Genomic DNA, 69708 nt, shown 5'->3' on the forward strand with positions numbered 1-69708 from the left:
TCCTACCCTCCCATGGCATCATTGGCAAGTGTGACCTCCCCGAGGCCCTGGCAGCCCCAGCCCAGAGACCCTACACTGGGGCAGCCGGACCCCGACCCTCCACAGGCACCCCTCCTTCTCCCCCAAGCCTTATGTGTCTGTGCTCAACTTGGTACTTGGGATCTTGGAGCCAGGTCGGCCTTGGGGAATTGGTGTGGACTTCAGAGTCCCCTTCCAGGGGGCCAGCAGGTGGTAGGGAGGAGCCCCCTCTTTCCACCCTCCTCCATCAGCAGATGCCTTCCCCCGTTCTGGTCCCTGCCTGGGAGGTGGCAGGGCAGCCTGCAGCTTATTTTTTTAACCATGAATACTAAGATGCCTTTTAAAATTTGCTGTTTTGCAAAAAAGATAGAAAAGCGTAATAAACTTCTTCCTCCGTAATCAATAACTCAGAGGCATTACTAATCTGTTTTTTCAATCAGAAATGCACGCATCTGGTGGAAAACTCGGTAAGAAGTAAGGCTCTTTCCTCCACTAGGCCTCAGCCCTAGCAGCTGTCACAGCTCAGAGCTCTTCCGTGCAGACATGAGCACGTATACAGGTGTATGTCCTTTCTGTTTTATTAAAATAGGGCATGTTTATTTTATATAACATTTATACAGCTTACTCGCTTTTGTGTCAGATGCCATTCTAAGTATACTGCAAATATTAATTCATTTACTCCTCCAAAGAGCCTTACCAAGTAGGTGCTATTCATATCCCCCAAGCACAGAGAGGCTAAGGAACCCCCCCAACATCACACAGTGTTAAGGGAAGCACTTGGGAGTTGAACCTCGGCAGCCGGGCGCCAGGACCTATGCTGTCAACGACCACTCGTTGCGGCCTCTCTCATTATGCAAACAGGCTTTACCTTGGTTTTGTTTTCACCACCGATTATGTAGTCCATTCAACAAATGTTTATCGTGCGCTCACTTTGCACCAGGCACCGTCCTACTTGCAGGGGATACAGCAATCAACGGAGGATAAACATCTCTGCCTTCCTGGCCTTTACATTCTGGTTGGGGAGACAGGCAGCAAAGACTGCAGATGAGTGCTATGTACATTTGCTGGTGTGAGTCGAGCGCAGGAGAAAACTAAAGCAAGGAAAGCGGGATAGGACTTGTCAGGGGGGGATTGCAGTTCTATCAGGGGGCAGAGGGTGTGACAGGGGGTAAAGGCCTGAAGGGAGTGAGGGAGAGAGCCCTGTGGGTATCTGGGGGAGGAGGCTTCCTGGCAGAGGGAAAAGGCACCAGCCGGGAGCCATGCCCCGCGGTGGGCTGAGCAGGGCAGCCCCTCTGGCCGTGGTGGGAGCAAGGGGCACAGCGGTAGGAACGAGGGCGCTCTGGAGAGCTGTGCTGGGTGCTGGGCACGCGTTGGGGCTCCGAGGAGGGTGTGGAGCAGGGGCCCATTTGATTGGACTCGTTGGTTATTTCCAGTCTTTTGCTATTCTAGACAGTGCTGCAGTGAACACGCTTACACATGATGTGTCTCAGTGAAATTCCTAGAAGTGAAATTGGAGGACAGAAGATTATGTGCATCTTTTAAAAGGTTCCCAGGCTTCTACTGCGCTCCATAAATACACCAGCTTCTGCTCCCACCAGCCGTGCGGTGAGAGAGAGGGGGCGGGGGGAGGGAGGGCTCCGGTTAGAGCTTCAGGTCAGGCCGTGGGCTTAGGGGAGAGCCGTGACTGGGGTGAGATGCCACAGGCCCTCCTGATCTGCCCCTTTGGAGGCCGAGGCAACATGGAGGCCGACTCTTCACAGAGGTGCAGCCAGAGTTCTGGACCCCAGCCAGAGCAGGGCGGTGGGGGCCTGTCCCTGTGGTGCGGACGGTGATGGCTGCGTCGAGTAGAGGCCTGTCCTAGAGGGGCTTGAGTGACACAGGGGCCTAACAGGAAATGCAGAAGTAGGGCAGGTTCCAGAAGCAGTCGATTCCATTGTCAGTCCAAGTCCCGGTCTCTGAGGCGTTGTCCAACACCAACCAATTCTCTGATTCTCTGACACCGACTAGGTGCCCAATGACTCCCTTCGGTTCTAAACCTCACGACCCAGAGTGAGCACCAATCCCCCAGATGGAAGGCTCAGTCCCACAAGATGGTCCCCACTTCAGACACCAGCTGCGAGTCCTGGGACACCCGTGTTTCTGACCAACATAAGTCAGGGGTTTCCACCACCTCCTCCTCAGGTTCTATGATTTGCCAGAATGACTACAGAACAGAGGAAAGTGCTTTATGGACTAATCACTGGCTAATGATAAAGGGTACCCTAACCCTCCCAGCACCACCCCCTGTTCACCACCCAGGAAGCACTCTGAATGTTGCTCAAGAATTTTTGAGGCAGCTTACTGAATGAGAGAAAATATTTGCAAATCATCTATCAGAGAAAGGAATTCATTTCCAAAAGATGTGAAGAACTCCTACGATTCAACGGCAAAAAAAAAAAAACCAAAAACCAAACAATCCGATTAAAAAATGGGCAGAGGATGTGAATAGACCTTTTTCCACAGAAGAGGCACGGGCCAACAGGTACATGAGTCATCATCATTCATCATCGGGGAAATGCAAATCACAACCACAATGAGATATCCCGACACTTGGCAGAATGGCCGTCATCAGGAAGGCGAGAGAGAGCGAGCGTTGGCCAGGAGGTGAAGGAGAGGGACCCCTCATGCACTGCTTTGGGAATTGAAATTGGTGCAGCCACTGTGGAGGATGATATGAAGGTTCGTCAGAAAAATTAAAAATAGAAATACCCTATGATCCAGCAATTCCACTTCTGGGTATTTACCCAAAGAAAATGAAAACACCGATTGGAAAAGATATCTGCACCCCCATGTTCACGGCAGCACAATTTGCAAGAGCCAAGGCTTGGGAACAACCCAAGTGCCCATCGACAGACGAGTGGATAAAGAAGATGTGGTAGAGACATACAATGGAATCTTATTTATCCATCTGAAAGAATGAAATCTTGCCATTGGTGACACCATGGATGGACCCTGAGGGCATTATGCTAAGTCAAGTAAGTCAGACAAAGACAAATACCGAAGGATCTCATTTAGATATGGAATCAGAACGAAACAAAACCAAGCTCATAGATACAGAGAACAGACTGCTGGTTGCCAGACGGGGGTGGGGGGAGTGGTGAGGTGAAATGGGTGGAAGGGAGACAGAAGGTACAAACTTCTAGTTTATTTTATGACTAGCTTATTTATAAAATAAAGAAGTGCTGGGGATGTAATGTGTAATGGTGGCTGTAGTTAAGAACACTGTGTTGCATATTTGAAAGTTGCTAAGAGAGTAGGTCTTAAGTGTTTTCATCACAGGAAAACGAATTCCGTAACCATGATAGATGTTAACTCGACTTCCTGTGATCATCTCGCAATATATACAGATATCAAATCGTTACGCGGGACACCCGAAACGAATATACTGTCTATGTCCATTATACTTCAGTTTATTTTATTTTATTTTTTTTAAGATTTTATTTATTTATTTGACAGAGAGAGACATAGCGAAAGCAGGAACACAAGCAGGAGGAGTGGGAGAGGGAGAAGCAGGCCTCCCGCTGAGCAGGGAGTCTGCTTCTCCCTCTGACCCTCCTCCCTCTCATGCTCTCTGTCTCTCATTCTCTCTCTCTCAAATAAATAAATAAAATCTTTAAAAATAAATAAATAAATAAATAAAAATAAAAAAAATAAAAACCAAAGGATTTTTGTAGACCTCCATCTCCAGGCCCCCTCCCCTCCCAGGAGGTCAGTGGGTGGGGCTGGAGGTTCTAACTTTCTAATCTAGGTTCTGGTTCTCAGGTTGGGGTGACCGTGACCAGCCCCATCTGGAGGCTCTGTAGGGGCCCCACCCTTAGTCACTTATTAGCATAGACTCAGGTGAGCTAGAAAGGGGCTCCTTATGAATAACAAAAGACACTCCTATCACTTGGGAAATTCCAAGGGTTTTAGGTGCTCTCTGCCAGGCACTGGGGACAAAGAACAAATATATTACTTCTTATACATACCACACCTTCCCTCTGCTCTGCTGTACTAGCTTCATCCTGAGGCTGCTTCCCGCCAAAGCCCTTTGCACAACGTGCCTGCTATTTGTAACAGAGGCCACATGCTTTCTTGTTCAAGTCATGAAATAGAAGCCCTTTTCTTCCCTTGGATGGGCCTAAGTAGGTCAGGTGTCCGACCTTGGGGGAATGTCAGGTGCTGATGAATGAAAGGCCAGGTTCATGATCTAATAACTGGGGAGGGGGGTGGTATCACCGTAATTGGCTTAGATTAATCGGAGCCCACACCTGCAGCTGAGGGTAGGCTCAGATTCTCCTGAATCTCAGGAGGTCCTGGGAGGGAGGTGTCGCACCTGAACAATGTCCAGTTCTATTAGTGGGGAGGAATGGGGGCATGGGATCCAGGTAAGCCACCAGCAGTGTCTCCCTGAGAATCAAACACATAAAAAAAAGGTGCCACCCTTGACCACCTTCTGTGTTTGACTCAGGAACCTCTCCCAACCTCTCTTTTTATCAAAATCTTATCAATGATGGAGTCAACCTATTACCTTTAAAAGGTTCTGTAGGAGGGACCACCATGGGAGAATGTGTTCTCCTGCCCCCCCTCCCCCCACCCCCCACCCCCGCCCCCAAGCCAGCTGTGCTGGCTGGAAACTGCTCTGCAGATGAAGGCCTGAAACCCAATCAGGAGCCTCACTGGCTGGACCCCAGTTCTCCAATTGTGAAATCAGGGGCTGCGCTGGGTCAGAGTTTCCCCCATGGGACCTCTTGGCCCTTAGGGCCCCTGCAGATATTTTTCCTTTGTTTCTACTAACGTATAAATACATATAGAAAAATGCACATATTATAAAAGCACGGCTCAATATATTTTCACAAACTTAACACACCCAGTGGACCAGCACCAAGATCAAGAAATAGAGCATGACCAGCATCTGACAAGCCCCTTGCTTATCCCTTTCTAGTTCTTCCCAGTTCTTTCCGCAAACACTTCTAACACCGGGTTTTGCCCATTTTTTTTTTTGAAACTTTATATAAATGGAATTATACTGTATGTACTCTTTGGGGTCTCATTTCTCAGCGTTGCGACTACATACTGTAGCATGTAGTTGTGGTTTGTTTAGTCTCATAGCTGCATAGTAATCGACCCACCGAACTATTTTGTAAACATAAAGAAGCTTAATGAACATTGTACAGTTCCCTGTAATCAGCAGGACAAATGAATGAGCATGCCAGATCTCTTTGCTTTTGCTTAGGATGATAGCAACTAACCAGTGTGTTAACCCTGGTTATCACATACCAGTGTGTATAGGAAAAGCTAGGAAAAGGAATGAATTCTTTTTTTTAGATTTATTTATTTTAGAGACAGAGAGAGAGAGAGAGTATGCAGAGGGAGGGGCAGAAGGAGAGGGAGAGACAGTCTTAAGCAGATTCCCCACTAAGCACAGAGCCCGACGCGGGGCTGGATCTCATGACCCTGAGATCGTGACCCGAGCCGAAACCAAGAGTTGGACGCGTAACTGACTGAGCCACCCAGGCGCCCCGAAAACGAATGAATGATTATACAACGTATACAGTCTTTCCGGTAGACAAAATCTTTCAAAATGGGAATCACAAAGCAAAGTAAAAACAGAAGTCTTTCGTGGTAGAAATATCAGGGCCCTTACAGATCCATCAGTCAGTTTGCATTCATTCATCAAATGGGCTTGGTATTCAGTCTCTAATTTGGAGTCCGTCCTCCCAACCAATTGGTTGGGTCTCAGCGTCCAATCACAAGTGTGTGAGGATGGCAGAACCTTAGGCCTTATCTTCTCCAGCAATTTCTAAATTAAATGATGATAGAGTTCCTTGAAAGAGTTTTTAAGTGACTTTTTTTTCCTCCTAAGCCAAAAGAAGAAAAGAGAAACTCTTCCTAACACACTGTGCCAGCCAACTGCAAGTGATCCCCCAGAATACATCCTCCCAGACCTGCGTGTGCAAATCCATATGTGAATATATTTCTAAAATGGGATGACTTTGTATCTTTCTTTTCACAATTTTCATTTTTAAAAATAGATTTTACTTTCTAGAGAAGTTCTCGATTCACAGTAACGTGAGGGGGAAAGTGTAGTTTTCACATTCCCCCTGTCCCCACACACCCGCTGTTGCCCCCGATGTGGGGGTTACAACTGATGGACTGCACCAACACATCATTATCGCCTGGAGTCCGTGGTTTACATCAAGGCTCCCTGTTGCTGCTGGACATCCTATGGGTTTAGACAAACGTATGATGACATGTGTCCACCATTATGGTTATCACATAGAGTAGTTTCACTGCCCTCCAAATCCTCTGTGCTCCTGCCTATTCATCCCTCCCTCCTGCTAACCCCTGTCAACCACTGAACTTTTTACTGCCTCCATAGTCTTGCCTTTTCCAGAATGTCCTATAGTTGGAATCATACAGCAGGGAGCCTTTCAAATTATCTTCTTTCACTTAGTGACTTTCACTTTTCATTAACAGTGTGTTGAGCATGTGTTTCCATGTCCATAAATATTCTTCTAAAGCATTGCTAATTGCTGTCTAATATTTCACTGTGTGCTCTATATGAACTTCTCTCCTGTTTTCAAGGTGTACATTTTTCCCTGGTGTTTTTGTTGTTGTTGTTGTTGTTGTTGTTGTTTGCTACTAAAAATAGTGTTGCGGAGGATAGCCTTGGGGGTACATCTTTGCACACAACTTAATTATGTCCTTAGGAGAAATTCCTAGATATGGGGTTGCTCCTACGAATGTTTTGCTCATTTCAAGTCTTTTGATATGTGTGGCTAAATCGCCCTCCAAAAAGGTTGTACCAATTAATTTTTCCAACCAGGAGGGTATGTAGAGTAGTTCCTCCACACTTTTGCCAACCTGCAAAATTAGTGAGATTTTTTAATCTTTGCTAACTTAATAAAGGAAAAATGATGTTTATTTTAATCTATATTTATTTGGGTATTAAAGTTTTGTGGTTTTCCATAAGGCATATTGGCCATTTGTCTTCTTCTATAAATTGCTTTTTTAATATTATTTTCCATTTTTTTCTATTGGGATGAGCATCTTTATAGTTCATATTTTTTAAAAGTGTTTCTCTCCTAAAGGTAGTAACTGCTTATAAAGGCCCCCTTTTTAATGTCAAAACTTTTTCATCAATGTGCCCACCTGATGCCTGCTCTACTTTTAAAACAACAAATAAATTGAATGATAATAAGAACTCATACTTATGGAGTGCTTATTATACGCCAGGCGTTATGCTGTGTAAAACAGCCTTATGAGATAGGTTCTGACCTCAGTCCCATTGGACAGATGGGGAAACTGAGGTAGGAGTGGCTCATTTTCTCCAGGTTACATAGCTTGTAAGTTGCTGTGCTGGTATCATTTGATTAACCAAAGGCATGGTGACATTCGGCTTCTATGAATTCAGTAACATTTTAAAATAAATGTATCATTTGTTCATCCTAAAAGTATCCACATACATTTACAAATCTGTCTTACATGTAAATTAAAGGCATATAATTCATTCTGTTTATAGGCAGTGCTTGCTGGGCATTTAATTCAACAACTCCCTGTAATAATTCTATGCTCTTCCTCCATTACCACTGTGGTTTACGTTAAGAACCGTGTTGGACCTTTTATTCTTCAAGAAGGGGAGACTGAGGCTCAGGGCAAGGCAGGAAGGAACTTGGCGCGAGGTCACCTAAAAAACTTACGGCACAGCCAGGACTGACACCCAGAGCTTGGGATACCCAGCCTGGGTCCCTGTGTGACTTGGGCCAGCCCTCTAATCTACTGTCCCTTGGTTATCAGAGGCAACAACACAGGATGCCGTGCTGGTCCCGGAGCGGACCCGTCACATTCTCAGGGTGCCAGCCGCGAGAGAAACCAAGTGGGCACGGATTCCCAGTCCTCAGGCCACATTGGCTGCCGGGCATTCCAGGACCCTGGCACCCCGCCAAGGGTGAAAACAGAGCTGCTGCCTCCTGAGTTGCATTCTGCCCCCTCCTCTTGGGTTTGCATCTCATTGCTGGGTTTGCAACATGCCTAATCTCTGCGTGTGCAGACTCAGAGGAGCCAGCTGAGAGGGAGCATTGCCAGCAGCTTGGAGCTCCATGAGGCCTGCTGACCACCCCTCCCCCAAGCCCCTCAGCGGGTGAACAGGTCCAGAGCAGACTGCAGAAACAGCTGCTGGAGCTTCAGCTGGCTCAGGCTCTACCGTGCCCGCTGAGATGGACCCAATGAAGGACACTAGCCTGGGGTGTTCTCTCTCCCTCTCTTCCCAAATGGAAGTCCTGCCACATCCCACCCTGCCCCCACAGCCTTCAGTACAGACGCAGAAGGGAGTTGTAAAGCCCATCAGTCATGCAAGTGAGGCTGGGTTCTGGTTCACCAGGCAGCTGGACTCTTCCAAGAATGGAGAGAACTTAACTGTGCAGTCAGTAAGTAAGTGTCAAATACTGAGTACTCTGTAACCCATCGTATTTCCCTTTTTGCTCTAGCTGCCAGGAAGCTCAGAACTGAACAGGCGGCTAGATCACTAGCCATCTTACAACAGATTCTTGGTATAATTGGCATCAATCTCTCTCCATGAAATCTCTGTTGAGTATTATGTGTTTGTGTTTCAAGTCATCACGATTCTTTCACGTGATGAAGGTGGAATGTAAATGAAAAATAAGACATGAAAGGAAATGGCCAGTAGACATCTCTACTTTGAGATACAAATGAATGCTTTTCTTAGAGGGGATGGTTTTCCGTTTAAGACTTAGAAAAGTGGCTCCTTGTCTCTTTTCTTCGCTCTCCCTCCCTTCTCTCCCTCTTCTCCTCCATCCTTTATTCTCTAACTACTTCTTTTCCCTCATTCCCTTCCTCTTTTTGTGCCCCCCCCCCCCGCCCCCGCATCTTCTTCCTGCCCACCCCTTGCCTCTGGGCGGCCAGCTTAATACTGATATCCTTTACAGACCCGCAGCACTGGCTCTTGCCAAGACCTCGCCCCAGCCTTTACCTCATTTATTCCTCCTGGGGATTACCTGGCAATTATGACGATTTTCACTTTACCAAGGAAGACACTAAGGCCTGGCGAGTTTAAGTGATGTGCGCATGCTCACAGCATACACTCTATGACTTCCTGTCACGTTCAGGTCCAGGACTCATGAGTCTAACCCATCACACTCTCTGCTGCACCTCACTGCCTCTCAAAGCCAGCCTCACCCACCAGGCCACCCACCGGACAACCCACCGGCCAAGATCACTGAGAGCACCCCGAAGAGAAGAGGATTCAAAACAATAACCCACCCACCCTGTCTTCCCTTCTGAGATTTCTTTAAGAGTTGAGATTCTCAGTGGGGCCAGCAGGACCTATTAAAGGGGGTGGTGAATTGCGACATGGGTCATTTGGTCATTCATTTGGTAAATATTGAGAATGCACTATGTGCTAGGCAAGGCTGAGACTAGGGTGAGGCAAGAAGGCAGCTAAGGTGCCAAATTCAAGGACGCGTTCACTTTCAGGTGCCATTCCTGCAGATGCAGAACCCAAGAGGGGGTGTCTCCTTAAAGTTTATGCCCTGGCGAGTTGCTTGTCTTTCACTACTTCTGCCCTGGTACCAGGCACCTGGCTATTCAGTGGTGAGCAAAAGTGCCTGCCCTCATGGAACTTATCATCTATTATGGGAAACAGGTATTGATCAAATAATCATGCTAACAAAAGACCATTCTAAGGGTGACAAGTGCCATAAGGAAAGGGACACGGGGCTGGAGAGGGTATTATGGTGGGGGTGGAGTGGGGAACAACAGTGAGGGCTGAAGGATCCGTAGGAGTTTTTCAGGTGTGCCCAGAGTAGAGGACACAGCAAGTTCACAGGTGCCATGGTAGGGTGGATGTGGCGGGGGGGGCAGGGGGAGGGCGTGCTGGTGAAGGATGGAGGGGCCAGAGCAGGAGAAATGCAAAATGGTCCAAGCAGTCTGTTTCTAATAAAGTGCCAGAGTCTGCAAATGACTGACTAAAAAAACCCAAATCCAATCCAATGAAGAGAATTCAGAGCCACCCCTTAATGAGGTCACTCATACCCACCTTCCTGATCAGCTTTTTTCATGTGCAGATATGCAAGAGACCGTGCCTAACCCCTCCAAACTCATCTTCGTCCATTTCCATATGGCAATGTCTGTGATAGAATCTAACGTGGGCCACATTTTGCAGATGAACAAATGGGAGCATAGAGAAGCTGGATAACCCGCTGTCTCAGTCGGCTCAGGCTGCCCTAACAAAATGCCATAGATGGGGTGGCCTAAACAAGATTTATTTCTCACAATTTCGGAGGCTGGAAGTCCAAGAACAAGGTGCAAGCCAATTCGGTTCCCGGGGAGGAACCGGATTGCTGGTTCTCTTCCTGGTTTGCACACTGATGCCTGTCTCGTCCTCAGCCTGGTGGAGAGAGAGAGAGAGCACGTGTGCTCTGGTGTCTCTTACTTTTGGATTAGGGCTCCACCCTTATGACCTCATTTAACCTTTATCACCTCCTCACAGGCCCTGTCTCCAAATATAGTCACATTAGGGGTTAGTACATCAACATATGAATTGGGGTGGGAGAGCACACAAACTTTCAGTCCCTAACACCTGCCAGGGGTCACACAGCCAATCACTGGGATTTGAACATAGGCAGTGCCCCTTTGGGGACCTAGGCCTCTAACAACCAGACTTAACTACCTCAGGATGTGTTGTATGTGAATGCTGCCCATCTGAGAGAGAAGTGCTCCTCTGGGAAGAAGTGTTCAATGATCCTTTACAAATCCATAGGACCTTGTCCCCACCTGGCCTGATCCCACCCCAGGGTGATCCTGGTGATCCTTCTGGAAGAAGTTGGGCCGAGAGGGTGGCATGGAGGTGAACCAGACCTGAAACATAATGCTTGAATCTGGGGGTTCTCCTGTTTGCAGTTTACTCAGAGCAGGCCCCAGGCTCCAGTCTGGATTCCATCAGGAATGGACTGCGTGACCTTGGGGGAGTCCCTCCACATCTTCCTGCCCTGTGTTCCTGCCTCGGTGACCTCAACCCCTGTTCCCTGACCGGTGGCCGCTGGGGGCCATTCCGTGGGCCAGGAGGTCGGTGCCCCCTCCCACCCCCCACCGCTGCAGGCGCCCGGTTCCCACCCTGGACCGCGCAGGTGGGAAAGGGGCGGCGTGCGGCGCGCCCGGCGGGCAGGGATCGGTGGTGTCGCCCCGTTCGCCACAGGCCCCCCCGAAGCCACGCCGAGTCCTCTGCGGCCGCAGGGAGGGAGCGCGGGGGGCCGCCCGCGCACGTCGCCGACCCGCTCCGCACGCCCGCCCGCTCCGGGCCCGGCCCGGCCCCGCCCCCATCCCCCGTGGTCCCCGCCGCCCCAGACGCCCGCCCGGCGCCCCCCGGCCCTCGGGGGGGCTGCACTCCCCCCCCGGGCGGGCCCCCAGCCGCCGCCCCTCCCGGGCGCCCTCTCCCTCCCGCTCCCCGCGCGCCCCCCTCCCGGCCGCCAGCCAACTGCGTGCCCCCGGGGCCGGCAAGAAGCCACATGCCCCCGCAAGGAATGCCGGGCCTGGCGGGCGGGGGGCGGCGCTGGGCAGGGCCGGGCCGGGCAGGGCAGGGAGCTCCCCGCCGGGAAGGTTGGTGAGAGGGAGAGAGCGGCCCGCGCCCTCCCCGGCCCCCCGCGCCGCCCCTGCGCCCGGCCGCGGGACCTCACACTTTCCCCGCCGGACACGCGGGCGGGAAGCTCCGCGGGGCTGCGGGGGCGGGGGGGGCCGGGGCGGGGCGGCTCGGCCCGCCCGGGCAGCCCCCGCCCCCCTCCGCGCGCCCCCCGGCCCCGCCGGCTCCGAGGAGGGGGCAGGCCGTCGTGTTTCCCCGCACCCCTCCCAGCCGCCGCCGGCTTTGGGGCCCCGGTGGGGAGCAGGGGGCTGATTAGCCGAGGAGCAGGGGTGTGGCCAGCGGGGCCCCGGGTAGTGAGTCACACACGCTGTTCGCCCAGTCCCGGGCCGCGAGCGCGGTCCCAGCCAGAGCCGCGCGCCACCCTGGCCCGAAGAGTGTCCCTGGGCTTGGCATGAGGACCCCGGGGTGCCGAGGGAGGGGCTGAAGCCCGGCGCGGTGGTGGAGGAGGGCGGTAAGCGGCGGGCTGGGGAGACTCCCCTAGACAGAGCGGGTGGGGTTTGGAGTCAAGGCTGGCCCGCCGACCCGCACCAGGACCCCCAGGCCCCGCCTGTACCTGCCCTGAGCTGGCAAAGCGGGCCTGGCTGCATTCCCTGGCAGCCTCTGGGTGAGGGGGCTGCGCGACGGGGCGCTGAGGGGCCCGTTTCATCTGCCAGTCCCCCTTGGCCCCAGCTGGACTTGAGTCGTCCCTCCCCTGCTCCCCATTGCAGACTCTTGTGTGGAGATTCCTGTGGATTCCTCATACCCTTTGCCCTTTGGTCTTGGGGTCCAGGCTGTGCTATCCAGGCTTGCCCCCTGGCCTGAGCTGCGCGTCGGCCTCTGACCCCGTGGGGCTGGTGGCTCCAGTCGTCCCCAGGACCAGCCCGGGATAGAAATGGCATTTCCTCTTGGCCGGGCTACAGCTGTTTTTGTTGTCTCTGTTCTCAAGCGCTTCCTCTGGGGATGGCAGGGAGGGTAACGAGATTCCACTGGACCCCCGCTTGCCCTCTCTGACACTCACCCTTCTTCCCCTGTCTCTTTGATCCTCTTCCTGTGCTGGACCCGCCTTCGCGTCCCCAGGACAGAATGACTGACAACATGAAGGAGTGCCTGGCGCAGACCAAGGCGGCCGTGGGGGATATGGTGACCGTGGTGAAGACCGAGGTCTGCTCACCACTCCGAGACCAGGAGTATGGCCAGCCCTGGTGAGGCCCTTGTGTGGGGGCAGGAGAGGGAGAAGTGGGGAATCTCAGGGCTGGGTTGGTTGGACGCCCTGGGGAGAGTTCCCACTCCTGGCCCACCGTCCTTCACCTACTCTGGGCAGCTCCTGGGAGCAGACATGAGCGAGCGCAGTCTCTAGAAGACTAGAAGAACCCACGCAGTGGCCCTAGAAGGCCTAGGCCCAGGTCTCAGAACTCCTACCTTTTCACGATCCCCTGCACTGAGCAGGCAGCCCAGCTGGGACTCCTCCACCCGCCCCGCATCCCCGAGTCCCCGTGGCCTCCTGGCCGGGTCCTCAGCTTCTCTGTCCACCAGCCTCCCACTCTCTGATGGCTTCTTTGCTTCCTTTCCTGGCCCCTGGCCTGGCCAGCTCTAGGAGACCAGACCCCTCAACCATGGAAATGGAGCCCAAGAAACTGAAGGGAAAGCGTGAGCTCATCATGCCCAAAAGCTTCCAGCAAGTGGACTTCTGGTGTAAGTGGAGCCTGGGGCTGTTCCTGGCTTTCTCCTACCTTCACCCCTTCACCCTGCTCCCGCCCCCCCTCCCCCACCCCACCTCTGCTTAGGGAATTTGCAGCCTAAGACTAATGATAGGCACTCGCCTATGATGTATCAGACACGGGTCCAGGCTTCCGTTAACCCTCACCCTGAACCACTGAGGTGGCTCTTATTGGCCCCATCTTCCAGGTGAGGATACCGGGGCTTGGTGGGGGCTAAGGACCCTGCCTCGGGTCCCACAGACCTCAGATGCACACAGTTGCAGTTCCAACCCAGACCCATCTGACTCCAAAGCTGCGCTGTAAACTTAAAACAAAGGGAGCTCCTGGTCTCCTCCGCATTGGCGGGCCTGTCCGTTGAGCCCCCAGGGAGGGTAATGGGTTTTTACCACTGAAGACTCGGGGGCCTGTGGCTGGCTGGGGTGGAGCCAGGGCCGGGACTCTTGGGTACCACGCAGTGTACTCTTCACTGCTCGATGCCATCCTCAGGGTGGGCCTCCCTGGAGCCCCTCAGCCTCCGCCGTGGGCGTCCTGCCTCCCTGCAGCAACTGAGGCTCTCTCGCTCTTTCCGTCCCTTCAGTCTGCGAGTCCTGCCAGGAGTACTTTGTGGATGAGTGCCCGAACCACGGTCCCCCAGTGTTTGTGTCCGACACGCCAGTGCCCGTGGGCATCCCAGACAGGGCTGCCCTCACCATCCCGCAGGGCATGGAGGTGGTCAAGGAAGCCAGTGGGGAGAATGACGTGCGATGCATAAATGAGGTCATCCCCAAGGGCCACATCTTCGGCCCCTATGAGGGGCAGATCTCCACCCAGGACAAATCAGCTGGCTGCTTCTCCTGGCTGGTGAGTGTTCCCTGGCCTGCGCCGCGGGAGAGGGTGCTAGCGAGCGTGGAAGGAGACCAGCAGGGGGAGCCATACGCTGGCCCAGTCTGGCCCCGAGAGCTTTTCTGCCATCACTCCGGGATGCTGGGATGACGGATCTCGCTATCCCCTTGCCCTGGCTGAGTGGCTTGCCACCCTGGGTGGCTGAGGGCCATGCTGAGGGGCCCATCTGGCTGGCGCGGCAGAATCAGTGGTGGGGCCCTAGGGAGCCCATGGCCGGCCAGCCAGGAAGGGAAGAACTCAGGGCGATTTCCCCGTGAATGTTCCTGTGTGTGTGTGTGTGTGTGTGTGTGTCTGGCGGGCCATTCTGTGGCATTTACAAAGGGTTGACCTGGGCCCTCCTCTGGAGTGGGTGACTTGGGTCTGGGGGCTGTGGGAATGCAGAGCATGGCATTCAGCCCAAAGAGCAGTGATGCCGGGTGCTGGGTTGGGTGCCGGAGAACATGGCCCCTGCTTTCAGGGAGTGGACGGTCTGGTGGGGAGAACAGGTACTGGACAGGTACGTGCACATGTGATCATTGCTACGGAAGTGGGGAGGACAGGACACTCTAGGAGCAGAGGGAGATGGTGGTGTTCGTGGTGCTCGGGGATCTGGGGCCTAGAGCCCAAGTTCGTTATGTCAGTCCGCTTTGCTATTTACTATCAAATGTGACCTTCGATGAATCATTTAACTTCTCTGTGCCTGTTCTGTAACAGAATTATCATAGTTGATGGTGGAAACGAAATAGGTCAATACTATGAAGTTTTTAGATCCGTGCCTGCCTTCGGGAAGCATGCGGTGAATATCAGCTATTATAATTGTTGCCGTTGGCCTACTTGAGGGGCTTGGGCAGGATTTCCTTCAGCTTGAGACTTGAGGAATGAGTAGCAGTTGGGGGACGGGGCACGGAAGAATGCTGTAGGCACACAGAGCAGCTGAGCGAGAGAAACTCCAACGGGTCCGGTGTGGTGCTAGCAATGAGCCCGAGTCAGCGTGGTGAGAAATCAGCAGAGAAGGAGGCAGGGGCAGATCACGCTACGTTTCATAAGTCAGGGTAAGTGCATCCCGCGGGCCAGGGGAAGCCACTGAAGCGGGCTAGGCAGAGGCCTTGCAGAATGGGGAGGTTAGGTTGCAGAATGGAGAACTGGGATGGGTAGGAGGCCTGGGTGGGGGGCTCAGGTCAGAAAAGATGCTGGTTTCAACTCAGGTGCTAGAGGCAGGCACATTTGCAAGAGACTTAGGAAGGAGAATCTCTGAGATTTATTAATGGATGGGATGTGGAAATGAGAAAGAGAGTTTGTAAAGATCTGAAGAGGAAGGATTGTTAGGGATGACTCTCGACTCTCAGGAGTCAAGCTTGAACAGAGATGGAGGAAGGTGGGGCCAGTAGAGAAAGTTGGGCTAGGGAGTAACAAGATCATTCATTAGTCATTAATTAAACCCTTCTTGTGGGGCTTCTTTGTGCTAAGCATTGAACTGGCCTTGGAGATAGAGCGATGGGCTAGATCAGACATCAGTCCTGCCCTCATAGAGCTTATTGTGGGGAAGCTGCAATGAATCAAAGAATAAGATAAGTAAATGTAAAATCATGACTCAGGTGATGAAGAGACAGTGAGGCTAGGAGAAAAGGGAACAGTCAGAGGAACTGATGTGGCCAGAAGTCAGGGAAGGCTTCCTGACGGTGGAGCTGTGATTGAGGGGAGAGAATACCTACCAGATGGACAGAACAGCATGTACAAAGGCCCTGTGGCAGGAGAGAAGATGGCACGTTTGCATAACTAGAAGAAGGTCATCGTGCCTGGAGTGCAGCAAACACGGGCTGGGAGGGGGAGACAGAAGCTTGGATGTATAGGGCCCAGTAGACCAAACTGAGACTTTTGCTCTTTAAGGACAATGAGAAGTTTCGTTTATGTTTTGAAAGGGTGACTTTGGCTGCAGCCTGGCGAACAGATCAGGGGTGGGGGCGTTGGTGGAGAATGGATACCCGCAGCCCAGTTAGAGGGCTACAGTCGTTCTCTACATCGGTGACAGTGGAGGCTTGAGCTAGGGTGGGGTGGCGACATGGAGACAGGTGGACTGGTTTGTGACCTCTTTCAGCATGAGCAAGAGTGATCTCTGGAAACAGATTGATCGGCCTAGGTAAGGGAGAGGGAATTGGCCAGAACAAGTCCTTCAGTGTTCCGCTCTCAGCAGGTCAGGAAGGTATCTCTGAGAAGTGGAATGCAGGGCGGGGCCTTGGCGGAGGGCAAGATCCCCATCCTGGTTTTGGACTCGCTGAGTTGGGAGTGATGGCAAGGTCCCCAATGGCCCTGTCAACTGGGCAGTTAGCTACATGGGTGCGGAGCTTAGAGAGCAGGTTTGGAGGTGTCACCGCCTGAGTCACCTGTGTACAGGGGTCCCTGGGGCCGGGGTTGTGGAGGGCAGCCCCCAGGGAGGACAGGTGAACGAGAGGTGGAGAGGGCCTGGGGGAAGCTTTGAGGAACGTCAGCCGTTAGCGGTCCAGGAGGGGAGCGTGATCCTGCAAGGGTGACAGGAATTGCAGCCCGAGAGGTGGGGAGGCCAGAACAGCCAACAAGAGAAGGGCTCAGAAGTGTCCGTCGGATTTAGTGCCGGGGAAGTCACTGGCCACCTTAGCAAGAACTGTTCCTGTCAGACAGTGGTTCTCGACCTGGGGCCCTTGGCTCCCCCGCGCTGCCCCTGATGTCTGGTACCATCTGGAAACATTTTTGGCCGTCACAACTGGGGGGGGGGGGGATCCGCTACTGGCATCTAGAAGCAGAGGCCGGGGATGCTGCTGAACCTTTCATAATGCACGCGACAGCCTCATACAACAAAGAATGGTCCGGCCTCAGTGGCCAATGGTGCTGTGGTGAAGCCCTTCGAGAGAGTGGCCAGACGGGAACGCTCTTAGAACCCGGGTGACCAGTAGAGCTGGGTGAGATCAGTGGAGGAGAGACAGGAGTTGGGAGGGGATGGCTGCAGGCAGACATGGGGGGCAGGGAGCTTTGTTCAGAGAAAGACGTTAACTTCCTTGAAAAACCTGGTTGGGGGGTCCTCCTGGAGGGCTAGTTGAAGCTAGAGGAGCGATGAGGCATGGTGGACAAGCTGTTCTATCACCAAGAAGGTTCAGATGGAGACGTTGCCTACGGAAGGGAGGTGGGTCAACATCTTTTCTGTCACTGGAGGGATATCCTAGAGGCTCAGAGCAGTTGGAGGGAGGGAAGTACAGTAGGCCTAATCATGACCCCCCTGAGGATGGCCATGTCCTAAGCCCTGGATCCCATGTATATGTCCTCGTCTATGGCCAAAGGGACTCTCCAGAGGGGATTACATTAAGGTTCTTGAGATAGGGAGATTATCTTGGATTATCAGGGTGGGCCCCTTGGAATTACAAGCATTTTTATAAGAGGGAGGCAAGAGAGTCAGACTCAGAAAAGATGGGAAGATGTTATCCCGCTGGCCTTGAAGATAGAGGAGGGAGCCAGGAGCCAAGGAACGCAGGCAGCCTCTAGGAGCTAGAAAAGGCAAGGAAGGAGCATCTTGCCGCTAGCCTCCAGAAGGAACTCAGCCCTGCCGACACCTTGATTTGTAGGACTCCTGATCTCCGGAACTGTGAGATAATAAACGGGTGGCGTTGAAGCGACGGTGTTGTGGCAGTTTGTTAAGAAGTGATAGGAAGTGAATGCCGTGCGCTTGTGTGTCTGGGGGGGGACATCTGCTAACACATGCGGAGAGGTGGAGAGAGCTGGCCTGAGCCAGGGGAGCGGTGAAGGTGAGTCCAGGTGGGGTGAGCAAGCTGCAAGTGCCTGTGCTGCCTGTGCCCACGAGACGCGTAGGTGGGCCGTCCAGGGGCACGCCGGCGCATGCAGGTCAGCCGAGGACAGGGGTCTGGGTGTAAGGGACCCGAAGCACATGAATGGATGCAGCTGAGGCCCTAGGAAGGGATGGGCGGTGGGGGCCTGGAGGCAGAGAAGTAGGAGGACTGAGGGCTGCTGGGCTTGCGCAGGGCACGGGGCTGCGTGCCCTGGCCACGGGCAGTTTTGAGATGGAAGCCATGCTGCTGGGGATGGAGGTGTGCGTGGGAGGTGAGGAGAGAGCCAGCAAGGGTAGATGGCTTGTTTTAATTTTTTTTTAATTTTTTTTTTAAGACTTTATTTATTTATTGGATAGAGAGAGACACAGCGAGAGAGGGAACACAAGCAGGGGGAGTGGGAGAGGGAGAAGCAGGCTTCCCGCGGAGCAGGGAGCCCGATGCGGGGCTCGATCCCAGGACCCTGGGATCACGACCCGAGCCGAAGGCAGACGCCCAACGAGTGAGCCACCCAGGCGCCCCAGATGGCTTGTTTTAGAAGTCTGGCTGCTGTGAGCAATGATTCTAGGCCAGCCGCGTGCCACGTTCCCCCTCTGACAGCCCTGCAGGCAAAGGTTGCTGGCCTCCTGGTTCCGATGAGGGAACCCAGGACCGAAGAGGTTAAGCACGTGATCCCCACCTCCCGCGGCTGACACATGGTAGACCGTGGCTTCTCCACGATGCCAGGCTTTAAGGATGGGAGGCGAGGAGGCCTGTTCCCAACCAAGTAAGCAAGTAACCAAGTAAACCGAGGCAGGGTGTCGGCTGCTGGTGGTTATAGTACTTGTACAAGGCTGTAGGGCCAGGGAGGAGGGGAGTGGATTTTGACTGGGCAGATTGGAGGTGGGTCTTGAAGGGATGGGTAGAGGTTCAGCAGAGGCGAAAATCTAGGGCTGTGCTCCCTCCCCCGCCCACAAGAACCTACACCTTGGGACAGCCCAGCTGGGCAAACTTAGCCTCTCGAAAGCAGGGAGCTTGCCTGAGTATGTGGGCCCAGCATGGGGCTGGGGTCTGGAGAAAAGGGAGAGGAGGAATCCCTGGAGTTTGCAGCCTGGTCGTAGACCAGCTCCACCAGTCGAGAGTGGGCGTGGCCTGCAGTTCAGGGCCCAGGGGCCAGCCCTATTGCTCCGTTGGAGGTTCCTTCCTAGGGCCTTGGAGCTGTGAGCTGTGACATGTGGATGGGTGCGGGGACAGTGTGGCTGGAGGTCGCGGGACCATGTGGAGGCTCTGACCTTTGTGATCCAGAGAAGTGAGAGGCGTTGAAGCCCCTGAGAGAACAGATGTGCAAAATGGCTCAAGAAAGCAGGACCCGTGTGTGTGTGTGTGTGTGTGCGCGCGCGCATGTGTCCTCAGTCAGGGTTTCAGATGGGGAAAAGCAGCAATGAGGTTGGTTGAACGCAGGGAGGGGGGAAAGGTGGGGTGAACTGCAGCACTGATTTTGGACCACGATCTGGAAGCATCGTATCCCCAATAAACTGCATTCATTTGTCAAATCCTGTCTCAGAGCCATACTCGATGTCCTTTCTTGACCTTCTGCTTGCCTTCAAAAGCTCTGGCCTTCATCCAGCACAACACGTTTCCTTCTACAATGCCTCAGTGTGTACACTCTACTCCAGTAGAAGTAACGGTGGAGCTAAGGATAAGCACCAGTTCCCGTTTCTTGAGCACTTACGATGTTTCTGGGTCTGTGCTCAGCACTTGACAGCATGATCTCATTTGATCCCCCCGTGAAGTAGAAACTATTCTACCCATCGTACTGCTGAGAAAACTGAGACCTGGAGAGGGAAGTCATTCTGCACAAAGCTAAACACCTAATGAGTAGCTGAGCCGGGGTTCCAACCCAGCAGTCTCAACTCCAGAACCCACCCTCTCGGTTCTGCCTCCTGGGCCTTCTCCTCCTTCCTTCCTTATCTCCCCTATGCCTCCCTGCTGGCCTCGGTTGACTTTATTCTACTCATCCTTTCTGCTCAGCACTGGTTCCTTCTCTGTCTCCCCTCAACCCAGAGGAAAGCTGGTCCCAGGGGCCAGGGCCTGCGTTTAGATGGACCCGGTGGCCATGTCCGCTTCGCAACTCTCCACGGCCTGGCCTCCTCTGCCAGAGTTTTGCCCTCATCTCTGGCTGCTTAGAAAAGAAATGTTCCCTTCCTCTGCCTTCTCATCTTATTGGGAATGATAAATCCCAGAAATCCTTGCCAGGGTTGCCAGGCCACCCTCAGCCACTGGCAGCCAGTGACGATGCTGCAGGCCTGAGGTGTTTGGGAGGGCAGGCAGTCGTGTGGTTTGGTAATGGGAGGAAGAAAGAGGAGGCCAGCACAGGGTGTCTATTTACATTTCTCGTTTAGACTCGGTCTTGTTCCAGAAGGGATTTAGGGTAGCCTAGCAGGACACATAAAATAGAACATCATAGCATATTAAAACTTGGAGAGACAGAAGAAAGAAAAGCAAGGGCGGAGACCCGAAGCAGAGCCAGGAATGAGGCTAAAATTGCAGACCATAATGACCCATGTATGCGCTTTTAGCTATAGGGGGTCCAAATCTGGCAGCCGCTGGGGAAAAGGCAGGCCTGGTCAGCTCCCAGTGCCAGAAGTGTCCATGTCGCAAAAAGTCCCTAGTTAGCTCCTGGGGAGTCTGCCCTTCTGGGTACTGACACTGGACGGGAGATTTCCCGGGGGTCCTTATAATGTGGACGCCATATGGTGGCATTGTTCACCTGCTGTCGGTCAGCCCCTCCACCTACGAGACTCCTGCTGTTCTGGGGGGACCCGAGGTGAAGTGGTATTTCCAGTGTTTTTCATTTCAAGTTCCGTGGTCAAATGGAGATTTATTTTGAAACTTGAAATTGGACATGCCGAAGCTCGTGACACAGCCTCCAGGACAGAGGCTGAAAACCCCCGAGGGATAGAGGGGATAGAGGGAAGTAGAGGCAGACCGTTGCAATGTTGCGAGATGTCAGTGGGAGCTGGCAGTTGTCACCGAGTTGGGGAGAGCTCAGAGAAGGCAAAAATAACAGGCTTGTCTGGGACGAATAATGGGCTTATCCAGGAAGAAAAGAAGGAACATTTGAGACAGGTTGGCTTGTGTGTGTATTTGTGTACGTATGAGCAGATACTTTCCATGCTTGTTTGCTCATTTCTATTAACTCTTTATTTTAAAATCTTCAGACTCTGTGGAAAAGTTATCAGGATAGTATAAGAAACACCCACACACCCTGCACCTAATTTACCCATTGCTAACATTTTAAAACAGTTGCTTGGATCTCTCTCTGGATATACCGACAGGCGCGTGCACGCACACACACACGTTCTTTTTTGTTTGGTTTTGTTCTGTTTTGTGTTCTGAGCTGCTTGAGAGATGGTTCTAGACATCAGGCTTTATGGGCCACGCGCTCTCCATCACTACACCACTCTGCTGTTGCAGGGCAAAATCCACCAGAGATGGTACAGGAATGAATGAGTGCAGCTGTGTTCCAATAAAACTTTATTTATGAAAGCCAAATGTGAGCATCACATAATTTCAAATGCAATTCACATTTCATCTACATTTCATACATAAAATCGTATAAATGAAGTTAATATGAAAAAGCTTTTTTGTAATCATTAAAAAAAATGCCAACACCAGCTGTATAAAAGCAGGTAGGAGGCTGCATTTGAACTGCAAGCAGTAGTTTGCTGACCCCTGTCCTATGTCCCCACAATAGAATTATTACATGCAGCAAATTTAACCGTGAATATGATACTGTCTCAACTGCAATCCATATTCACATCTTCCCAGTCGCCCTGGGGAAGTGGCCTTTACAGTCTGTCCCCCATCCAGGACCCACTCAGGCATCACACGCTGCGTTTAATTGTCATGTCTCATTAGTCTCCTTTATTCTAGAACAGCTCCCCTGCGTCGTTTTTTTCCTCTCTCAAGATATTGATTCTTTGGAGAAGTCCTGGGCAGTTGTTTGCAGAACGTTGCACAGTTTAGGTTTGCCTGATTGTTTCCTCATGATAATTCAGATTGTAGCTTTTTGGCACAAAGGATGTTGTGTCTTTCTCCCTGTAGATAGCAGGAAGCATGTGAGGTCAGTTTGTCTTATCTTTTACCCAGTGGTTTTAGCATTACTGTTGATGATTCTTGCCTGCATCATCAATTATTATTCATAGTTTAAAATGATTTACATTCTACATTTACTACATGACATCCTTCTGCCAAAAAAAAAAAGAAAGAGAAAGGTGCTCAACTGTCTCCTCCACCCCATCCCTCATTTTTAAAGTTATTTTTAGCATGAGGATGGACTCTTGAATCTCTTTTTTTTCTTCCGTGTGTTCTAGTCCATTCTTGTCATTATTCATTCTGATGTTTAAATTGCCCTAGATTTGGCCAGCAGGAGCCCATTCAGACTGGCTCCTTGTCATTATTTTCATACTTCTCTTACTTTCTGGTGCAAAAAGACGTTCGAGCCATCTCTCCCAGGAGCCCTAATTTGCTTTAGTGGAAATGGTGTGCAAAACTCTATATCCCTGGGCACTAAGTGTGTGCATGGCAACTGGGGTCTCCTTGCTTCTAGGCCTGAACTAGGTTTTGAGGGATGAGTTGCAGCAGGGAGCACGGGTGATGTTGAGGGGGTAAAGATGATAGGGGATAGTGGAAGTACAGAGTGTGCTTGGAAGGAAGAGTGGAAGATGATGCTAGAAAAGAGTTGCTTTTCTCATGTTCTAAGATGTGATGTATCCTTAAAACACTATCAATTCAATATCAGCTTTTCCAGGAATAAAAGTATGTACGTCAATCTTAAGATTCCTCTGAAGATCAGAAGCATTAAATGGGCTTGCCTTGTATAACTATTTGACAAATGCTGGTCGTTTGGTTATGAATCACAAACCGAGCCAAAGATTCCCCGCAAATATGTCCTATGCTGGTGAACCGATTTTGGCTGGAGCTGTTGTTCTCAAAATCTATTATTTTGGAATAGAAGAGCATGAAAAACTCTTTAGGATTGGCCCAGTATTTCCAGTGTAAAGGAGCTCCTAACTTGACCTTCACCTTTCCTTGTCTTCTCAGCACTTCTTCTGTGGTGGCATTTCTCCCCTGTGTCCTATTGAGGTGACTTTTTAAGTATATGATGACCATAGTCACTAATCTGCATGTTACATACCCAGGGCTTACTTATTTCACTTTGATCATCTTCACTCTCCATTCCCCATCCTCTGCCTCTGGCAACCGCCAATCTCTTCTCCATATCTAGGAGTTCAGCTTTTGGTGTTTTTCTTTTTTAGAGTCCACATATAAGTGAGATCATACAGTGTTTGTCTTTGTACTTATTTGACTTAGCATCATGCAGTGAAGGTCCATCCGTGTCATTGCAAGTGGCAAGATCTCATTCTTTTTCATGAATGAATACTACTCGGTTGTATATCTCTACCACATCTTCTCCATCCCTTTATCTGCCATGGGACACCTGGGTTGTCTCCACATCTTGGCTATTGTAAATAACGCTGCAGTGAACATGGGGGTGCACGTAACTTTTCACGTTAAGTGTTTTTGTTTCTTTTTTTTTTTTTAAGATTTTATTTATTCATTTGAGACAAAGATACAGAGAGAGAGAGAGAGAGAGCGCATGAGCAGGGGAGAGGCAGAGGGAAAGGGAGAAGCAGGCTCCCAGCCGAGCCAGGAGCCAGACATGGGGCTCAATCCCAGGACCCTGGGATCATGAGCTGAGCCGAAGGCAGTCGCTTAACCAACTGAGCCACCCAGGCGCCCACCCCCTGTTTCTTTCTGATAAATATACCCAGACGTGGAATTGCTGGATCACATGGTAGTTCTATTTTTAAGTTTTTGAGGAACCCCATGCTATTTTCCGTGGTGGCTGCGTCCATGTACATTCCCAGAGCAGCGCTCAGGAGTTCCCTTCACTCCACATCCTCCTGGCCAGCGCTTGATCTCCCCTGTCGCCTTGATGTTAGCCGTTCTTAAAGGCCTGAGCGGATAGCTCATTGTGGTTTTGATCTGCATTTCCCTCATGGCCGGTGAAGTTGAGCACCTTTTCCTGTATCTGTTGGTCAGGTGACTTTTAATGTTGGTGTTGGGGAGGCGGGGAGCAGTGTCCCACTGTTACATTAATCTCATGTTAGTGTTACTTGAAAAGGTATAGGCCATAGATGCAGATGAAACAACATTTCTTCTAGCTCTTAAACAGCTACAGCTACCCGAGGCAGATGCATATATTTTACAAATATAAAATGAGCAGGAGACCAACCAACTTAATTCAAATGAATGAAATCAGTATAATGTGTCGGATGACACATTCACTGGAACAAAATTGCTGTTTATCGGGTGACCCCTGTATCTTCTTTGTTTGTCTCTATTTGAAACACTGGGGAATCTTTTAGTGCACCTGTTCCCTACCCTTTTCTTTGCCAGAATGCACCCTGTGCTTATTAAGTTTGCATTTGCCCTTCTTTCTCTAGCTCACGGCAGATAGCAGTAAGTGGTGTTTTCTGGTCAGCTGTGCTGTCAGCAAGCTACCTCCAAATTCGTGGCATCGAACTGGGGTTGCACACTTTTTGTGTAAAAGGCCAGATCGTAAATATTTTAGGCTCCGTGGACCCTAGATGTCCTCAGTTCTGCCCTTGTAGCGGGAGAATAGTCGGGTGTAGTGTGTTCTAGTAAAACTGTTTACGGATGCCAAAATCTGAATTCCATATACCTTTCACAAGATGAAATATTCTTCCCTCGGTTTATTTCCAACCACTAAGAAACGCACAAACCGTTCTTCGCTGGTAGGCCATCCAACACCAGTGTGGGCTGGATTCCCTTGCAGGCCATAGTTTGCTGACCCGCGGCGTAGAACTGCAATCTCGCATGCTTGCTCATGTATCTGCTGCCTATCTGCAGTTCCTCAGTTAGCCTGGGGTGTCTGCTGGTAACCCGTGGGGGGCTGATTTCGCTGGATGAGGCTGGGCCGCTGGGCCGCAAGCCACGGGGCGAGCCTTTCGCCTCACTGTGGAGCCAGGTCTGCTCCATGTTCTGGGCCCGGGCCGGAGGAGCAGGGGCTCCCTGGGGAAGCTCTTCTCCCGGTCAAGGCAGAGGCCCCAGAGGCAAACCCACCCTCGCAGGCACATTTCCAGTCTTTGCTTGCTTGGTGTGAGCTAACATCCTATTGGCCAGATAAGTCACACGGCTGAAGCCAAGGTCAAGGAGAAGAAGTACTGGCCACCTGTAAGAGAGAGCCCAGTGCAGAATCACATGACCAAGGCCCATGGGGAGGGTCGGGAACCGGGACCAAGAATTCAGTCAACCGCAGGTGCCAACCGAGTTACAAGCACAGTACTCTTTGGGACGGAAATCTCCTCGTGATTCCCGTATATTAATTTTTTTTAATGAAAACACTGAATTAAAAATTCTTAGAGCGAGCTTTTTTTTTTTTAAAGATTTTATTTATTTATTTGAGAGAGAGAGAATGAGAGAGAGAACACATGAGAAGGGGGAGGGTCAGAGGGAGAAGCAGACTCCCCGCCGAGCAGGGAGCCCGATGCGGGACTCGATCCAGGGACTCCAGGATCATGACCTGAGCCGAAGGCAGTTGCTTAACCAACTGAGCCACCCAGGCGCCCGTTAGAGCGAGCTTTTGGATCTCGAGAACATATCCCAAAACGCTCGTTTTGAGAGACACTAATTTCTAGTGAACTTCCTGGCTTTAATAATAGGGGACTTGGGGTCTTCTGGTGTTCAAAAATTCCTTTAGGACAGGTCTTGTTGGACCCCGGGGAGTCCTCAGCAAAAGCGAGGGAGGCTTGGCAGACAGCAATACCTCTAACAGCCACCAAATTGTTGCTGTTCGTTGGGCACTAAAGGATTTGTGTGCCGTAGCTCTGTATCCTCACAGCCATACTAGCGGACAGGTGTACGTCTCCCCCTTTGTCCAGATGGGGAAACTGGGACTTCAAGGGCCAGATTCCTCGTCCAAGGCCATGCAGCTAATCGTGGGGTCAGGACTTCTAACCAAAGCTCCAGCTCCTCATCTCCAACCCCATATGTGAATGCCCACATGCCATCCCCTTGGTCTTCCCACTCACACGGAAATTCCTGTTTCTCTAGGGAGTACTTTTCAAGCAGATAGTATGACATGGTTTCCTTTTCCTTGTCTGATGAATATTGGGCAGATTTTTTTTTTTTTAAGATTTTACTTATTTATTTGAGAGAGTGAGCAAGCAAGCACGCAAGTGGGGGGAGGAGCAGAGAGAGAGGGAGACAAGCAGACTCCCCACCGAGCGCCCAGTCTGTCTTGGACCTCGATCCCAGGTCCCTGAGCTCATGACCCGAGCCGAAAATCAAGAGTCGGACGTTTAACCGACTGAGTCACCCAGGTGCCCCTTGGCAGATTTCTTAAAACCACTTTATTGCGATATAGTCACATACAACATATTTCACCCATTTGAAGTGTGTAACTGAGTGTGTTTAGTATATTCCCCGCTGTATGCAGCCACCACCCACCATCAGTGGTAGAATACACTCATCACCTTGGAAGAAACTCTATCTTTAGTGTCACCCGAACTCGCCCCCTCCCCCCACTCCCTTCCAGCCCTCAGGAACCACTGATTTACTCTGTCTCTGGAGATTTCCCTGTTTAGATCGTAGGGGATCCGTGAATTCATATGAATGAGTATGTGGCCCTTTGTGACTGGCTTCGTGCGCTTAGCTTGATGTTTTCCAGGTACACCCATGCTGGGGCAGGTTAGCCCTGGGTATGTAGCATTATTGTTCCTTTTTGTGGCCTTTTGACTCCATTGCATGGACACAACACATTTTGTTCCTCGATTTACCTGTCAATGGACAGTTGGGTTGTTTCGATCTTTTGGCTCTTCTGAACAAAGCCACTATAAACATTGGTGTGCAACGTTCCTGTGTAGACATGTTTTCTCTTGGGCGTCTCCTGAGGAGTGGAATTGCTGGGTTAGTGACCTCCATGTTAATGAACTCTGTGTTTAATCATCTGAGGACCTGCCAGACCGTGTCCCAGAGCACCTGGACCATTTTGCATCCCCACCAGCCGTCTGTGAGGGCAGGTCCCTCCTCATCCCTGTCAACACTTGGCTGTTAGCCAACGTTTTGATTCTAGCCATCCTCGTGGGTATGAGATGCTGTGTCTGTCTAGAGCTTTGCTTTGGTCTCTGCTTTTTTTTTTTTTTTTTCTGACTCTGTCTTGTTCCTTTCTCTGATTATGGGGGACGGAGGTGCTGTTTGTGTTGCGGGCCACTCTGTGGGTGCTTTCCACATCAGCCCTGTCAGCTGCCTCCCTCTGACCGGTTAACCTGGAAGACCCTTGACATCTGGAGCATATTTAAAGTTTGTTTCTATTTACTTTCCCTTGGCCACAGGCCCCTTTCTCACATCGCTGCTACTCCAGCCCTTTTGCCCAAGGGCTCGACCCACTGGTTTCACCAAGAGGCAGATTTATTGAGGTTGAGTGTGTCCAGGGTAGGGGGTAGTTGGTCCTGAGGCTGGTAACAAGGCCAGGGGGACCTCGAGTGGACTTGAGTGGGGAAGAGCTGTCTGAGCTGGTTATGGGGCTCTGGACTCAGACATTCCTACCACTTAAGGGACGTGCGTCTTGGGGCTAGGCACTTAACTCTCTCAGAGCGCTGGATTTCTTCTGCATAACATGGGGATCCACCGTCTATTGGAACATACCCTTGTGAGTTGTGAGTCTTGAGGCTGGTTGCCTGCAGGTGTGTAGCAAGTGAGGAGCAGATCGCAGATCTCTTTATTGTCTCCAGTTGGCATCACATGGGCATGGTGAGTGATACTACAGTATATAAAACCCGGATGTGGAATTTGGGATTGTATGTAAACACGCCTCATTTACCAGGTCTCCAGGCCTTTTTTTGAAATTTAATGAAAGAGTTTTAGAACAATAAAAGAAGGCATCAATTCCATTATCTCTTAAAAGGGGGTGAGGGCGGGTTAGATCAGGTTCTTGAGCAGCTGGAGTCACCTAGGAAGTTATACTCATATACCAATATTCCCAAAGCGCTGTGCACATTTTAAGGGACCTCCTCTCTGCCTTGCCATGAGCCCATCTGTAGACACCAGGCTAGGAGGCCAGGGCCTAAATAACCTCAGAGGCCCCCCTTCCAACCCAAGTGTTCAGTTCAAGTTCAGGTTTGGGCCGGCCTCTTTTTCGCTCTGCCATTTCAGTTTGCTAGATTGGGAAGTGGCTGGAGAACAGAGGCATTTGCTGTCTGCCTCCTGGGATTCTGGGAGGAGCATCTGAGATGTGCAGAAGTGCTTTGTCAACTGTGAATAGCTTCATAAATCATTTTTGTAACTGCTTTGCTCCAAGAAGAGGTGCAGGGCTGAAAATCAGAATTCTTTATGGATTCCATGGGTTCCTGGAAAGTTGCAAGCAAATCAGGTTTTTTGAAAATCTAATCTCTGCAACATCCGGTGATGGCACCATTCAGAGGGGCCCAACAGCGAACCCTTGACAGCAGTGGACGTCCTGCCACCAAGCAGAATGTTCCTCTGTATTAAAATGCAGATCTTCACATAGCAAATCTGCTCAAGCCCTCAGCATAACTGGAAATTCTGAGGGGGTCCCCAGGACTTTCCTGGTTGATTCTGACGGGGTCATTAGAGGGAGCTTAGGGATAACGCCTATCTCTCTGCAGAGTACTTAAGAGGGGGGCTGTACCAGCAGGGACGGGAGTTTGAACAAACTCTGGCTTCACCACACATTTCTTCTGTGGCCCCAGGCAAATAACCTAGTGGCCCTGAACCTCCGTTTCCTAATCCACAAAATGGGAATCATGATCGTAGCTAGTTCACACAGTTGTGAGAATCCATGAAACTGTGTGTGAGAGTCCATGGCACAGTGAAATTTGGTTTGTTTTTGTTTTTAAACTGGCTATATCTTTTTTAAAAAGATTTATTTATTTATTTTAAAGAGAAAACACACTCTTGCATGCGAGCGGGGCGAGGAGGGGCAGAGGGAGAGGGAGAGAGAGAATCTCAAGCAGACTCCTTGCTGAGCATGGAGCCTGATGCAGGACTCGATCCCACGGGGCTCCATCCCACTGACCTGAGCCGAAATCAAGAGTCCACTGATTGGACTCAGTGGTCCACTGAGCCACCCAGGTGCCCTTGAAATGGCTTTTTGAATGGTAGCCACTGGCATTTTGTTACTGATGTCTTTGTTAATCAGTAGCACGGTTGGAAATAGCACCCTGATCCATATGGGGGCCCAGACTCAGGTTTTGTATTATTTCCTGAGGCTCTGTCCACATAGAATCATACAATCCGAGTTTTAGACAGAATATTAGAGGTCGTTGAGGACAGAGTGAAGACACCACCTCACAAGAATACTCATTCAGGCCTGTGCCCCCATAAGTTGTCCTGGCCCCCCACTCCCCCCACGTGGTGGTCCTTCCCACATTTGATGACGGCTCTGCTTCCTCTCGCCTCCTCTTCTCCGGGCTAAGGGAATCCCTTACCGTGCCGGCCACCCTTCTTCAGTCAGGCCTAGGCTGTCATCATGGCACAGGGTTCAGAGCCCAGGAGGGTCCTAGAAGTACTGGGTTTAGAGGGGCCAAGGAGTTGACCTTGCAGGATAAGGTGAGGGAGACACTGGGAGACCAGCCTTCTGTGGGCTTGGTCCCGAGCCTTTGGCCCTGGCTGACCATTCCTGGACCATCTCCGTCTCAGGACTGGAGGCCCACAACCTGCTGTCTACTCAGGGTGGCCTGGGCTTCTCAGTGACATGTGACGTGATCTGTAAGCTCTGTGTCATCCTGCCCGCTCCTACTCCTTCTGCCCAGAATGCCCTCACCTTCCTCTTCTCCAAGACCTCCTCTTAGATTCCACATTTCCCAGGAAGGTCCTCAACTGACTCCCAGATCCCGGCTTCAGCTCTGAGTTCCCCTTTCCACAGATTTGCCTGCCACCGTGCTGCCCACGGGCTGTCACAGTGGTCTCTCTTCTGTGGCTCCCTGGACTGTGAAGTTTTCTGAGAGCAAAGACAGTATTGTCTCCCTGGGTCATCATTTTATCCACAGAGCTGGACACTGTAGCTACTGCCTCAGTGGTATCTGTTACGTGAATGAATGAATGCTTGGTTTGAGAAAATCCTGCTTGGTGGGAAAGATAAGGCCAGAACCATCCCTCAGCAAACCTCCAGATCTGAGCCAGCATCAGAGGCCTGAGGCAGTCCCTGCATCCCTCCCAGCTCCCACCAGCGCCTCTCTGCCCAGTGGAAGCCGTAAAAAGGCAGATCACAACAACTCCGACTGCCCGGAATTAATGATAGCTAACAATTAGTTTCTTCATTAAGAGACCAGAGATTGTGATTACGGTCATGGCCAAAATGCTAATGACAACTGTCTACTGAGTGCCTCCCACGTGAGTCATTACGGCAGGGCTGCGAGGGCTGGCCTTTACCCCATTTTACAGATGTGGAAGTTGAGGCAAGGCCGGTGGAGGCCAAGGCCACTCACTTATAAATGGTGAAGCTGAAATTCTAGCTGATTCCTCTGGCTCCATGGCTCTTAACTATACCTGCTGGGTCCTCCTGTTACTGGCTGCAGGGCTTAGAGATGCTTTTCTTTTTCCCCAGGAGAGAGAGGAGCAATCAGAAAATGATGACATAGGGGGATTTATATTATGATAAAGTACAGGGTTCTATGAAGTTCCAGGGGAAGGTCCCTGAGGACTGGGGCACCATCTGGGGAGACTGTTGGGGTGTGGATGGTGGGGGGCAGAGCCTGAGCTGCATGTTTTCTCTTTTGGTCTGAGAATTTTAAACTACAAAGGCAGTGTAGCCTCATACATAGACAAATAAAGCAAAACCCTCATCTTGCTTTCTTCTTTCGTTTTCCTCTAGAGGTAACCAGGGTTGAGAGCTCAAATTGTGTTTCCCAGACTTTCTGTGCACATACAAACACACGCTAGTCACCGTGGTGATGGTTGGGGGTGGGCGACGCGAGCCGATTTCCATGGTGTATATGCTCCCACTGTGGCCGATTTCAAGGTTCCGGCGTGAAGTCACTGAACCGGGTGGTGGGAAGAGACAGGCCCTAGCAACTATTCCATAGCATTTCTACTGTGCAGACACAATAGATGGCCATTTCCCTCAAGAACACCGATGATAGTAAAATAGAAGGTAATTAGGAAGTGGTAAGCGTTGAGTATTTATTACCTTCAAAATACCATTTCTTGAATTGTAAGTTTATGTAATTAAATTTCTAATAACAGCTGTTTAACAATTGGTTCATGAAATTCTGGAAGATTTCAGAGTCCGCGCTCATTAGCCAGTGCAAGCCAGCTTCAGCACACCACTCATTTCCTTTTTCCTAAAATATTAACATTAGATCATTTTTTTTTCTTTGATTCACTTTTTCCTTAAAAGGCTCTTCAGCCAACCATTCATTCGTTCAGCCAGGATTCTATCCCGTGCCATGTGCTGTATGGAGGATCCGGGGCCAGGCCACCATCATGAACGGGTGCTTTGCCTTCACTAGCTTATGGTCCAGTGAGGGAGACAGTCAATGGCCAAGCTGACAAATGAACACCATCAATGTCAAAACTGCACCATGCAATTAGGTCTCTAAAAGGAAGTGACAGGTGATGTCATAGAGATAATGCTGTGGGGGGCCGGCACGCAGAGGTCAGGAAGTGGCAAGGGAGAGCCTACTTTAGGTTCAGGTCAGGAAAAGCTTCTTCGGAGGAGGAGGTGACAGAAACTGAGACCCAAAAGATAAGAAGGGACCAGTCATGCAAAAGTCAGTGGGAAAAAGGTACAAAAGGATATGTTCACTGGGGTATCTGTGAATTGTACAAACCTGCAAAACCATTCTGTACATTGTTTCTAGAAAACTCCTTGTGTAGTAAAAATGGAAAGGCTCCCCACCAGCTTCATGATGGTGGTTAACCTTGGAGAGAGAGGGTGAAGTTGGAGGCAGAGACGGTCTTCAACTATGTCGAGGTGTTTTCTTGAAGCGAGCGAGGTGGGGGACGGATACGGCTGGAGGTCACTTTTGTTGGCGGCCACATTATTCTTTATAATTTCTGGATGTGTGAAAAATTTCCTGATTGTTAATTTTTTAAGAGTGGGGCAAAGAGGTCGTAGGCAGTGAACCATCCCGTGTAAAGCCTCACTGTCAGGTGCTGTGGCCGCAGCCCGTGAAGGGGAAGAGGGAGGCCCACGTCGGGGAGGGACGCAGGCACGGGCCTTGGAGGCTGTGACCACGGGGGCAGATCTTATTGTAAGTGCTGCAGGTGATCCTGGATGAGTGACGTGAGGTGCTTTACATCCATAAAGATGACAGTCGCTGCTTGGAGAAGAATGTGGAGAGTCCAGAGCGCCATCAGGGGAGGGAGTTAGAGTCTCCTGTAGTTGTCCGGAAGAGACCTAATGGCTCAGACCAACATGGAAGCAGGACGCAGTGGAACCAGAGGGACAGTTTTGACATCTGATGGCAGGACTTGCTGAGAGGTTGGATGGGATGGGGGGCGTTGAGAGAGCAAGGGATGAAGGGTAACTTTCTTTTTGTTTTTAACAGCTTTTTCAAGATATAATTTACGTACCATACAGTTCACCCATATGAAGCGTGCCATTCTTTGGTTTTTGGTAGTAGGAATGGCTTTCTTTTTGAAACCTGAGTAGATAGTGATTTCAGATACTGTAATGAGGACAGTAGGAGAGGAAGAGGTGTGGGGGTGGGGCCTGGGGGCGTAAGTTGTGGGAGGTAAGTTTGAGGTGCCCCTGAGACAGCCAGGAAGGGAAGTCACATGGGAAGTCAGATATTATCAGCTGGGGCTTGAGGTGAAGATTGTGAGTAATGAACAAGTTGAGAGTCTGGAGGTAGATGTGAATATCCAGAGAAAGAATATGGGTAAAGAAGGTGTGTGTGGAGGGGGCAAAGGGGCTTCTAGTCCAGATGCGTTGAGAGTTCATGCTTTGACCAATCCTCACCCTTTTTTCCCCCAAACATTACAGTGCTAGTCAAAAAAAAAGACAAGCCCCCACCCCAAGACCAAATCGCTAAAACTAATGAAGACAATGTTAAAAAGACAGCCTCTGAATATCAATGACAAGCGAATTCACTCTAAAATGAAAATTATATTCTGAAAATGAATTTAAATTAACTGTTTGGGATCCATATCAGGAATAGGTTTGACTGTGAGTAACTGAGATTCTAAATAACAGTGGCTCAAGCTAAATGGGAGTTAAATTTTCTTTTATTAATACATTCTAGGCCTGGTGTTGTGGCTCTGTCCCACTAAGCCCTCAGGGAACCAAGCTTGACCCCAGCTCATCACTATCTCAGTGCTTGGATTATCCTCATAGTTTAAGTTGGTTGCTAGAACTCCAGCCATTACATCTGCATTCCAGTAGCATGGTGGAAAGGCATCTATCAGCTGTCTTTCGAAGAAGTTTTCAGGAGACTGACACATGACACTTCCACCTACATCCTATTGGCCAGAACGTAGCTAACAGAGAAACCAAGAAATGTATTCTGGGTTTTTTTTTTAAGTTTATTTATTTATTTATTTATTTAGTAATCTCTACACCCAACACGGGCCTCTAACCCATGACCCCAAAATCAAGAGTTGTATGCTCCCCTGACTGAGCCAGCCAGGCACCCCAAAATGTATTCTGTTCTTACAGGTAGCCAGGTGCCCAGTTATAATCCAGGAGTTCTGCTACCATGGACAAAGGAGATAGTAGATAATGAGGGATAATTAGCAGTCTCAGCCTTAGGATCCTTGAAGAAATAAAAGAAGGATAACACGCATTAAAAAGAACAAAACAGTGGATTTTTGTTTGAATTTAAAACCTCTGCTCTTAGATATCATTAAGAGAATGAATAAACAAGCCTTAGATTAGGAGAAAGCATTCGTAAATCATATGTCTGATGGTGGACTGGATCCAAAGTAATATTTTTAAAAAACTCTCAAAACTCAATAATAAGGAAAAAACAACCAATTTTAAAAATGAGCAAAGATTCGACTAGACTCTTCGCCAGAGAAGATATGCAGCTGACAAGTAACTGCACGAAAAGACACTCAACATCATTAGTCATCAGAGAAATAAAATTAAAGCCACAATGAGATACTGCTTCATGCCTATCAGAATGGCTAAATGAAAAAGACTGTCCATACCAAGCATTGGCAAGGATGTGGACCAGCTGGTGCTGTTGTATGGGAATGTAAAATGTTGCAACCGCTTGGGAAAAACAGTCTAGCAGTTTCTTAAAAGCTACACATATACTTACCATGTGACCCAGCCATTCCACTGCAAGGTATCTGCCCACAGGAGATGTGTGTGTCTACAGAATGTCTTATAACTGGATTCTCTTAGCAGATTTACTTGTACTAGTTAAAAACTAGACAGAACCCAAATATCCATTAAGAAGTAGGTAAAAAAGCAAATTGTGGCACATCCAAACAATGGAATACTGCTTCCCACTACAAAGGAATGAAGTCTGATACACACATCAATAGGGACAAATCTCAAGATAATTGTGCTGAGAGCATGGCTTCTATTTGATTTCATTTATATGAAATCCTAGAAAATGCAAAGCAATTTATGGTTACAAGGAGAAGCTCACTGGTTGCCTGTGGACTGGGGATGGGAGGGATGGAGAGAGGCAGGAGGGGGAGATTCTGGGGCACAAGGAAACTTGGGGGGGAATGGATATGTTTGTTTTCTTGATTGTGGTGATGGGTATGTACAGTTGTCAAAGTTTATCAAATCGTACATTATATGTCAGTTATAGTTCAGTAATGCTGCTGGGAAAGGGAAACAGAAGGAACGTGACTTTGTGAAACAGCGAGGTGGAATGAAGAAAAGATGGATATGAAGATTGTGGGAATGAAAAATACTCATTGCATTAAAATTGCTTATTTAAAAACAAAGGAAGAACGTTAATACGTGGATAAATTCTCGACCGGACACAGTTAAAGAGAGAATTAGTGAACCAGAAGAGAGTTCTGAGGAATATTCTCAGAGCACTGCCCAGAAAAAGAGAGAGAAAAATAGAAAAAGGTAGTTAAAAGACATGGGGGATAGTCCCAAATATGTTTAATAGAAGTTCTACACGAAGAGACTGGAGAAAATGACTGAGAAGCTGTACTCAAAAACTTAGGAGTTTCTCAGAATTTCCCAGAATGGAAGAAGAGATATGTCTTCACCAAGTAATATGCTCGTCGAGTAATGAGAATTTTAAGGAAGTAAATACTCCACTTCAAAACCACAGAGGGAAATTGCATTAAATCAAAAATGAAGGGAAAGTCTTAAATTTTACCCTCGACAGCCTATCCACAAAAGAGTAACAGTAGCTTCCCGAACAGCCTATGGCAGCCTTTTGGGCAATCTTCCAGGGGCTGAAAGAAAATTAAACAGTCTGCCTCAAACTCCATACCCAGCTGAACCCTGATTCAAGAGTGATGAGGAAATCAGGACGTTTTACAGAAGAGAAGGGCGCAGCCCAGCCCTGCGGCGCTTGACCAGTTCAAGGTTGGGGAGAGGAGGAAGCCCCTCTCACGTGTGCTTGGTCATCCAGCGCTGGCCTCTATTTCTCACAGAAGCTAGAGGGAGAGAAGAAGGGCTGGATCTAACTTCCAGGTTTGCGGTATGGGGCTCCTGGAAGTGCGGCTCGTCCACCATGTTGCCGGTCTTCTGTTAGGACAGGAGAAGGAGATGGGATTCCAGGCCCCAGCTCGGTTTTCAGTCCTGCATCGTAGCAGGAGGGCAAGCCGAAGGGAGGGAGGCCCTGGCTTGGGGAGGAGTGCAGGGACACAAGAGCCTCTCGAGGGTGGCGCCTTCTAGACTCTCTCTCTGTCTTCCAGATTGTGGACAAGAATAACCGCTACAAGTCCATAGATGGGTCAGATGAGACTAAAGCCAACTGGATGAGGTGAGTCCTGCTTTCTGCTGATTTCCTGGGAGCCTTGCCCAAACTCCGGAAAGGAAGCCAAGGGAGTGTGCTGGGGCCTGTGAGGTCTCCAGTGGTGGAGGCCCCCGAAGGCCCCGGGACTGCTGTTTGCAGGGTTTGGGATGTGTGGAGCTCTGGGGGACCCTCTTGCTTCCCCAGCCTTCCATCGGGGGGCTCTGGAGGAGGCCTGTGGGTTACAGAGGGACCCCTAACGTCTGCACATTTGTCTCTGTTTCTGGAGTGCCCAGGGCCCCCCGCTCTGGGCAGCATTGCCCCCACGGAGGGGGCGTCCCTCCACCTGGGGCTCTGACCTCTCTCACGGGGCCGGCTCCTGCCGGAGGGGTGCAGGACTCATCCCAGTGCAGCTGCCAGCACTTGTTGAAGTGGCCCCGTGGAAAAGGAGGCTTCTGGCACAGTCCCTAGCTCAGTTTTCGATGGTACTTGCTGCCCGGGCATGAGTACTTTCAAGAGGGGTTTTACTGTCGTGCCGTGTTTGGGACAGAAGTTTGCACCAGGAGGATCCTTCCTGGCCAGCCAGAGAGAGCAGGAGACTGGCCCAGGGCTGCCCAGGGGTGGCTGGACTGAGCCTGGACCTGAGCACTCAGCCCACAGCTCTCCTTTTGGGTCTGTGCTGCTGGCCCGGGCAGGGGTGCCAGGGCCCTGCCCAGAGGGGTCTGTGTGCTGTGTGGGAGTTCAGGCTTGCACTGGCACGTCCTTGGTGCCCCTCTCTGGGCCCCAGAAGGGGTGACGGCGTGTGGATCTGGGCTGGGAGGGGCAGGAGAGCCTCGGATGGGGCCCTCTGTGGGCGTTTGTGCAGTTCTGTGACCCGTGGTGGTGGGGGGATGCTGGAGAGGTTGTGCTCGGAGGGAGGGCAGTCAGGAACTTTCTAAGAGGGCGTTTGCTGTATTTCAACTCTGCCACCTTCCAAGCAAACGAGGAGAAGTTGGTTGGAGGTGGGGAGGCTATGGTGAGGTCTGCTGTTCCCTTCCCCGGGGCCTTCCTGCCCACCTGTGCTCCCCACCTGAGAGCTGCGGATGGGGGGCTGGGAGGGCGAGAGGGGCTTCGGCTTACACTCTCCAGAGCATGCTGGGATTTGTCCTCTTATTTGTCGGGGCGGCTCTTCTCACTGCCACTTAACAGGAGCAGAAGCAGAGGTGCCCAGGGACAGGTGGACCCCTCCCTCTAGCCCCCTTTCACATCCTCTGGTGCGCTGGTGCCCTGCAGGGGCCTCCGAGAAGGCCACGGACACAGTCCTAACCGCCTTCAGCCCGACCACCCGGTGCCAGTGTCAGCTCGGCCCTTGTAAGTCCCCACCCACTTGCAGAGCCGACCGTGTAACGGGGCGCCCTCGATGGTCTGGCCCTCCCGGTCCTCCCAGGACTCCCACCTTCCACCGTGGAAATTGGTTTTTTTCAGCTGCAGTTGGCGAATGAAGGCACAGAGAATGTGCTGCACGGGCCCAGATGACAGAGCAGGGGGCCTTTGAGCTGGGCCCTGCCAGGGGCCAGGATTGCATTTGAGGGCACTGTGACCAGGGCCACAGAAGTGGGGACCGGAGCACCGGCCTGGGCTTCTGTTCCCTGTGGCTCCCGCCTGGCTCTAGGCAAGCAGAGGAGAGTGTGTCTGAGTGCAGTCTGGCTTCAGGGCCTTTCTGCACCATTGCTTCCGAGGCTCCAGAAGCTTTGCAGGCCGAGCGGATTCTGTGCCTCGATGCCACCCATCTCTCATCTTTCACCCTGGGGACGAGGCTTTACCACAACCCTCGGGAAAGACATCATCTGAGCTAACTTAGCGATCATCCGACGCCCCAGAGATTCTGACTGCATCGGGCCGAGGGTGAGCCCACGGTATTGGTATTTCTAAAGCTCTCCATAGCGAGTCTGACGTGCTGCTCTTGAGAGCCCCTCCTCTGTTCGGCCCTTCCTGCTACAGCGGTGACACCGAGGCCCAGAGCAGGGCAAGATCTTACGCTAGATCATGCCGTCAGGGGCGGAACCAGGACTGGAACCTGTCTCTGACCTCTGGGCCCATGTTCTTTCTGCTTGTGCACAAGGGCCCAGGCGAAAGCATGGCCTCCTGGGCTGTGGGTGGGGTGGGTTCTGCTTCTGCTGCCTTGCTGGCCTGGGGTCTGTCCTCGGCCCATCCTGTCCTGTCTGCCAACCCCTTCTGATGCAAGATGGCCCCAGGGCAGTCACAGCTGCTGGGGCCCCTCTCATTCAACACTCAAGGAGTAGGTGGGGGTTGGGGGTGTGGTTTGTTGCCACGGAGATGTCCCTCTGGTGGTAGTTGGAGGGGAAAGCCAGTTCGTGCTGGGAACCTGCCTTCCCCCTTAATGTATAGCTTCCTTTTGCGATTGCTCATTCCTGTGTGCAGACATCCGCTCTTGTACTGTGACAACTTAGGGTCTTGTGCGGGATTGGATGGAGTTGGTGAGTTTTTTCAAAAAATTAAGTGGTGGGCCGGGAAGAGAACGGGCATCAACGTAATGAGTGTTGACTTTACGGCATCCCTATGCTAGGGGCTCTGCATTCATGAGATCGGTGGTCTGAAACCAGGGGCTGTTTTGCCACTCACCATGTTGGGTGGTCACAGGTCTGCGAGTAAATGCCAAGGATGCTGAGAAACGTCGTATATGGCCCGGGACGCCCCTTCCCACTCACAAAGAAGTTTCTAGCCCCAAATGCCAATAGTGGTGAGACTGAAAAACCCCTGAGGAATTCCTCCTGGCGGCCCTGGAAGGTGGCTCTAGAATTAGCACCCTCATTTTATAGAGGGGGAGGCGGGTTTGCTCAGGAGACTCGGCGTCTAGCTCCAGGTCGCTCTGAGTGCGGGGCCCGGGCCCCTGGCGCTGTCTTGGCTTGGTAACAAAGGCCCAGCCTTCCTTGACCCTGAGCCACGGTGCTCTGGGTAGGTGGGGTGGGGAGGTGAGGGCTGAAGGATCTTTGTGCCCCCTAGCCTCTTGCCGAGGTTAGGGGAGCAGCCGGAGGAGTGACTCGGGCCCCGGGTTTCCCCTCCGCACTTTGGGTTCCTCTCTTGGGTGGTTCTTGCTCAAGGTCTCAGTCAGTCAAGCAGCCCCTGGCTACTCTGCAGATGGAAGCCAAGGTCACTCCTGGCCTCCGTCAGCGTGGAACTTGTCTCCCGGTGGGTGCTCAGGGACTGCTCACGTCCTACCCCCGAGCGGCCAAAAGGCCACAGCGGCCGACCCCAGAAGAGCTGCTGCTAGCCAGGACTGGAGTCGGAGGGGAGCCTCCACACACCCAGAGGTGGGGGCCTGGGGGGCACTTGGGAGCCAGGGAGGGAGACGAAGAGAGCTTTCTGTGACCACACCCTAATCACGGGCGTCACCAGCGAGGCCACACGCCGGGAAGCCCGCTGTAAATAGTCGCCCTGTTTAAATATTCTTCCTGTGAGCCATCTGTGAGGCAATGGCCTGCTCCCAACCCCAGTGAGGACCCTTTGTTCCTGCGGAGGGCTTTAAAGCTCTCGGACATCACTGCTTTCCCCTCCCTCGTAACGACCCCGAGGTCCGTGTGCTTGCTTCTCCTGACCCGGCCGGGGAGAGGGTTCGGGAAAAGGCTGAGTGCACAGCCCGGGCTCTCCCAGCTAGCCAGGGCTAAGGCAGGGCCTGCCACCGAAGGCGTCTGACTCGGGCCGCGCTCCCACCCACTACGCCGCACCCCTCCCGCCCTCCTGCCCTCCGAGGAGTAGGGGAAGGGGCCTCTCGCTAGGAGGAGGGTGTGGTGGTGGTGAGCGGGCGAGGGTGCCCAGGTGCCTCCTGGCTCCGCAGCTGGGGGCCGGCAATTAGGAAGGAGGAGGACCACCCGCCCTGACGGTCATTTACCCAATTGTGCTTTGTGGGATATTCAACCCAAGGAATGTGGCGCCCCTGGCCGAGCGCAAGAGGAAACCCAAGTTCTCCAAGGAGGAACTGGACATTCTGGTCACGGAGGTGACCCACCACGAAGCGGTTCTCTTTGGGAGGGAGACCATGCGGCTGTCCCATGCCGACAGGGACAAGATTTGGGAAGGCATAGCTCGGAAAATCACCTCCGTCAGCCAGGTCCCCCGCTCCGTCAAGGACATTAAGCACAGATGGGATGACATGAAACGAAGGACCAAGGACAAGCTGGCCTTCATGCAGCAGTCCCTGTCGGGCCCCGGGGCTGGGGGCCGGGCCCCCACCATCATGCTCACTGCCCACGAGAGGGCCATCGAGTCAACCCTGCTCACAGCCCGTTCCGGGCACAACTTCCCCAGGGCAGAACTGGATGGCACCGACAGCCCCTCGACCAGCTGTGAGTACCGCCGGCCTCCCCTCCCCGGGCCCCCGCTGCCTGCTCCCCAGCCTCCTCCTCCTCCTCGGCCATTGCCCCCTTCCCTCGCCTTCTCCTCTCTTCTGTCCTTCTCTGTGTCATCCAGTCTTCCCATGCACCCTTCCCTCCTTCTCCCGCTCTGTCTTCTCCGCCCCTTTCCGTTCATTCATTCTAGAATACTTCCTGAACTCTGTGCCAGGAGCTGTGCTGGGAGCTGGGAAGACAGAGTTGTATATATAAAACCTACACCGGCCCTGCTCTTGGGTCGTCCCTAGACTCGTGGGAATACACGAGCTTTAAGTCGTTGTGTGAGGACAGTCGTAAGGAAGGGCTGAAGGGTGGACGCAGGAGGTCCTGAGAGCGGCGCTGACTTCCTGGGTGCATGACCTTGGCCACCTGCACAGTGACCCTCGGGCTCTGCACGCACAAGGGCACTGTCCCGGCTTTAACGAGTTGCTTTTGCCTTCCTGAAGTTCCTAACAGTCTTTGAACAAGGGGTCCTGCATTCAGATTTTGCATTTGGCCCTGCCAGTTCCGTAGCAGCCCTGTCTGAGGGCCAGGGGCTGAGGATGTGGCTCTCCCCGGGGAGTGGGGAGTGGAACTGAGAGGCGCAGGGTGAGTAAGAGTTAACTGGGCCTCAGCGTGGGGCGCGGGGAGGGGAGCGGGGAGCCTCCAGGCCCAGAACTGCATGTACAGAGGCCCTGCATCAGGAAGGCGCTTGGCACGTTCCAGGACAGAGAGGAGCCAGGGAAACCCAGTGTAGCAGGCGCGGGGGAGGGGGCGCGGGAGGAAGCCAGCCAAGTCTTCAGGGCCCAGGCCACAGTGGGGGGGCAGGGGGGGCGATCAGTCCTTTCTTTCTCTCTCTCTTCCTAACGTCTTTACTTCTGTGTTCTTTTGCTGAGCTTCTGCGCCATGCTGCCCACTCCCACTCCTCACGGTCCTCTGCCTCTCTCTTCCCCGCTAAGGCTCTGGTGAGATCTGCCTGTCTCACCAGGTCCGCTCCCCGTCCCTACTGCCCCCACACCCCCTCCACGTCTCTCTGCCCCATTCTCCTGGGCTTCCTGTGTCCTGGGAGGGACTTGGATGCCAGGGGCCCGACTGCGGTCATCTCTGGGCCCAGCAGCCTATAGTTGGGGCTGTGGTTCGAGTTGGGGCTCCCCTGAGTGGGGGGGAGCAGTCAAGACCCTTCCGTGCTGGGGCTGCACCCCCTTCAGTTCTGGCTTCTGCACACACCCACTGCCCACCCTCGGCCCACAGTCCCAACCGGAGCCCGGCCTCTGAGAGATGGAGCAGGGTGGGAGGACTCCAGGGAAGTCAGCGGCTGGCCAGCCCCGGGAAGGTGGTTCACAAAGACCCTGCTTCCCTTCCAAGGCCCCTCGCTGTTGGGATTGGGATTGTGCTAATTTCCTGTTTGGCTAGGGCTCCTGACAGGTGGCCATTCGGAGTCAGTTCTTCAGGACTCAGAAAGGAACAGAGACCATCCAGTCTGACTTCCTTGCTATGTAGACAAGGCAGCTGAGTTCCAGAAGCAGAGGTGGCCCCCGAGCTAGATTCAGAACCAGGACTCGAGCCCCGGTCCCGCCAGCTCCCTGTGAATCAGTGTTTTGCTAAGTTTCAGGGTGATTCCACCCAGTTTTGAGAAAAAGAAGGGGGCCTAGAACCCAGTGAAGTCCATTCCCTAAATCCTGCCCTGCTCTCTCCTCCATCTCCCTAAGACGGAAGGTAATGAGGTTACCAAATGTGACCTGGGCTGGGCAGGGGGCCCGGGACCCCTCCCCTGCAGGCTCGGCCAGCCCCCTTTTCCCGGCCAGCCGACCAGCTGTTAGAGCACGAGGCCAGGGGCTGTGTGGAAGGAGGCCCTGGAAGGAAGGGAGCACCATCACTTCAGCCCCGCCCTCTCCTTCCAGCCCTGCCCTGCCAGAATGGGGGTCCTGGGATCCCCGGGGTGGGGGGATGGCAGCTGTCCCACCAGGTGTGGTTATGAGTAACTGGGCTCTTCCCCAGCCGGCCCAAGGGAGGCCCTGGAACCCTGGGGAGGCGTGCGTGCGGCTGGGGGCAAGATGAGTCTGTCTGTCCTCCCCGTCACCTCCCCTGGGGGTGGTTCTGAATTTAGCCCCTCTGGGACAGGCAGGGAACCTGTATATCTTTTATTCCTGCCATGGGAATCAGCTCCTAACCTTGCTCCCAAGAGAGCCGAGGCCGGCGTGTGCAGGGGCTGGGCCCCTTTCCCTGTGACTGGCTGCGAGGGGGAGCCCTCTGTGTGAGGGCGCCTGCCAGCTATCAGACACTCCCGGGTGGCCCACCTGGGGGGTCGAGGTGGCTCTCCTGCTCTGCACCCTCCAGTCTGACTGTCGCCCCCGCGCCACCCCGTGCCTCCCAGCTCCAGCCGGCGGCCGCCCCCTGCGCTCACTTAGAGCTGCAGATTCTTGCCAGGCCACAAGGGGGCCCAGGCAAGGCGGACGCGGCCGCTCCGAGCGCCTCTTGGCAGGTGTGGCTCGTGAAGGCTTTGCCAAGCTCCTTCCTGTCCGCTCTCTTGTTTAGTTTCCTTGACAACCCTGCTAGGTAGGCAAGTGGTTGGGTAGGTGGACAGAGCAGGCACCATCCTTGCTCTGCCGAAACTGAGTCACAGAGAGATGAAGGGAGCCACGGGGTCCACCTGCCACTGTCACTGGGCCTGGGCTCTCCAAGTCCCCTGACCTGGGCTCTCCCGCGAGAGTGGTGCCGTTCCTGCAAGAGGAAGGGGGCCTGGGCAGTACTCACGCCCACCCTACTCCCCAGGGGCGCCTGGCCCGCATGCCTCAGGGATTTGGGGAGCAGGGGCGTCTCTGTGGGTGGGTGGGGAGCAGGCAGGTGCTGAATGAGGCTCAGGGGTGGCAGGGCAGGGGGACTGGAGAGTGACTTGGGGGTGGGCCCAGGCCCAGGGCTGCCCCCTTTCTCTCTGTTGTAATCATTTGCCCTTTTTTGTTTCTATCCCCCAAGATGATGAAGATGAGGAGGCCCCCGGGCCCTCGAGGCAGCCTCTGCGGGTGCCCCTGCAGCAGCCCGCGGAGGAAGAGGCCCACCTGGCCAGGCCCACCCTGCTCCGCTCCTCCTCCTCCTCAGACCAGTCCGAGATGGTGGGCCCCAAGCCGGAGGCCCTACCCCGGCCCTCACCCCAGGCCCAGGCCGCCTGCAGGACCCCTCGGCCACACCCCAGCACGCCCAGCACAGGCCTTGACTGGCAGCTCCCCCATGCCCACGTCCAGCAGACTGAGGCGTTCCAGCAGATCTGCCGGGAGCTGGTGACCGTGCACCAGGACATGGCAAACAGCATGCACGCCATCGGCCAGACCATGGCCGAGCTGACCAGCCGCGTCGGTCAGATGTGCCAGACGCTGACAGAGATCCGGGACGGAGTTCGGGCGTCTCAGCGGGGGCCCGACGGGGTAGCCCCCACGGGCTCGACCCCTCGGGCCGAGGCGCCCCCGGCAGAGCCCCCGCAGGCTTCCCCGCCACCGGCCCCTGCACGGACTACCAGGTCTCGGAAGAGAAAGCACAATTTCTAACCCAGCCAGTCTACAGGAGGAGGAAGAGAGATGGAGGACGGGTGCCTGGCCTCGAGACGGGAGCCGGTCTCTCATGTCTGGGACCGATGACCCCTGTAGGATACCGGGGAGACCGCCATCTCCTCCCCACGCGCAGGTCGGCGGCCCTGGGCTCCAACAGAGTGTGCATCCAGCCCCAGGCCCTCATCTTTGGCCGATGCCGAAGATGTGGGCAAAGTTGCCTGCCTGACGCTTGCTTGTGCCCGAGCGGCGGCCTCCTCCTGGTCTGCGCCCACAGCAGCGGGCCTCGTGGGGAAGAGGGTAGCAAGAGCGGGGAGCATCTGAATGGAATCCTGCTTGCCAACCTCAGGGCTGCCACAGCCGCCTCCTGCGCCCTGATTCTGCTGCTTCCGAAGGGGCTGAAGCCTGAGGTTGGGCAGGGGGAGCCGAGCCCTCCCAGGAGGGGCCCGTCCTCTCCTTCCCCAGGGCTCCGAGCGCGGCGGGTGGTGCCCCTGCCTTGGCCTTCCGCTTGCCCTTGCGGTGCGTGTGCTCAGCTGCTGTGCTTGCCTTTTGTGTGGAATGGGGAGAAGAACGGGATGGCGTCGGAGGAAGGAGGAGGTGCCCTGGCGTTCCTAGAGCACCTTATGCTTTCCCTGCATTTGCAGATGTGTGATCTCAGTGGGTTCTGGGGACAGCCAGAGACGCGGCCACGCCCGGTCTTCCTGTCACCGTTATGACCAGCATCGCCTGCATTTCACAGATGACAGATGACACAACAGTTAGTCGGCAGGGGGCGGGGGTGGGGCGAGGGGGGCGCCAGGCCCGGAAGCCGGGTCTGTGGATTTGCCCGGCTCCCCAGCCCCGTCAGAGGCCAGATCCGGGGTTGGGAGGGGCGCTGCTCCTTGACTCTGCTCTCCTGGGTGCCCGCGGGAGGCAGTAGTAGTATTTAGGAGGTGAGTCCCCGGCCCCGCCCTGGCACTAAGGCCGACGGCCGGGGCGCGGGGGAGAGGCAGGGCCCAAGCCTCGGCACCTGCAAGGTGACTCCTCCTCTGGCTTCTAGAAGAGCCCAGCAGGGCGCCTGTCCCAGCCAAGTTCCAGCATGCCTTGCCTCCGCTTGCTTGGGCTGCATATGCATCAGCTACACACATCTCTAGCTTCACGTTTCACGTGGGAGTGCGGAGAGACAGGCAGGCTCCTCGAGCCAGCGAGCGAGGCGGGCTGGCAGTTGCAAGCTTAGCTCTGACCCAGGTGTAGCTCAGCTCTGTGTCCTCTTTGCTCCCCCCCGCCCCTCCCTGCACCCCCCGGCCCACCGTCTCCCACGTCTGCCCCCTAGAGCCATGGCGGGGGCCGGGGGGGCCGCTCTCCCCAGTGCCTGCTCTGGCTGTTTGTGGAGCACTGCTTCTAAACCCAGACCACGCTTTGTCCCATGTCGAGAGCGTGGGGGACACCTGCAATGTCCCTGTGGCCTCAGCTCCATCTCCCCACTCTTTGGTTCTTTTGGGGGCTCCTGCTACCCCAGACCGCACACTCCCCTGTCCGACAGCCCAGTGGCTTGATTATCGCCCGGCATTCCCCTGCCCTCCAGTGCTGGAATCCAAGATTGCCTTCCCGAGTCTTTTTGTTAAGATGGCAATAAAAAGAAATTGATCTCACACTTGGAACGCACCCGGTCTCCAGGATCTTTCTTTGGTGTATATTCTCTTTCTTCGCTTCCTGTGAAAACCTCGAGGCCCCCAGAGCAGGGCTTAGATGACTGAGGGAAAGCATGCCGGCCAGAGGGGCTCCAGCGCCGTCGGCATTTCCCGAATCCCAAAGTACTCAGATGCCCTGTGTCGGGCGCCGCGCTAGCTGGCCCTGTGAGGAAAAGGACGGAACCGAGGGGCAGAGCGAGACAAAGCAGCCACATAGGAAACCGTGCAGCCGTGTTTAAAGTCTCTGCACAGCACAAGCAGGGCGTGGCTGAGTGAATTTTACCTTCTGCTCCCTAAAAATTGTTAGGGGTCCTGGAAAAAAAAAAAAGTCACCATCTCTGGCAGGAGACTCCAGAAGGGTCAGGGGCTATCCATTTGCCAGTGTACTTCAGGGACCAGCCTGAGGCATGAACTTTCTGGGGGGACACCTCCCCACTGATCCTGGTATCTGTCTGTCACAGGCAAGACCCTGTCCTCCGAGAGCTGAGGCTTTCAAAGTAACCAGAGCGGGTCCTCCGGGTCCCTTTGGGAGTCTCCTTAGAAGAGAAGGGGCCTCCTAACCTGGGCATTGCCCTGGCTTACTCCCAGTCACACAGAGAGGTCCTCCCAAGCAGGAAATCCCCAAGTCCTGACCAGGGATCTATCCCCTCTCTGGAAGGTTCCAGCCCGCCTTTGACCTCCTGGGACCCAGGTCATCCGATTTCTGCCACAGGCAAAGATACTGTGAAACTGGGCCCAGGGTCTTCTGCAGCCTGGTCTAGGTGCTGACCAGTAACTGGCAGACCCCTCCCTCTGGTCCTGGGGAGGGAAAGGATCAAGTTGGAAGCAAAGGGGACAGAGAGATGAGGAGCCTGTGAACTTCAGATGAAATTTCTGTAGTTTCTTTTTCTTGGCTTCAGTGGGGATTGTGGGTCTAGCACATCAAAACAGGAAGGCGAAACTGGGGCCAGTGGTTAGAAGTGAATGGGCAGCCAATTTTTACAATTTCCCTTGTCAGATGGGGAAGTCCCACCAAAGGGTCTGAGGCCTCCAGCCGCTTTACAGGCTGGCTGGGTGATGTTCTGTCGGAGGTTGGGTGACCCTCCGGTGGGTGGATGCATGACCCAAAGACCTGTCCAGCTCGAGACCTAAACGCATGTGAGAAAACGGAGCTCAGCCTCTTCTTGGTCACTCTTTCCCATCTCTGCCCTCCGTGACTGGTGCAGTTTCCTTGCATCAGAGACATACCCACTGAGCAGGACCATCTGAGCCTGGCCTTTCTCTGCTCCCACTCCAACAAAATGGTTGCCCCATGGGTTATTTTCTCTCTTCTGTTGGAACTGATAGTCATTTCCTGACCCAGCGAGAAAATATGGTGCATTTGATAAGGCACAGTGGGTGAGGTGTGAGAGTGTTGTCTTAGTGCTTATCTGTCCAGTACCCAAAGTCAGCAAGGAGTTCAGAATAAAAACTATCCATTCTCATCATGAAACTTTCAGTCGAGAACACATGCCCCCCCCCCCACTACCACCCACCCCTTTGATTGCTTCAAAGGGCGTCAACTCTGTGGGTCTGATTTGAAAAGCTATCAGATGAGCTCTATTATTTGTAGAGTGGCCTGCGTTAGCCATTTTCCACCTCCTTCTGACATACACTGTGCCTTCTCTCCAACGAAGTAGTGACCTGGAAACTCAACAGATACAGAGATTTTCACTCCCTAAGAGCCTTGTCTTCCAGGGAGGGCTCTCGGAATGGGACAGGCGTGGCTCTTCATAAAGGGATTGTCGTATGGGGACAGAAGGATTCTTGGAGTGGATCAAACCATTGGGGGTTACTGCAAAATACTTACAAGAGGGAGATCTGATTTGAGGTCATCTGTGTTGGGACTTAGCTTGGCTCCATTCAGCATCTTGAGGGGACTGGTTGTTACGATTTGCTGAGAGTTGCCAAAAATGTCATATTTCACGTGCCAAGTTTCAAAACAACCAAATATAACCAGATGCTGAACAAATTTTGATCTGTCTTGGAAGATTGTGATCACTGCAAAGATTTGGAGTTCTCTTCCTAAACCTTGATGTTTGTCGGGCAGGAAACCACCAGGAGGTAGAAAGGGAAATTGACCTGAATCTTTCTAAAGTTTCGGACGTAGTCTAGAAGTTGCTCTTTTGAAGAAATCCCTGATAGTTAGGTGTTCCTCATCTCTTTTTCTCCTAAAGTTGGATGCCAGAGAAAATAATTCTAGCTTTTAGAGCTTGATGATTGCTTAAACACCCCCCAAAAAAGAGAAGAGCGTCTCTCTCCTTGTGCTCTGTGATCCAAGTGATTCTTGTGAGGGAATATGAATGAATGGTTTGCCTTCCGAATCTGGGAGTAGGAAACTTTGGATCTACCCCAGTTCTGTACTAACCACAAGGGTGATTAATTCTGGATGTCAAACCCCAGGCTCTCGCTAAAATTGGGGACTGGAAAATATTTTGCACATTCAGAAGGAATCTCAGATCCAGAGAAAAGCAGACCCCTGTGCTACAGAGTTGCGACTTGGAAGTATTCGTTCGGAAAGACTTCTCTAGGCCAGGGGTCCTCTTTTCCTTTCCCCAGGTTCTTCGTTAGTGGCGTGACTCGGCATCCTGGATATCACAGTATGGTCTTCACAGCTCAGGGAGACCAGTGCTCATGTCTGATTCTGACAAGCGCAGATACGTTGAGGCTAAGTTCCTGGACCCAAGCAAGTTCCGAGGATCTAAGTGCCAAAAATCCTGCAAGTGTGACCCCCGCCCCTCCCCACCTGCTTCTCTAAACACGGGTGAAGCAGCCAAAAGCTCATGTTTGCACTCCTGTCCCCCTTGGCCTCACTCCCGCAACCCGGGGGTCCGCGCTGCAGCCTGTTACTAGGTGGCTTGGTCCCTGGACTCTAGTGGTCCCCCTTGTAAGGTCATGGCCTTCTCCAGGGCCGAGTAGAACAGAGTCCACAGGGGACTGTCCCCGACGACATGGGGCAGGATGTGCTCGAGGGTGCTATGCCTGAGGCTCGGCGAATGTAGATTCACAATGTGGCTGGCCACCAGGACCACCACCAGTCCTGGAATTGGCGTTCATGTGTGTCTTTTTCTAGGGGGTGGCCGTGGGGGTAACTGTAGTAATTGCTTAACAAGGAAAACTTGGAAAATACAGAAAAGAAAATGATAGAGCAGATCCACCTGTAACGGATAATCAGTCACCAGTAAAACATTTCCTTCAAGTAGCTTACCGAGCGAGGCTTGTTTTTAAAGCATGGTTGGAACTGTAGAGTAAATAGCTTCCGGTCTTACTGTTCTCACTCTGCGTTCTATCAGGACAGGACCGTTGTTCCACGCCAGGAAAGATCCATTGAAAACATTTTTCTATAGATGAGTAACATTCCATCGTACGAATGAATATACCACGGTTTACTAAGCCGTTTCTCCAATATTAGACGTTTCGATGTCTTTGCTTTTGCACTATGGTAAACAATGATACAGGCAGGGTGGTGGTCGGTAGAGTTTGTCTACTTGGTCTGCATCTTATGGGTCCTTTTTAAATTTTCCAAAAATTGCGACAAAACGCACATGACATAAAATTGACCATTTTAACCACTTTTTTTTTTAATTGTACAGTTCAGCGGCATTAAGTTCGTTTACATTGTGCACCCATCACTACCATCCATCTCCAGAGCTCTTTTCGTCTTCCCCAACTGAGACAGAACACCCATTAAACCCTAATTCCCATTCCCCCGGCCCCACACGGCGGCACCACCCCCGCCCCCGCCACCACCGTTGTACTTTCTGTCTCCATGAATTTAGCTATTCGTCTAAGTACCTCATATAAATGGAATCTTACAGTATTTGTCCTTTTGTGACTGGCTTATTTCACTTACTATGTGTTTTCAAGGTTCATTCATGTGATAGCATGAATCAGAATTTGCTTCCTTTTTAAAGCCGAGTAAAATGCGATGTGTGTGTATTCCACATTCTGTTTATCCATTTATCCATGAGTGGACACTGGGGTTGCTTCCACTGCCTGATTATTGTGAATCATGCTGCTATGAATGTGGATGCACGAATACTTGTTCGCGGCCACATTGCCAAATTTGTGTCCCAAAGGGTCGTGCCAATTTACTTTCTCCCATTAGCGTGGGAGACGCTTTTCTAGCCAATAGGATGTTATCATTAAAAAAGAAGAGAGAGAGAGAAATCCATGCCAGTGAGACAAGGTGCTACTTTGTGTTCCGTGTTAATGATGCTGAATACTTTTCCTTTGTTCATTACCCCCTTGGATTGTTTTTCTGTGAATTACTCTTTACCCTGGACTGCCCCAAGTTAGGCCAGTCAGACAGACTTTGATTTCTTCCCTGGCTTTTGAGACAAACCATAGCGTGAGGAAAAGAAGTTCATTTTTGACTCCAAATTTCCTAGATGCTCGCGTAGCACAGAGCCTTAAAACTCCAAACGATATCCTCTTTTGAGCTATATGTCTCTACTTCTCTGTACGTGTTACATCATCTCCTCTTTTGGAGGTGGCTGGTTAGGTGTTGGAAATGTCATTTCAGGGAGAGTTGGGGAAGGGAGTGATTCTGAGGGTTTGGCACAACCTTCAAGGTTATCTGGGCTTTTCTGAGTCGGCGCTTTACAGGCTCACATAGGAAAACAGACCTCAAAGCTCCACCTCCCATTTATTAGCTGTGTGACCTTGGGCAAGTCACTTACCTTCTCTGAGTCCTAGTTTCCTTACCTTAAAATAACTTAGATTAATGAGTAGTTGCTAACCTTCTCTTGTCTCTTATTTACCTCCCTCTTCTGTCCGCACTGGACACCCACTTTTTAAAGATAGTGATCTTTAGCATTTATTAATTGACCTTTGGGGCACCCTTGTCACATGGGTTATTTCTACTGGGCTTTGTGAAATACTGGAAAGAGTCCAAGAACCCCACACTTACCACCATCAGAGGCCCGCAGGTGTTTGGGGATCCGTGCGGTTGAAAGCTACTGAAGAACTGACCTGATCTGTCCAGTTTGCAATCATTTTTGTAGCTGGTGTCGAATTGTGTATTTACCAGAATCTGGGAGGTAGGCAGGGCAGCTGTCATTTCTAGTCTCAGAAAACAGAGATTCTTAGAGGCTCGGGGACTTGCTCGAGGTCCCACAAAACGGTGACATTGAGACCAGGGACTGGCCCCTAGCCGGCGTCCCGATCCTGGACAGGCAGGCTGCCCTTAGAGACTCTTCAGCACGTGCCACAAGCTTGTGGACCTCTGACCTGCCACGCCTGCCCGGCACCGTGCCTGGCCCCGGCAGGCACTCAGCCACGAGTGGCCCGTGCATTCTCACCTGTCCCCCTCGCCCCCAGGTACGTGGTCATCTCCCGGGAGGAGAGGGAGCAGAACCTGCTGGCGTTCCAGCACAACGAGCGCATCTACTTCCGGGCGTGCAGGGACATCCGGCCCGGGGAGCGGCTCCGGGTCTGGTACAGCGAGGACTACATGAAGCGTCTACACAGCATGTCGCAGGAAACCATCCACCGCAATCTGGCCAGAGGTGAGTGCCCACCCCAGGCGAGGGCCACGCCCGCCACCCCACGCAGGGGAAGCCAGAGCTGCTTCTCTAGGAGCTTCCTAAGAAATCCGATGGGAAATGCAGTCTACCAGCAAAGGGGAGACCCAGAGGGACTCGGGGGGGGGGGGCGGAGGAAGGGGGATGGGCAGCCGGTCTGGGTGTGAGCGGCAGCTCGGGGCAGGGCGGCAGGAACTCCCGCGTGTTCTCCTCCCCCAGAAACCCTGTTACAGACATTTGAGAGTGTCGAGAGACACAAGGCCCCAGAGCCAAGCACATGCGTTGCATCAAAATGGGTCCTCTTTCCCCAAGTCCAACTGATGGAAAAGATGCTAGAAGGTGCCATTGGCTCAGTAGTAGCTAATGCTGACTAAGTAAGTCACATGCGCAAAGCAGCCATTCTATAGCATTCACGTGCCTATCACGACAGGAGCGCCTGCCTGGTGAGCGAGCTGGGAGAGTTAGGTGGGTACTACCCAGAACACACCGAGAACAATGCCCACCTTGACCGCTGTGAGCCCTCAACTGTAAGCTCCTAATTCTAACGATCCCGTATGAGCTGTGATCCCCATCTCACAACTGTAGAAACTGAGCATCAGATAGATACAGTGACTCCCCCAGGGTCACGTGGCTAGGAAGGGCAGCGCTGGGTTTCTCATACACATCGGTCTCAGTGCAGGGTCTAGCCTCTAACTGAAAGTGTTATACGCCCTCCCTGACAAAACTAGTTTCTTCCCTGCTTCCTCCTGGTCTCCTCCTTGGAAGTCCCAATCCCAGGCTCTGCACGAATAGTCTCTATTAAAAGAAGAAGGTTGGAGGGAGGTGGGAAGGGGACCTTAGGTGTGGGTGATGGCCTGGTGGGTGAGATGTCCATCCAGGCTCCATTTAAGTGAGTCCTTGGAAAGTGGCTTAAAATACTCCCCAGCCCCTAGCCCTTTGCCTCAACCCCATCCTCAGTCTGGCCGAGGCAAACTGGCGAGTCCGGCTCCTTCTTTCCAGAGGACCTCCCTTGCACTAAAAATGCACATTCAAATACCCAGAGTCCACGTGGTTCCAAGAACCAGGGCTATACCCAAGCCCCACCATATCACATTCCTGACCAAACTACTTCTTGGAAATAAATCTTCACGTGGAGTATGAGCGGAGATGATGAAGAGGGGGCGGGGTGGCCCATTGCAATTAAGCTATTTTTAAAAACAAAACAGAATAAAGCAGATTGTGGACATGAATGCACGGCTGCTGCCTGACTTGGTAAAAGGTATCTGTGATTGGATGGGCAATGAGGAGGCCCAGTAGACGTACTCATCTCTTGTCTCCTTCTGATGTGGGGGTTGGGTACAGGCCGATTTCTCTCGGGAAGGCATGTTTCTATGATGAGATTGCCACGGTTTCCATTTGACCTCCGAAGATGCCTTATGTAAGCATGTCTGGTACCTAGTAGGAGCTCAATAAATCTTTGTCAAATGGATAAAAGAAGAAATGAATGAAGACAACCAAAAAGTCTCCACAAGAACCATATCACCAGAAGAAAAGAAAACCAAGCAAAGTCATATCTGAGGACACAGGTTCCGTCCCTTGGCCATAATCGTCTTGAATTTTGGATTTGTAATGTCCTTTCCCCCCCAGGTGTCTTCTCCAAAGCACCTCAAGCTGCAATCATCCTGAGAGAGCCCTGAGACCCAAGGGGAATGCTCAGAGAAGGGAGTGAGCTTTCAGGAGTGGTTCAAAGGAGGCATGGCAGAGAGATTTGAAATGAGATCCACGAAGACTTGTGAAGATACAGGAGGAAGGAGGGTCTGTTCCTGGCCAGGCTGAGCAGTAGGAAACAGGAAGGAGACCAAAAGGCACCGTGTGGGGCAGGGCCAGAGCAGTGGGGGGGGGGGGGGGGGGGGGGGTGTTGGTCCTAAAGCCCTTGGGAGCAGTGGTGAGCTCAGTGGCCTTTGAGTGTGGAGATGTCTCTGTAGCCTGTAGCTTTGGCAGACTCTGCATAGTTGGTAGAGGCTTAGATTGGTGTGCCAGCCCCGCTCTGGAAAGGGGATCCCTACCCTCAGTCACTGAAGGTCTTGTGTGGAAGGTGGTTTCTTCTAATTGGAGGCTGGAGCCCTGAGAAAGGCCAGAGCATGAATTATTAGTTCTTCTTAAGTAGGGACATTACTCGGAGCCCAGAACTGCTTCCTGAAGACAGTGTAAATTATGCCTTTGTGGTTATCTTGTAAGAACAGGATGCATCTAATACAGTGTATTCAAAAAATTTATGTTAGTTGATCTACTTTGAGTCACTGATTCACTTTATGGTGTTTTCTCCATATTTTATGGAGGCTTTGAGGTCAGTTTCATGGTGCTTAAAGGTCTTTTTCGGCCCTTAGGAAGCCTTGAGTCCCAAGAAGTGTCCTACACATCCTAGGAAATCTGAATGACCTTGTCTTTGAGCAGAGAGGCATGAGGACTCCCTGGTGATGTGTAGCCCTGACCTCTCAACATCCTCAGCTCTTTGCTGCCTGATTGGTCCATGAGACGTGAAAGGGTGGCCCTTGATGTTTGGAGATTCTAAATGGGCAAGTGTCACAGCTGCTCCGTAATACAAATATGTTGCATTTTTTACAAGCGTTCATCTCCACCCTTTCTGCCCCTCAGGTGTTATAGAACTGTAGGCTGTGAGAGCCACCTGACTTTCAGGGGCCGTGAACATGAGGTTGCTCCTCAGGCATTCATGTGAGGACAGAAGAGGGGCGTCCTGAATAGGTTACCCCCATTTGTGCTGTTACCTGTAGGAAACCCGGATTCCTACGTGGCCCAGGGCACAGTACCCCTCGCCAGCTGTGGGAAGCCAGGGCTCTGTCACAGCCTGGAACATCTGGATCGCTCACAGAGATCCCTTGGCCTTCACTCAGTGGTTTTTCAGCAAACCCAGCTTTTGGAAGCTTAACTGCAATGTTTAATTGGGCCGAGTCATTGCCCAGAGTCATTTCCCAGGGCCCTGCCCTGATCTAGGAAGCCTTTGAGATTTCCCAGCCCCACGGGCTGCCGTCAGGACCTTCTGAGGGTCCCCCTTTAGCATCTGCACCCCCAGGGAGCACACTTCTATAGCCATTTATGAAACTGTGTCGGCTGTTTTAAAGAATCAGGCTAAAATTACTGTTGGGAGCTCACCAACGTCTTTGAAGTCAGTCACGTGATGGAAAGAGATAGAAAAGGGAACATCCTTTGAAGGATCAGGTAAGGAGACACGGCTGTCTTTCAAGAATGCTTTGGGTCAGTGTGGTCACGCCGCTCTTGATCTTGTTGGAGGCTGCTCCCCGGGAGCCCTCAGCCACCGGAGGGGCCCCGTCTTCCCTTTCCTTCCTGCCTCGGTTGTCAGGGAGAACCACAGACATTCAAGTCACTTCCTTTCCCGTGCACCTCGTCCTCCGAAATCCTGGGAGAGTTAGAAAGGATGGTTGCTGCGGGTCAGACTTGGCCCCACGGGGCCGTCTGGAGGCAGTCAGGGAGCAGGAAGGAGCGGACGCGGTGTTTCCTGTGTACCTTTTACCAAGTCGAAGCAGCCATCTCTCAATTGCCAGGACCGGACAAGAAGCCTGGAGGGCGGGGGTCCCCCACGCGCTGAGTTGTGAGGCACGCTCCCACCTGCCCAGTCTGATTGGTGGGGTGTCAGCTTCTAGGGTGACCGCACTTCCAACTGCCCTCCCCTCCAGCATTCCCTCAGCCTATAAATGTGCAGCTTATAGACATAAGGCTCCCTTGAAACGGTCTTTTTCAAGAATTCTTCCCACTTTTTTGGGTCCCACTGTAGACCCCGCGATCCACGGAGTGACCCGCCTCTCCCTTTCTGTCACACCTGCCCCCGCAGGGCCAGCCCCAGAGGGATGTGTCCAGTGACTTCCTAGCAGGAGGCCTGCTTTGTTTTCTGTCGGTTTCTCCCACGTCGGGGCTTTTCCCCACGTCCTCACACCCTGGTTTTCCTTCCTAGGAGAGAAGAGGTTGCAGAGGGAGAAGTCTGAGCAGGCTCTGGATAACCCAGAAGACCTGAGGGGTCCCCTTCAGCTCCCCGTGTTGAGACAGGGCAAAAGTCCGTACAAGCGTGGCTTTGACGAGGGGGACGCGCACCCCCAGGCCAAGAAGAAGAAGATTGACCTCATTTTCAAGGATGTGTTGGAGGCTTCACTGGAATCCGCGAAGGTGGAAGCGCATCAGCTGGCCTTGAGCACCTCGCTGGTCATCAGGAAGGTCCCCAAGTACCAGGATGATGCCTACAGTCGGTGTGCAATGAGCATGTCGCATGGCGTGCAGAATGTCAGCCGGACCCAGGGGGAAGGGGACTGGAAGATCCCCCAGGGGGCTTCCAAGGAGCCCAGGGGGCTTCCGTTGGAGGATGAAGAAGAAGAGCCTTCGTCCTTCAAGGCCGACAGTCCCGCCGAGGCCTCCCTTGCGTCCGACCCTCACGAGCTTCCCACCACCTCCTTTTGCCCTAATTGTATTCGCCTAAAGAAGAAGGTCCGGGAACTCCAGGCCGAACTAGACATGCTTAAGTCTGGGAAGCTTCCCGAACCTCCCGTATTGCCAGCTCAGGTACTGGAGCTCCCAGAGTTCTCGGACCCCGCAGGTAAGTCGGTGTGGATGAGATGGTGGTCGGAGGGAAGAGCACCCCGTGGGCAGTGTGAGGGTGGCCTGGCGCTCTCTGCGGGAGCCACCTTCGGGGAGACCCACGCCCGCAGGTGCCTGCCTCGGACAGGCTGCTCCGCGGCGCCAGTGGGATGCTTCATGTCTCGCCCTTGTATCCTCCTCGTCAATAAAGGAAGTTCCACTGCCGGAGGGGTGTGTGCTGTGTTCTTGACCCGTTGCCTTTCTCTGGCGGTCCTGGTGGTGTCTCAGCCCCACGCTCAACTTCTAAACCCAGTCTCTGTCTCTTCCCCAGTCCCAAGCAGGGCAGCTCGTCGGGGAGAGCTCCCGGCCTTCTCGAACTCAGTCCCGGGACACGGCCTCGTTCGTCTCCTCCCGAGCTGCTGTTCTGCCACACACGGTCCTGTCCCCCCTGCCTGGAATTGTAGAAGGCCTGGGATACGGGACATGTGGCTGCACGCCTTGGCCCTTTTCTGTTGGCTGCCTGGATCTTTTAGAACCGATCGACAACCAGGAAGGTTTTTTTCAGTACACAGCTGCAGCTGAGTCCGAGTATTTACATAGCATTTCCTATTTTAACCACATCCCTTAGCTCAGAATGAGGTGTTTCAGATATTCAAAGCATGCGTCCTAACTCAACTGCATTCTGATCCTGAAATAAGCTGGGGCCATGGCAAGCTGCCTGCACGCCTGCCCTGAGCACGTTAGCGCCGAGAGAACCGAGCCCCGCGCCCTGGCTGTGTGACTTGGGCAGGCTGGGCGAGCTGTGTTCTCTCCCGCAGACCCGTTCCTGCGGCCCCGGCCCTGCTGCTCCGTTGGTAGGGAAGGTTGGGTTCCTTGAGCGCCCACTAGCGGAGGGTGAAGGCAGGCAGCCTGGAGCAGGGCGGCCACCAGGCGTAATCCCCGGAGAGGAACCGTCACCCGTGGATAACCAGAGTGCTCATAGATATATTAAAGAAAAAAAAAAAAAAAGAATTCTAGGCTGGGATTCAGTCCGTCCTCGGAACTGGCCTGTTGCACACGGTGTGGCACCGACCTCTCGGGCCGTGTTCCCGTTCATTCTGGAAGAGCCTGCGTTTTTTTGCCGCCGGGGTTTAAATGTTTCCTTCCCATTTGTCTTCCAGCCTCCGAGAGCATGGTCTCCGGCCCCGCCATCATGGAGGACGACGACCAGGAGGTCGACTCTGCCGACGAGTCCGTGTCCAATGACATGACGACCGCCACCGACGAGCCCTCCAAGATGTCCTCCGCCACCGGGCGCCGCATCCGGCGCTTCAAGCAGGAATGGTTGAAGAAGTTCTGGTTCCTGCGGTACTCCCCGACGCTCAACGAGATGTGGTGTCACGTGTGCCGACAGTACACCGTGCAGTCCTCCCGCACATCGGCCTTCATCATCGGCTCCAAGCAGTTCAAGATCCACACCATCAAACTGCACAGCCAGAGCAACCTGCACAAGAAGTGCTTGCAGCTGTACAAGCTCCGCATGCACCCCGAGAAGACGGAGGAGATGTGCCGCAACATGACCCTGCTCTTCAACACCGCCTACCACCTGGCCCTCGAGGGCCGGCCCTACCTGGACTTCCGGCCCCTGGCCGAGCTCCTGCGCAAGTGCGAGCTCAAGGTGGTGGACCAGTACATGAACGAGGGCGACTGCCAGATCCTCATTCACCACATCGCCCGCGCGCTGCGGGAGGACCTGGTGGAGCGCATCCGCCAGTCGCCCTGCCTCAGCATCATCCTGGATGGGCAGAGCGACGACCTGCTGGCCGACACGGTGGCCGTCTACGTCCAGTACACCAGCAGCGACGGGCCCCCGGCCACCGAGTTCCTGTCCCTGCAGGAACTGGGCTTCTCCAGCACGGAGAGCTACCTGCAGGCGCTCGACCGGGCCTTTTCGGCCTTGGGCATCCGGCTGCAGGACGAGAAGCCCACTGTCGGCCTGGGCATCGACGGGGCCAACGTCACGGCCAGCCTGCGCGCCAGCATGTTCATGACGATCCGCAAGACACTGCCCTGGTTGCTGTGCCTGCCCTTCATGGTGCACCGGCCCCACCTGGAGGTCCTGGACGCCATCAGCGGGAAGGAGCTCCCGTGCCTGGAGGAGCTAGAGAACAATCTGAAGCAGCTGCTGAGCTTCTACCGGTACTCGCCGCGCCTCATGTGCGAGCTCCGGTCCACGGCGTCGACCCTGTGCGAGGAGACGGAGTTCTTGGGGGACATCCGCGCCGTGAGGTGGATCATCGGGGAGCAGAACGTCCTCAACGCCCTCATTAAAGACTACCTGGAGGTGGTGGCCCACCTCAAGGACGTCAGCAGCCAGACCCAGCGGGCCGACGCGTCCGCCATTGCGCTGGCCCTGCTGCAGTTCCTCATGGACTACCAGTCCGTCAAGCTCATCTACTTCCTCCTGGACGTGATCGCCGTGCTCTCGCGCCTGGCCTACGTCTTCCAGGGCGAGTACCTCCTGGTGTCCCAGGTGGACGACAAGATCGAGGAGGCCATCCAGGAGATCAGCCGGCTGGCCGACTCCCCAGGGGAGTACCTGCAGGAGTTCGAGGAGAACTTTCGAGAGAGCTTCAACGGGATTGCAGTGAAGAACCTCAGGGTGGCCGAGGCCAAGTTCCAGTCCGTCAGGGAGAAGATCTGCCAGAAGACCCAGGTGATCCTGGCTCAGAGGTTCGATTCCCGAAGCCGGATCTTCGTGAAGGCCTGCCAGGTGTTCGACCTGGCCGCCTGGCCCAGGAACAGCGAGGAGCTCCTGAGCTACGGCAAGGAGGACATGGTGCAGATATTTGATCACCTGGAGGCCATCCCGACCTTCTCCCGGGATGTCTGCCGGGAGGGGCTGGACCCCCGGGGCAGCCTGTTGATGGAGTGGCGGGAACTCAAGGCGGATTACTACACCAAAAATGGCTTCAAAGACCTGATCGGCCACATCTGCAAGTACAAACAGCGCTTCCCGCTCTTGAACAAGATCATCCAGGTCCTCAAAGTCCTCCCCACGTCCACCGCGTGCTGCGAGAAAGGCCGCAATGCCCTGCAGCGAGTTCGCAAAAACCACCGCTCCCGCCTGACCCTGGAGCAGCTCAGCGACCTGTTGACCATCGCTGTGAACGGCCCGCCGATCACCAACTTCGATGCCAAGCGAGCCCTGGACAGCTGGTTTGAGGAGAAGTCGGGCAACAGTTACGCGCTCTCCGCCGAGGTCCTCAGCAGGATGTCGGCGCTGGAACAGAAACCCGTGTTGCAGACCGTGGACCCCGGGTCTGAGTTTTACCCGGACATCTAGGGGGCCGGCGTCCCAGAGTTCACTAAGCTGTTGAATATTTTTTTAATCTATACTCATAAGCTTTGATATATTATATAAATATATATTATATTATATATATATATATATATATATAAGCCCACACTGAAAATTTTTAAAAACCAAGGTGACGTGTCCACCAGAAGCCACTGGGAGCTTTCACAAAGGAATGATGTTGGAAACGGACTCTTGTCTACAAGATCTGGCAGCTGCAACCTCCGTGGCCATCCTTTTCCCTCACGGAAGCACGTGCTGGGGCCACATGCGTTCCCACCTAACAGTCAACCAACAGCCTAAGCTAAAATGACGGGTCTTTGTCATCACCTCTAGGTGGTTTGTTGTATGTTTTTGCTCGGGGGTTGAGGGGTTTGGGTTTGGGTTTACGTTCTTGCCTTTCCTTTTCTCGTGTGGTCTGCGATGGGGTTCTCAGCCCCTTCGTGGACACGCTGGTGGAGCTGAACCCCATCTCCGATCTGGGATGGGGTGGGTGGTGTATCTGGATTGGCGTGTGTGACTCTTTCCCTCTCCCACCTGATTTCAGCTTGAGAGGTTTGTATGCATTTCCTGATGAGCGTTCCTTCACTGTCTTAGAAACTAACGTGTCGGTCAAACTGTGACACCCACCACTTCCCCACCTCTGTCGCCTCTCCCGTCCCTGGGTTATGGATTCCTTCCTTCCGGTCCCCTGGATCCTAAAGATCTTACCTGTTATACTGAAGGCAAAATTGCCTTACCACCGAGCTTGAAATCCTGGGGAAGGGACAAGGTGTGTGTGTAAAGGGGGTGGGGGGGGGATTTTTTGCATTCCTGTTCTTACATAGTGTGAGGTAAAATAATATAATTCCAGTCAGATGCAGGACTGGGGGGAGGGGGGGTGGGGAATGAAGAGCCAAGAAATCCAGACCCTAACAGGGCAGCGATTTTTGGCTAAAAACAAGTAAAATGAAAGGTATGTATTCCATTTACATGAATTATTTATGCTCTGTCTTTATAATCACATAATGTGTTGTTGTTCCTTTAATAATCAAATGCCTGCTCTAGTTCAGTGGCAGGAGATGTCAATGCAAATTGTGCCCTGGGTTATGCGTGACTCGAAGGAGGGTCTCTAGAGCTTGAGGCCTTCTTTTGCGACAAGGCTGGTACCAAACGCTTCAGCCTGGCAGGAGGCAGTGGGCAACCAGGCGTTGCATCTGTGCTGGTGAATGCTTCCTTTTCTTTGAACAGGGTAGAGATGTCCTAAAGAAAAAGGAATAAAAAAGAGGCCAGACAGGACTCTCAAGGCATCTGCCTACACGCACACACACCTACCCACACACACAACCACGATATAAGCTTTAGAAATAGCCACTCGCCTACTCCCTGGGGCAAATAGTGGTTTAAGCTAGAGGAGTCTGATCAATGCTCTTTTGTTCATTTAACTACCAGTATACCTCGCAAGGGAGTTTTTAAAAAAAAAAAAAAAATGTGCGTGAGCTGTTAAAAACTTCTGTTCATGTTTCCCCATCTGATTTATGCATATTGGATGTGCAGGGACCCTGTATTGTGGATGCAGGTCCGATGTGGGGGAGGGAGGAAGAGCTGCAGTGTCCGTGGTCAGTCCTGCTGGGAGCTACCCCTCTCCCTTGGCAGAGGGTGGGCAAAGGACGGTGTGATCTGGCCACAGGCAAGGCCCCCGTGACCCCACCCTGCCTGGCTCAGACATAATACTGCGGTGGCTTCCTTCCTTCTTGGTTTATCTTGTCTCTGAGGCCTCATGCCACTGTCGAGAACCATAGTGGAAATGTCATCAACACTGAACATGTCACTACCCCTTCCTCGTCCTGCCAGTCCCCTCACCCCCCACACATCCCTTCCTCCCACCCCTATGGTCTTGGTGCTAAGATAACTTTAGAATCATTGCTGCTAGCCGATAGCTTTTCATTATATAAATATATTATATATATATTATATATTATTTTTGAAACTTTTTTGTTCGTTTTCAACAGTGATGTAGCATGTTAAAAAACAAGAAACAAACAAACAAAATACTGGTTTTCTCCGACTGTCCCACTGCCAGGCCTCATATGCTGCCTTCTTCAACAAATCAATGCACCCCCCGCCTGGTGACATTCACCCCCCAGCCGCCTCCCCAGTCCCACGTACTTCCCCACCCTCCTCTGAACAAGGAGAGAGCAGGAACTAGCGAGGAAGTGTCCAAAGCTCTTTCTGAGGCTTTGAGCCAATTCCCAGCCTTGTACCGTGTCCCTACTTTAAGCTGATGAGCCCCCCCACCAACTAACCCCCCAACCTACCCCCCTGCTTTTCCCGTCCCGGTCAGTAATCGTGGTCAAGTGGGATACTGTTGCAAAGCACAAGGTTTCACCTTTCCCTCCCTGATATCCTCTCCACCACATACATAAACTATCACGTCTGTGGGAGTTTGAACATCGCACAGACTAAGTAAGATGGGTTGAGGGCAGAGATGGCTGGCAAGGGGGCCTTGGTGGGGGCCAGAAACAGTAGGTCGGGATCCTTTCTTCTAGCCACCAGATGCCTTACACCTTCTCCTTTCCCCTCTGCCCCCCTCCACCCACTACATTAGAGCCATCCCCTGGGTCACTCATTTGAAAACCAGGAAGAGAGAATGATTGATGTCTGCCTGAGCACAAGTCAGGGCTGTGGCTGTTTCAGGAGGGCCGTGGCCAAAATGAGCTCAAATTTTTATCCAGGGGGAGAAATAAATCCTTTGGGCCTACGCCAACATCTACCCTGTGTCTCCCGAGAGAGCAGGGAGCTGGTGAGCTGCCTCTGGGCTAGAAGCACGAGCTGCTGCTAATAGCATGGGACTGCAGGTGTCCGTGCATCAGGCAAGGCGAGCTCTCCTGGGGGTCTCGAAGTTTGGCAAGGCGCTCTAAAACTCTGGGTGCTCACGACCTCTGTTGAATCCAGCCAAGCCTGGGCTGTGTCAGGCACTCTGAAGGTCACTTTGCCTTGGGACAGGGAGTAACCAGGGAACAATTTGGGTGACACACCACTGCAATTTACACAGGGTCTTTTTCAAGCTGGATGCTCCCAGGAGGCTCAGTGCTTCCATCCTGTGAATGCTGCATGTGATTTCTATCCTAGGAGTTTCCACTCTTCTGCCTCCTTGGGAAAGACTCTTGGGCTAATGGGACCCACAGGGCCTAGCCTAGGGAACCAGATGCTTACCTAGCCTGTTCTCCCTTTGATGCGCGTAAAAAGCTGTGGCCGGGCCGTCCTGGCATCTCGAACGTGGTCACTTCAGATGCAGTCGAGCCCTTTAGCTCAGCCACTGGCTTTGAAGGACATGTTTGTCTCTGGGGTTGAGACTCGTCCTAGTTGGGCTGGCTGACTAGTGACTTTCTTTGGCTTGTAGAGGGGGGTGGGAAGTGAGTTCAGGTTCATGGCCATTTAGATCAAGCAGATACGTTGCCGAGCTCGGGAGCCCCAAGCCCTTGTGATGAAAATGGTTTGCTTCTCCTCTGTGGAGGAAAAAGACACCCATGGCCATCCAGTATCTGTGAACCCTGAGGACAGCCGAGCCCTGTCTGCAACTCTTGCCATGTAGAATGCCCGCATTTTGCCTGCCTGGTTGAAGGTGAGAGTCTAGGCATCCAAAACACCTGCTTTTTCTTTTTCTTTTTTTTTCACATCTTGTAATGTAGGGCAGATCCTTTACTTTCTCATCCTCACTGGAGAATGAGAGCAGGCTCGAGCTCCAAGGCATCTGCACGGCCGGCTTCGGTGCTGGGTCCTGAGTCTAGGGTATTCGGTGGTCTCGCCCCAGCCCCCGCTACAGGTTTCCACGTTGAGTTGTCTTGCTGAGCCCCCTCTCCTTGACTTGCTTATGTCAACCCTGTCATTTGGAGGAAGGACCTTATAATTATTTAAGGTCATGTTTAAATATTTTCCCTTTGTTTGGACGTGATACCAAGAAGGAGAAAAGAGGGAAAAGCGTGTTGGATGCCAAAAATGATTGTGGCGACGCAGAAATGGACTACAGGCTTGGCCCAGCCGGGCTGTGGGGCTGCTGGTCACCTGGAGCCCCGCGGGGTCCAGGAGGCGGCCTGGAAGTTGAAGTAGAACTTCTAGATTCCTCCCCCTGCCTGCCCCCCCCCCCACCCTTCCAGGAACAGGAATTCTGGATCTGGATCTGGTTTTGGCACGTCGTCTGGGTTGATTTCCAAGTAGAATTCGTGCTTTTTCTAGGTCCCACACCCAGTTTGTGGTGAGGGCTCCAGTTACACTGGACCTCATGCGCCTTTGCCCCTTCAAGAGGCTGTCCTAGCCAGGCCAGCCTGGGGCAGACCACGCAGGGAGGCCAGGCCTCCTTAGGCGGGAGTGGCGTGTTTGGAGGGCAGGTGACCTTGGGACGGTCCCATTCCAGACACCAGCCTCCTGGGGGAGGTGGTGCTGGGTCATGGGTTCTGGTCCGGTTTCCTCCTCACATCTTGAGGAGGGAGGATTTTGCCCAGAGACACACGGCCCTTCTTCTGCTTGGAGGGAGACCCCTCTCTTGCTCTCTGTTCACAGGGTCCTTTAGCTGAGTGGATGGAGCTGTGATATTTTAAGGAGCCTCTGAGGTGATCCTTGTGCGTTAGCCAGAGGGAGAAAAAGTGCCCTTTGGGGAGGAAAATGGTACGGCCCTCCTCTTCCATCTGGCTTTCCCTCCCCCCACCCCCATCCCCTGAAGTGGTGTTTTCTGGAAATACCTATGCAATCCAGTCTCCCTAGGAGAGCGAGCGCATGGAAGCAGGGGTATGTGCAGTGTATAATACAAATACCACAGCATATATATTGTATATATGGACAGATACAGTCCGGATACACACAGAGTAAGAGATTAAATCACGTCTATATATCTATAAATAATATCCTATATATTTATACATTTCTATGTTTTAAATAGATATAAAAATAGAGTCTATAGAGAGCTGGGAGAGCAACGGGAAAGCCTGTCGCCGTGCCGTGCGGGGGTTGCTGCGGAAGGCAGGCAGGTGTGCGGAACGGGGCCTCCTACCCAGAGTGTAGGGGAGGAGAGTGACGGGGTCCCCGCCCTCTCCATGCACTTTCTCTCCTTCACTGTGGGCTTGGCTGTGGCCGCAGGGCTCCCCCGTATCCCTCCTCACCCCCTGCGGTCCGACGCTTCGGTGGTCAGGGCTGCGTGGCACTGGGACGTGGTCTCTGGGCCCCGGTGAGGGGACCGCTGCACAGTTTCCCCCAATACCCTCCCCCCCCCGCAGCCCCCACAGGAATGAGCAGCCCCGGCGGCAATAGGAAAGGTGCGCATTGGACCCAGAGGGGCCCAGGGAGGTGGCCGCCCTCCCCACCTTAGGTGCTTCTGCTGCCCCCTGGAGGCCAAGCCTCTGAAGTAAGGCCGGCCCAGCCTCCCTCACCCCTTCCTGCACTGTGTGGGCCAGGGCCCCGGAGGGGTGAGGCGGGCGGGCACGGGCAGGGTCCATCCGCCCCGGGCAGGGGTTACCAGAGAAGGGCGGGAGAGACATACCCACACACTCATAACTTCAGTGGCAACTCAAGTTCAGAAGCAGGGCTTTGGCTGAGCCCACTTCGCACAGCTGCTGCTGTGGGCTGCACTCAGGACAACGCTCCCCTCCCCGCCGCCTCCCGCGTGGAGGTCCAGCCACCCCCGCAGCTCACCGCCACCATAGCGGGTAGGTTTAGTTCATGTACACTGTTCTCATTCTGTGACTCGAGGCAGCGGCTGAGCCGGATGCCCCAAGCTTATCCGCTTCCACTGGGGAGGGTGCCTTCCCTGGCTTGTCCCTGCTCCTACCGCAGGCCGGGAGGGGGTGTCTGGAGGCCTGGCGGGGAGGGGGGCACCACTGACTGGTGCGGCCGGTAGCAGGACGGAGGGCTTGTGCGGCCCTGACTGAATCAGGAGCCCGTGTAGCTTCCAGGTTTCCCTCTACCGTTTCTTGGCTCTGGAGGTAGGAGAGGAGGGGCTGATGGGGCGGCAGGTGACAGGAGACAGCCCGCGTTGGCTGCATCCTCTGCGCCCCGCACCGGCCCGGGCCTTTCAGCTCTCCAAAGACACTTACCTCTGTCCCCGAGCCTCCTGTGACCCTCTGACCCCATGTCCTCCTCTTCCCTGCCATCTACCAACGTACCTCAGTCTCCAGCAGACCCACCCCTACACCTGTCGTCTGGGGCAGGTCTGTTCTGCCAATGCCCACCTCTTCTCCCCTCCACATCTGCCTGGGTCTCCTTGAGCCACAGCTGGCTGCCAGCCGGGCCTCGGAACACCCTCCAGTGCCTCCAGAGAGACCAGGCCAGCCCGAGCCTTCCTGCGCGGAGGTGGGTCAGACCCGTGGCCAGGGGGTGGGCGTCCCCGGGGAGCAATCCACGATGCACTGTACCTCAGAGAGAGAGCATACCCTGGGGCCTCACGGGCACCGGGCCCTCCGTCCAGGGGAGGACAGCCGGTTACAATACTGCTCACAAGAAGACAAGGGCCGGGCTGCCCTCGGGCACCCCTCCGTCTTCACTTTGGTCTCTGGGGAAGAGCCAGCAGTCTGATCTGCTCTTTTTCGGGCCCTCTCTCCTTCTCTCCACCCCCACGCTGCTGAACCGGTTCATTTCAATCACAAAGGAAAAATAAAGTGGGGGTGGGGGGAAAATACTTAGGAGTCTATTATCACACACATATTAATATGTTAATACTTTCTTTCTTAAAAAAAAAAAAACCTCTCGATGTTATTATTTTGCAGACTACGCTTTATAGTACCTGTGTGGCGGGGCCTAGAACACTGGATACAAATAGAGCTATGTTGGTTTATCATAATATGTACGCAGAAACTTTCCTTTTGTCATATTATCCTTGTAATGTAAGAAGATTGTTAATAAAAGCATTTAAATTGACTCACCAAGGTCAAATCTCTGCCTCTTTGCCTCCATCCCAGGCCTGGGCTCTGGACAATTCAGAATCGGTTCCATCACAAGGGCTCCACGGTCAGGCTAGGAGCCTGCCGGCTTGCCATGTTGGAAGGAACTAGAAGAGGCCTCTAAGTCCCTTCCTGCCTGTCTCTTTTCCTCCAGTTGAGCCCATTTCCAGCCTCCTCAGTTGGTCACTCAGAGGCTCCCTGTTGTGAAAGCCACTCCACAATTCCCATGGAATGTTCTGGTTTTCTTCTTTTCCCAAAGGAGGAGGACTAGGGAAGGAAGGAGCAAAGGGGCATAACTGTCCCTGTCTGACCAGCCCAGGTGAACCAGGGTCAGCCTGCACTCCACGGCTGGCCCTCCAGATTTGACATACATTCGCAGCTGGGAAGCAAGGAACGGAAAGATCTTCCATCTGCACTTGGCCATGAGGTCGTTCCCCCCAAAGCAGGGCTTGGAGGATGGGGTAAAGAACATGAAGTCTAGCCCTTTCCCTTCCTTCCCCCTTCTCCCCAGCTGCTCCCCACCCTCTCCAAGGTGCAAAGGACAAGTTGAGTTCAATTCGGAGAGGAGACTCAGGACACTGGGCAGTCACCCGAAGACCCAAGGGGCCGCTATGTGACAGTTGCTACAGTGATCTTTTGAAAACACAGATCTAGTCACGATGTCCTCCCTGCTTAACACTCTCCAGTGCTTTCCCATTGCCCTTGGAGCGCATTCCGAAGTCCCAAGCATAACCATAGCCTTGCGCAGTCTAGCCCCTTGCCTACCTCCCGGCCTCGGCTTGTGTCCTCTGCACGGGCCTCCAGCCACACTGCCCTCCTCTGTTCCTCAAGCTCACCAAGTTCTTCTCTGCTTCAGGACCTCCCAATACCCTGTACCCTCTGCCTGGATGGCTTCCCTTAGGATGGTTGTATGGCCGAGCTCTTCTCGTCTCTTAGGGTCCCTCTCTAAATAGCCACCCTCGAGGCACTGTTCAATGTTCCCGCTGGTATTTCCTTTCATGACGTTTATCTCTGTTTGCCACCTTGTGTGTGTGTGTGTGTGTGCACGCGTGCGCATGCAGTTCCTGTCACATAGTGGGCATTTAATCAATGTTTATTGAAAGGGTGATTGAATGACTTTAGGCAGCCCCTGATACAAGTATAATCCCATTCATGCTATATTGGTCATGGGGGAAATCCTGGATTCTTCACTTCCTCTGTCTCTGTATTGGTTTCTCCATTGGATCAGGATGACCCTGCACCTGACCCTGGGCTACATCTGGCCTTGACCCGGCCTCTTCTCTATACAAAGCTAGAGGTTGCCCCTGAGATGCTTCCTTGAGTTATACTCCACTCCAAATTGCTCTTGTCCCTTGAATAATGGCCCCTCACAATCCAAGCAGGTGTCTCCTCTTTTGCCCAGGAAAGAGAACTTTGAGCTCCTTCCAGCTTGGCAATTCTCAGTCCAAGGTTCTAGGCGACATTTGAAAGCCACTGTGAGCACATCTAAATTACCTTAGCAATAAAGACCCTTGGTCCCTGGCCGTATGTCAGAGCCTGGACTTTAGGGTCAGAGAACACCGCATTCAGTACCCCGCTCTGCCTCTTACAAGCTGTGAGACCTTGGGCAAGTCACTTATCTGAGTCTGTGTCTTCAGTGCTTAGCACAGAGCAGTGGGCTACTACATGCTGTGTATCATCATTCTCATTATAGTTACCTCTTAGATAGAGTAGGATGGAGAGCCTCTTAGGATGGAGTAGGTGCTAGGAAGTTGTGTGGTTTCCCACTGTGGTCCTCGTTCCCCCGGAATTCCTGTCGCTACCCTCGATGAGGGGTAGCCTGTGACTTGTAATACAGAGCCACCCACACTTCCCCTGCCTGCAGACTTGGACACCTCTGCCTGAATGGGGCTCGCCTTTCCCTTCTCAGCCTAAAGACCCTCAGCGCAGCTTCTTCTGCTTCCAGAGCTCATCCCACCCGGCTTTTAAGGGAAAAGGGGCCGCAGAGAAGTTTTGTTTGTTTTTCGGCTGGAAAAACCAGTTTCTCCTTGCTTGTCCCCGGTTTGAGCCCCCCGGGTGTCTGAAGCAGGATTTCTGCCAACACCCACTTGCCAATGGGCTGTCCTGAAACACCAAGAAGGAATGCTGGGAAATTGGAGTGGGAAACCATACTCCAGCCTGGGCTGTTTGCAAGGAGACCACACCCAGATGGAGACGAACCACCCCAGGGCCCTGAGCACAGTGTGGCCACCACTAGACAGGTTTCCTTGGCAACGCCTGGCTTCCAGCCCCAAGGCCAACTTCCTCCCACCGCCCCCCAGGTAGGTGTCTGCCTCCATCTCTGGCTTGGGGAAGCTTCTGAGGTTCCTGCCAAGAACCATCCGTGCTGGCTCACCTGCAGGAGGAAGAGGGGAGAAGGGGGGCAGTTCTTCAACACTCGCACCAAGAAAATGCCCAACCGCCTAAATCTATCCATAGCACATCCTGTGGCTCTAGCCTTGCCAGGTGTCTGCCCTGGAAGGGAGACAGAACAGATGCTAGGGTTCTGAGCTTCTGGAATGGTGGTTCTTCCAACTGTCGGTAAGAAAAAATGGAAAAAAATAGAAACTCTTGGATGGAAAATTACCACCAGTTCCATTAGCAGTGAAGTACACGAGAGAGGCTGACTCAGAGCCTCAGGTGACATTGTGTATTGCCTCAAGGACTGGGTGACTGTCAGAAGATGCTAGGTGGACCTACCAGGCATGGGACAGAGAGGGCAGGTACACAAGTAGGTGGGTTTAGTTTGTTTTATGCACGAGACAGGAGACTGAAACTATGTGTGAAAAGTATATTGGTGCCATTCTAGGTCAAAGAATCCCAAAACCTTAAAGTGAGTGATCATTTGGTCCAAGTTCATTTCACAGATAGGGACACTGAAGCCCGAACGCAAGTGACTTGCCCAAGGCCATGAAGTGACATAGCCACACTGGGTTGTAGGTTCTTGGCTCCTACCTGCAGTGCTCTAGACTTGAGTCCATTTTATATGCAGGGGCAGAGCTTATTATTTAAGGCAGTTCAGTGGAAAGCCCCATATACTGTGATCAATGAACTCTTCTCCTCTCTTCCAGACTCTCAGATATTAGTTTGAGGTTCTGATGGGCCATATTCATAGGTACCCGTGAAACATGGTCTGTATACTCAGCTCTCTGTGGGACAGGACCTACTTCTACTTAATTATGAAACTAAAAATCCTGGCTGTCCTTACAATATAATAAATATGTGTATAATATAAAATAAGGAATCGCATGCACTTGGAAAGCAAAGGCATCTCAAGGCTTTCTTCATGGATCATTTCTCCATTATAAGAGCTTCAGTTTTAATCGGCCCTGGCTAATTCCCTACTGACTATAAAATTCAGGACCTGCCCTTCGCCTGATGCCAGAGCCTCTGCCTCCAGAGGCCAGGGCTGCAGCAGCCACCAGGAGGACCTAGGGTGACAGGCCTCCAGGACTCCCCTTGTCCCTGCCCACCTTCTGGAGCGCAGGAGAACCATCGGCTGATGCGCTGACCTTCCAGGGATAGGAGTATTTCTTTTGGGGATGTTAGAGAAAGAAGTCTCTAGATCCTACCTAATTTTTTTCTCAAGAATGAAGTCAGAGCCCCAAGAGGCCATGCCCGTTGCCTGCATCCCTACTTGTGTATACCTTGGATTTGGTGCTCAAGCAAAACCACCAGGGGCATGAGAACACGCACGCGCGCACACACACGCGCGCGCACATGCACGTGTACGCACAAAGAGCACTTTACCATCCAGCAATTCTACTCACTCCTGGG

General features: G+C 52.9%; 2 protein-coding genes across 2 annotated transcripts; both read left to right on the forward strand.

Moving 5' to 3' along the window:
• The first annotated feature begins 469 nt into the window (after nucleotides 1-469).
• PRDM11 (PR/SET domain 11) lies at nucleotides 470-59064 on the forward strand. Its single transcript, XM_035012623.1, has 9 exons — nucleotides 470-577; nucleotides 1468-1623; nucleotides 12749-12873; nucleotides 13260-13363; nucleotides 13967-14229; nucleotides 35931-35998; nucleotides 50885-51072; nucleotides 55055-55687; nucleotides 56829-59064. Exons 3-9 carry the CDS (start codon nucleotides 12755-12757, stop codon nucleotides 58991-58993), a joined length of 3540 nt encoding a protein of 1179 aa, XP_034868514.1. The 5' UTR covers nucleotides 470-577; nucleotides 1468-1623; nucleotides 12749-12754; the 3' UTR covers nucleotides 58994-59064.
• Nucleotides 37795-45518, forward strand: LOC118015794 (myb-related transcription factor, partner of profilin-like). The gene is made up of 4 exons (XM_035012625.1): nucleotides 37795-38755; nucleotides 39107-39279; nucleotides 39890-40311; nucleotides 43309-45518. Exons 1-4 carry the CDS (start codon nucleotides 38621-38623, stop codon nucleotides 43872-43874), a joined length of 1296 nt encoding a protein of 431 aa, XP_034868516.1. The 5' UTR covers nucleotides 37795-38620; the 3' UTR covers nucleotides 43875-45518.
• Nucleotides 59065-69708: the final 10644 nt, after the last annotated feature.

Source organism: Mirounga leonina, unplaced genomic scaffold (genome assembly GCF_011800145.1).
Source record: "Mirounga leonina isolate KUSES-001 unplaced genomic scaffold, KU_Mleo_1.0 Mir_166, whole genome shotgun sequence".
Taxonomy (NCBI): Eukaryota; Metazoa; Chordata; class Mammalia; order Carnivora; family Phocidae; genus Mirounga; species Mirounga leonina.

What these genes read in the sequence shown, in the direction of transcription:
- PRDM11 (XM_035012623.1), top strand. Translation starts at nt 12,755, where the DNA reads ATGACTGACAACATGAAGGAGTGCCTGGCGCAGACCAAGGCGGCCGTG. An exon ending in CCAGCAAGTGGACTTCTGGT is followed by an intron (nt 13,364 to 13,966) that starts GTAAGTGGAGCC and finishes CCGTCCCTTCAG; the next exon opens with TCTGCGAGTCCTGCCAGGAG. An exon ending in AGAGTTCTCGGACCCCGCAG is followed by an intron (nt 55,688 to 56,828) that starts GTAAGTCGGTGT and finishes TTTGTCTTCCAG; the next exon opens with CCTCCGAGAGCATGGTCTCC.
- LOC118015794 (XM_035012625.1), top strand. Translation starts at nt 38,621, where the DNA reads ATGCCAAGGATGCTGAGAAACGTCGTATATGGCCCGGGACGCCCCTTC. An exon ending in GAGCCTCCACACACCCAGAG is followed by an intron (nt 39,280 to 39,889) that starts GTGGGGGCCTGG and finishes ATTCAACCCAAG; the next exon opens with GAATGTGGCGCCCCTGGCCG. An exon ending in CGACAGCCCCTCGACCAGCT is followed by an intron (nt 40,312 to 43,308) that starts GTGAGTACCGCC and finishes CTATCCCCCAAG; the next exon opens with ATGATGAAGATGAGGAGGCC.